At 49.6% G+C, this 59,828-nt stretch overlaps 4 protein-coding genes and 2 non-coding genes across 6 annotated transcripts; 4 read left to right on the top strand and 2 right to left on the bottom strand.

Moving 5' to 3' along the window:
- Positions 1-1,230: 1,230 nt before the first annotated feature.
- LOC104352898 (myeloperoxidase) lies at positions 1,231-19,949 on the top strand. The gene is made up of 13 exons (XM_086475223.1): positions 1,231-1,303; positions 2,907-3,000; positions 3,866-4,041; positions 5,662-5,785; positions 7,172-7,301; positions 8,432-8,638; positions 9,616-9,931; positions 12,411-12,571; positions 13,777-14,023; positions 14,416-14,586; positions 16,797-17,034; positions 18,627-18,850; positions 19,921-19,949. The coding sequence occupies exons 1-13, from the start codon at positions 1,231-1,233 to the stop codon at positions 19,947-19,949; spliced, it is 2,190 nt and encodes a 729-aa protein (XP_086331349.1).
- Positions 19,950-24,878: 4,929 nt separating this feature from the next.
- On the top strand, positions 24,879-29,335 carry LOC104352897 (1-acyl-sn-glycerol-3-phosphate acyltransferase alpha). Its single transcript, XM_009959341.2, has 6 exons — positions 24,879-25,063; positions 26,437-26,570; positions 27,046-27,221; positions 27,470-27,565; positions 28,081-28,153; positions 29,190-29,335. Exons 1-6 carry the CDS (start codon positions 24,879-24,881, stop codon positions 29,333-29,335), a joined length of 810 nt encoding a protein of 269 aa, XP_009957643.1.
- A 1,711-nt stretch (positions 29,336-31,046) lies between these two features.
- LOC104352899 (eosinophil peroxidase) lies at positions 31,047-43,765 on the bottom strand. The gene is made up of 13 exons (XM_086475117.1): positions 43,669-43,765; positions 42,973-43,066; positions 41,945-42,120; positions 41,196-41,319; positions 38,900-39,029; positions 38,078-38,275; positions 37,673-37,988; positions 36,348-36,508; positions 35,712-35,964; positions 34,134-34,304; positions 33,057-33,294; positions 32,296-32,530; positions 31,047-31,142 (listed from the first exon to the last, which is right to left on the bottom strand). Exons 1-13 carry the CDS (start codon positions 43,763-43,765, stop codon positions 31,047-31,049), a joined length of 2,289 nt encoding a protein of 762 aa, XP_086331243.1.
- Positions 43,766-50,992: 7,227 nt separating this feature from the next.
- On the top strand, positions 50,993-51,074 carry TRNAS-UGA (transfer RNA serine (anticodon UGA)). The gene has a single exon. It is a non-coding gene; the product is annotated as a tRNA-Ser (tRNA).
- A 432-nt stretch (positions 51,075-51,506) lies between these two features.
- Positions 51,507-51,578, bottom strand: TRNAE-CUC (transfer RNA glutamic acid (anticodon CUC)). The gene has a single exon. It is a non-coding gene; the product is annotated as a tRNA-Glu (tRNA).
- Positions 51,579-56,004: 4,426 nt separating this feature from the next.
- LOC104341586 (C-C motif chemokine 5) lies at positions 56,005-57,423 on the top strand. Its single transcript, XM_009962203.2, has 3 exons — positions 56,005-56,139; positions 56,616-56,727; positions 57,300-57,423. Exons 1-3 carry the CDS (start codon positions 56,067-56,069, stop codon positions 57,385-57,387), a joined length of 273 nt encoding a protein of 90 aa, XP_009960505.1. The 5' UTR covers positions 56,005-56,066; the 3' UTR covers positions 57,388-57,423.
- Positions 57,424-59,828: the final 2,405 nt, after the last annotated feature.

Here is a 59,828-nt window from a genome sequence, read left to right as displayed (position 1 = left end):
CAGGGCAGGGCGGGTTAGGGAGGTGGAATGGGGAGCGCTGGGCAGAGCAGGCACCCTTTAGAGCTGGTGCCTCCGTAGGTGGGTATGAAGACATCTTTTTCAGTCTTTAAGAGCAACAAAGAATGAAGAGCACCATGGGGAAAGGAACTCCATCCCTGTAAGACATCCCCAGAAGGAGTCAAGACTCCCAAATCAAAGTGCTGCCTTACATCTTCCCGCCACCCAAAAAAAAACCCAAAAACTTGGGGAAACTCTGCTTTGAGCATCAGGCTGTGTGTATCCAAGGTGGGTGCAGGGCAGCCTCCCTGCTAGCGAGCTGGGGTGGGAGGTGGGTGCTGCGCCGCCTTGACCTCATGCACCCACGGGGGGAGTTTCCAACCCCCGTGGGTCAGCCCCGCTGGGGCGCCCGCTGCAGATAACACCCTGCTGCATATAACGCCAGCTCAGTCGTGGAGGGCGCCGTGGGGAGGACGGCAGAAGATCGCGGGTGAGAGCCTGGCCCGTCGCACCCTTGCTTTTCCTTGGGTGGGACGCTTGTTTCTGTACCGTGGGCTGGGGGGCTGGGGCTGTGTTTGGAGCATCCAGCCGAGATCTGCGCTTCCCGCTGCTGGTGTGGGACCGCGTTGCTGCTGTCGCTGGGGGCTCCTCCGCGGGGAATGGGTTTAACTCAGCATTTTATGGCGGATGCTGGGCAGCCGGCAGCTCCCCAGTGCGTGGAGGCGCAGCTCACAGCCCTGGGCTCATTCCAGCTGGTTGCTTTGGAGCAGCCTTGGGAGGTGAGTCAGCTTTGGGCAAAACCATCTCAAATGTGTGGAGGAACCTCCCATGCTGCCCTGGCTGATCCCTCTTCACCTCGAGCTCTTCTAACCCCCATGCACCAACTCTCCCTGCACGCTCAGGGTTGCTGCCCGGGCTCCCTGGCAAGCTGCCTGCCTGCAGCGCTGGCAGTGTGTTCTGCCCCTTGCTCCCTGTTGTGTTGCCCCTGGAGTCCCCAAGTAGCACGTTCCCCCCGATGCCTGAGGTCCCTGGGACCAGCTCCTTTTCCATGTGCCGCTGCAAGGACCTCCCAGGCAGCAGACTCACTCTTGTGGGGCATTGCACTGGGAAGCGGACACCTCACGAGCTCCCTTAACAGGGATGGCATCAGCAGCGGTGTGGGCACTGACCTTTCCAGTGCATGGCGAGATCCAGGTTCTCGGTATTCTTCACTTCTTGCGTTTCTTTGCAGTGATGAAGGCAGAAATCTTCCTGGCGTTGCTGGTGATCCTCAGCCTGTTCCAAGCATCTGTATCTTTTTCCTATGGTATTGTCCTTTTTTTTCATGTTTTGCAGATCAGGGGCTTTTCTGAGTAGGAAAGGTAAAGTTAAGTCTAGAAGAGCCTGAATTATCCTATTGCAAGCAGCGAAGTCCTGAAGAGGTGTCGGAAGGAGCGTAGTCAGTTTGTATCTACTGTGGCAGCAACCTTGGCTGTTTCACGTTTGTATCGGTTGACGTCCTATCTGATTTCTTCAAATCACGTTAAAGGAGAGGCCGTTTCTCAGAACTGCTCCATCCCCACGGTACAACGGTCTCTCCCTCCCTCCACGCTGTGCAAAGCGGCGAGCGCGGTTCAGCCCTGGGGGCTGCAGTGCCGGCGGTGGGCAGCTCCCTTGCTGCATTCATGCCATTTTTTATGGAGGCTGACAAGCGAACTCCTCTCTTCTTGGGGCGAGGAGGGGGGGCTGGTTCCTGCTCTCAAAGTGAGGAATGAATTATTGTCTCTTTCTGAAGTGAACTCGCTTCAGCTCTTGCAGCGTTTGGTGAATTTGAGCTGCCAGGGGCTGTGGAGTCTGGGGATGGGGCTGTCACTGGACTGTCTTCCAGCCCTGAATCGCTGCTCCAAAACATACAGAGACCTCTGCCTGTTAATTTACAGTGTAAAATCCTTATGGAAAGCACATACCTGACCTTCCATTTGTCTTGAACAGTGGTTCATCCAGGCAAGAATTTTTCTCACCAAGATTGTCGAAGAGGTGAACTCTGGGTTGATCAGGGAAAATATTTTAAAGAATCTGGGGGGAATTGGATGATATTTATCCCCTTCGTGCCGATTCCTGAAGTTTTCTTCTTCCCTAGAAGCTATAGGAAAACGCTCTCACTCAGAGAAGCCCTTCAGGGGCTGCTCCCTCCTGTTCTGTGACCCGCAGCCTGCAGATGATGGGGACGCAATTCATTTTGGGGAGCTCCCCTGAGCAGGGCGGGGGGGAGCAGTGAGAGCGGCAGGAGGCTTCAGGACGGACTGGGGAAAGCAGTGGGGAAACTGGGTGGTGTGTCTTTCTGCCTTGAGGTGGAGGGGGATATACATGAGCTTTGGCCAGTTGGTGCCACGGGGGATGACCCAAACTCGCCATAGGTGTGTTGGCAACTTAGGGTAAACAGTGGGCGAGTAAAGACAGTGATGAGAAAAAAACAGCAGATGAGAGTTCTTAGTGCTGGGCTCTTGACGCTTGTCATGGCAGTCAGCGGTGTCTGTGCAGGCTCGCTGAAGGCAACTATGGCTGGAGGCGTAGAAATAAGATGAATCACGTTAATTGGGGCTGCAAAATATCTTGAAGAAATAGCAGCAGCTCTCCTGTGAAGAAGCAGGAGGGATGATACCTGTATCTCCCACAGCGGCTCTTTGAAACCTCCACTGATGCAGATACCCTTTTCATGCCCGGGATTGATTCTCTCAGGCTCCCCCGAGGAATATGTGTATATACAGATACCTCTGTCGAGAGAGAGCGAGCAGCAGCGGTTACTTCCAGCACTGCTGTGCCGATATCCCAGGGTGCTGGAGGCACAAGGAGAACCCCACTGCAGCACAGGGATGCTCCCAGGTGGGAAACAGCGCGCTCACCTCTGCTCTTGCCTTTCCCTTGCCAAGATCTGCTAGAGGAGCTGTTGGACACGTCCCTCCTGAGCAGCGTGGAGGAGGCCAAGCGGCTGGTGGATGCAGCCTACAAGCACACGCGTGACGGGTGAGCGTCGGGGCTGGGCTGGGCTGCTGGCACGGGCTGTGTGCCCTCCCTGCTCTGCAGCACCACCGGCTTTTCCTCCTCGCCCCGGCAGAGCAGGCAAGGCTGAGAGGTCCTCTGGGATGTGATCCAGCCTTCACCCTGTTTTTACACCACACCTCCAGTCTGTTGGGTCGCTAAGAGCTGTAGCTCCGTCCTCCTCCGTGCATGCTGTTCCTCCCAGCTCAATATTGCTTGGCTCCGTTTCATCCCTTGGGGATACTCCGAGGACTGGAGCCAGCACAGGATCCCGCTGATTTCTAGTCCTTCCCTCCTAAGGAGGGAGCAAGCTGCTGTAGGCTGCAGCGAGGACATTTTGTGGGATCTGACAGGAGATCCCAGCTTTTGCCACCACCGTTTGGGAGCGTACGGCTCCCTGCCAGCCCACACGTATCCTCCTTCAGTAGCCATCCTCTGAAACCCCTCGCTGGCTCAGGGACCCCTCCACTCGGGAGGAGGCTCCAGCAGCGTTAAGACAGGGTGGCTTGGAGATGTTTGGGACCTCTGGATGGAGATGGGCACCTGCAGACATTGATGAGCTGGATAACAGTCGAGTGAGGTTTGGTTGCCTCAAGGATGTAAAGACCTAAGATTCGTCTTCTGGCAGGTGGAGCTGGGCAGTTTAAGAGCTTCCCTTCCTGCAGCTCACGCTGCTCCTCTGCCAAGGGTGGCAGGAGCAGCCCTGGTCTCTTCCAGCTGCGTGCAGGGAGGTCGATGACTCTGCAACTCAGACTAGTAACACACCAGGAGAGCTGAGGTGTGTAACCTGCAGGACTCCTGGCTTTGCCCCAGTTCAGTCCTGCAGATTTTGTTCTATTCGCCCTTGCAGCATAAAGGAGCACCTGCAGAACGACGCCTTGACCCCAGTAGAGCTGCTGAGATATTTCAAGCAGCCGGTGGCAGGGACTCGGGCTGCCGTTCGGGCTGCAGATTACATGGGAACTACCCTGACCCTCCTCAAGGAGAAGCTGCGATGGGCTGTGAAGGGGGAATTCAACGTCACAGGTAGGGATCTCGCTTTGCTGGGAGGAAGGCAGAGGAGGAATATACATAGGGCTCGGTCACCGTGGCTTTGTGGGGCTTGGGAGGAGGGAACGAAATGGGGTTACGATGGGCCACGGCTCAAATCCTTCCCATGTGACTGCAGTGAGGCAAAGCCGAGTTATTTTTCTGTGCTCTCTTTCCACCTTAAAAAATTATTTGGGGGTTTATCAGTTAATGAAAGTGGTTTGTGCGCTGCCCTGGTTCTTCCTGCAATATAGCAGTTAAAGTACCAGTAGGTCAAAGGTTGTAAGAGTTTACCAGCCAAAACCATTTTGCTTGAGTAGGGAATGAGCAGGCACAGAGGACGTGACTCACAATAGCTCAACCCCAAGGCCAGCAGTTTTTCTGCCAGACTTCAGCGAGCGATAGTCACGATCACTGCCAGATTGTTCTGCACTGGGAACAGGATGCTGTGAGAAAGGTACAAATGGGGAATGAGAACAGGGCGGTGTGAAAGGACGTTTCAGCATCTCTTGAAGGAGCGGTGTCCTCCATGAGGTGGCAGTCCTGTCCTCCCAGCAAGACCAGTTCGCGGAGAGCAGAAGGCAAATTAGAGGCAGTAAGAGAAACAGTTCAGGGAGGCACAGGGCGGGCTCCTGCCGTATCACGATGAAGTCATGGGGATCCCCAGCATTACAGCAAAGCCCTGGCAGGCCAAGACACACGCCGTGGGGTGCTCCAGCATCGCTCCAGCACGGGCTGAGCGGGATGAGGGACGCAGGGCTGACGGCTCTCGGCTCCAGCTTCCCCACCCAGGAGCGATGTTCCAGCAGGTTTGCCAGACCACCCGGCTGCCACCTCTCACCTGCCTGCCCGGGAGGCAGTAGGAGCTTCTTAAACCGTGCTGTGACCCAAACTGTGGGTGGCAGCGGTGACTAGGGAACCTCCAAGGGGCTCAGGACGTGGTGTGCTAGCAGCAATAGCCGAGAAGCCCTTGCTGGTTGAATTTGGCCACTTCTCTCCCATGCATGAGGAAATCTGCACGGTGGGAATGCGAAGCCAATGTCCCCTTGTGCTGCTGGGCCACCTGAGGGTTTCTTTTCCAAGCGGCTCTGAATAGCGGTGATACACACTGGTGGCTGCTTCACAGGGAAAAAACTTGCAACGCACCACTAGGATGACTGTAGCTGTTGGTAATTTATGGTGGAGATAAAAGGGGAGGGGAGAGGAAAGAAAAAGGATTGGTAACGCTGCAAAATCATTCCACTGCTGCACAGGGCTAACATGTTATTATAAATAAGACTTGACCACAACTTTGTTGGGTTTAATGCTTTCCAAACCACAAAAAAATAATGTGCTAGGGCACTAGAGAGCATCCTCAGCACATCTTTGAGCAGGGAGACCTCAAATGACAACCCCTGGTGCTCTGTCAGATAATGCTGTGATAAGAAGGCATTTCAAGAGTACAAGAAGGGAAACTTTTTCCTGAGCCTGGGAGGGACTGCAAAGCCAGCAGGGCCAGTATCTCAGAATCATAGACTCTTAGAATAGCTTGCATTGGAAGGGACCTTTAAAAGACACCTAGTGCAACGCCCAGAGCAGTGTGTTCCTGCGTGTTTGTTCTCCGTTGTTACCTGGCAGACTTGCTGACACCGGCTCAGCTGGGGATGATTTTCAAGGCAAGCGGATGTGACCAGCAGGATAAGAAAATACGTTGTGATGCTTCTTGCAGCTACCGAACGATCACTGGCGAGTGCAACAACAGGTGAGGGGGCTGGGCCAGCAGGAGGATGGGCGGATGGGTGGGTCCTCCGTCGGTAGAACTAGACCCACGTCCCCAAGGATGATCCACGTAGGATGCCTGCTTTAGGGTTTTACACACCCCACAGTGTTGTTTCCTAGACGCGTGGAACTTCTCATTACAGCCTTTCTTTGAGGGTTCTCGGTGTTGTACATGAATTAGCTCTTTGGCCAAAAGCGAATAGCTCTGCGTTGGGGACTGACTCTCCAGCCCAGGGTCTCTGCCATCAGGCTGCCTCTTTCTGCTTTCTCCTGGGCTTTGTCTGGCTCTGCCCCTCTGCAGGGTCTCAAAGGGCTTCCTGCCCCATACTGGGGCATGACCTGGCCGTCTCCCTGCCCCACATTGTGTGTGGGAAGAAATCTGGGCACACGGGCTGGGAGAGAGCACCTTCTGCAGGTCTCGTGGTTGGACAGATGGAGGGGCATGACGGTAATGTGAGAGACAGGGGAAGCTGTGCTGAACGGTGGAGTGTTTCGAAAGGGACCGTGCAGGAGCATTCCCCGTCCCTCCCCTGTTACCAAGACCGTGGTAGGCAGAGCATCTCTGGCAGAGGAAGGAGTTCAGGCAGCTCTGCCTGCCTAGGGGATGCCTTAGCCTTCAGGTATCTGTGTAAGAAGTAGGGAGAGCGCTACCTGCCTCCTTCCGTTTTCAGACAGCAGTGTCTTCACTCAGGAGGGGGATCTGGGCTCTGGGACAAGGGCAGGTCCAGCACACCTGAACCGGACCCTGAAGCCCTGGAGAAGGTGGGCTGAGCTGTGCCCCGTGCTCTGTGTCCCTCCGTTGCTTGGCCCTAGGCAGTGTTACACCCACGGTGTGTGACTGGCAACCAGAGAACACATCTTACACGCACACTCCAAAATTAAATATATTATTAGTCTAATTAAGGCTTTAACAGTCTAATCAACTATAATAGCCACTTAGTCCAATTCCAGCACAGTAACACTCACAATCCAAATCACCCCATTTCTGTTAAAGATCACCGGTAATACCGCTGAATGAACGGTCATAAGTCTCTGATGCTGATGTTAAACTTTCACCTCTGTTTTCCACCCATGGTCTGAGGTCACAGGCCCTTCTTCAGGCTGGATGACACAGGCAGTCACCAGCAACCTGAGTTCTTGCCTGGGAGAAGCTGAGGCTTAGTGTGGTTATTTATTATCGTTGTTATTATTAAACCTGAGGCTTACTGGTAGTGCCAAACCCATAGGGCTGCAGCAGCTCCCTGACCGTTGTACATCGCTGTGTGGTCCCGTTCCAAGGTTCCTGCCTCTCTCCACATCCATGAGCTCTTGGCCCTGCCGTGATCCTAATGACACTAATATTGTGCCGTTCTTCTGTTCACTCCAACAGGAGAAACCCATCACTAGGAGCTTCAAACAGAGCCCTGGTCAGATGGTTGCCAGCAGAATATGAGGATGGCGTGTCAGTCCCCAACGGGTGGACAGAAGGGAAGCGTCTCTCTGGATTCCCCTTTCCACTGGTAATGTTTGTAACAGTCAACTGAAAATGCAGTGTCAGGGCTTAGCGATTGCCAGTCCTTGAGCAGATCACAGGCGTCAAAGTGCACGTCCACCAACTGGTGTGGCGGTGATCGGGAGGAGGAAGATAAATTCACCAGCTTCAGGGTGATCATATGAGAATCTCCAGGGAGATCTGACAGAAATGCTTTCTAACTCTTATGTTTTCAGGAAAAGCAAAGGAAAATTAATCTGCTTGCTGCGGAAGTGTGGCATAAAGAAAGAATTACGCAATGTCTTCTTTTAAATTTGGTGTATTTAAGCTAAAGTAATTTACTCACCCGTTTTGATTTGGTTTGTGGAAGCTGGCTGCCTCCTGAAAAGAAATATGCCAGAGGATAAAATGAACAAGTGAATCCCCCAAATAAAAACCCATCCAGCTAGAAATTCTGTGTGTGGGTCCGTGGGTGGGGTGGTCTGTGGGGACGCCGTGGCTCTCATGGTGCCTGGATGGGAGCAGGGACATTGTGATGTGGTTTTCTGTCACTCGGGTTTGGCACAACAACAGCGCTAACGAGGAGCTCTGCGATTTTCTGGGTTGTGTGCCTTACGCTCGTGCTTTCATTGTACTTCCTAACCCTGTTCTACAGCACAGCGTCAGGGCTTGAGGAGAGTTTTGACCACTTTTTCTGTAGTAATACATGAAGGAAGAACTGGTGGGGAGATTGTGATGGATGGGGAAGGGATGAGAAGGGAAGAGGGCTTTGGGAAGTTGTCCTGCTTGGAGTTTACCGAGATAACTTTTAGAAATGCCCAACGACTATTTTTTTCCACACTTCTATTTCAAAACGGTCTTTTAAAGTCTTTTGCCTCCCTTTCCCAGGCTATTCGGTATGGCTCTTGCTTAGCTGCTTCCATATGTCCATCAAGGGATGCTCTTGGCTAGAGGCTCAGAAACCTGGCTGGAGCCAGAGCAATGCAATGCTCAGCAAAGAGGGCACTCAGAGATGCCTTCCAACTCAGAGATTTGATTTTTTTTTTTCTGTGCAGTATAAGGAATGCCTGGTCAACTTTTGCTGATGACCCTGCGAACGGATGCACCCGTTCCTACAAGGAATTTCCTAACCCACGTGTTCTGCCTCCATCCCTGCAGGTTCGACAAGTGTCAAACGAGATCGTCCGCTTCCCCCCTGAGCAGCTCAGGATGGACCAGCAGCGAGCACTCATGTTCATGCAGTGGGGCCAGTTCATTGACCACGACCTGGATTTCAGTCCGGAGACCCCAGCCAGAGTCTCCTTCAGTGGCAAGGTGGACTGTGAAACCAGCTGTGCCAAGGAGCCCCCTTGCTTTCCCATCAAGGTACAGCCGCAGGGAAGAGGGGGAGAGGGTATCTGCCTTCCAACCGGGAGATGGTGGTGGCTCTTGCGGTCCTTGGCCACAGCAGGACATCCTCCCAGAGCAGGCCAAGGGGAGTCAGACCGCTCCCTGTAAGGTAGCAGTGCTGGGTCCCAGGGGCTGTCCCCAGATATCAGGCACAGCCTCTCTTTCCCCTGTTTCCAACCATTAACCCATCTCCCTCCACGCTATATCTTCGCTTTGGAGGTACAAGTGCAAAAGCAACGTGGGTGATGCCTGGGTTCTGCATCAGAGACAAGAGACGATGGGTGTCAATGCCCCAGCAAATCCGTGACCATTTGATGGTTAAATTCTCAGCAGGGCATGGGGCGAGGAAGTGATGAGCATCTCTCAGTAGTGGCTGAGGCATTAGCCCGACAGTCACGTTGCAATCTCTGCTCCAGTAAACGCTTAACGATGTACATGTCCACCCTGCAGCCCTGCGCTCCTGCCTTTGAAGATGTACTGCAGCGCTGGCTCTCCCACGTGGCTGTATTTCCTTTCCAGGAAAACTCTGAAGGGATGGAGCATCACTGAGTATTTGCCCAACACGCATTTGAGAATGCAGGCAGGGTCACAGCTCCAGATGACAACTGTCCATAACGTAGATATGGACGCTAGACTCCAACAGGAGATTGGAGCACCTGAGCTTTAAAGATTCAATCTAATATATATATATATTCAGGGGAAAAAGTTTAGGTATCCATAGGACTTTATGGAAATTTAGTCATCTCCAGGCTTTCATGCATATTTGGCACTTGGGCTCCTAAAATAACATCTCTGCTGCCAATCTGACCCTTCATATCTGGGATTTATGACTGATCTAGCACGGGGACTGTCTTTGAAATGGCTCCTGCCTGGCTTTTCTTACAGCTGTAGTATCACAGTGCAGTTTCTGCAGCCCTGAACTGGTGATGAATTACTCTTTTATCTTTCTGCAGATCCCACCCAATGACCCACGAATCAAAAACACGAGAGATTGCCTTCCTTTCTTCCGCTCAGCTGCTGCCTGTACCAGCAGCACAGCAACCCGAGAGCAGATCAACGCGCTCACCTCCTTTCTTGATGGCAGCATGGTGTACGGCAGTGAAGTGCCTTTGGCCAACAAACTGAGGGATCGGACCAGCCAGCTGGGCTTGCTGGCTGTTAACCAGAATTTCACTGATAGAGGGAAGGCGTATATGCCCTTTACCAGCATGGAGAAGGACCCTTGTCTTAAAGTCAGCGGGGGAGACAAAATCCCTTGCTTTCTGGCAGGTAAGTTGGGTGCTGGCACCCCTAACCCTGAAATCCAGAGCGAACAATTCCACCAGCTCCAGTTCATTTCTTTAATTGTTTGGTTTTTCTTATTTAAGTAGAAAAAGGAGCATAGAAAAACGTCAAAAAGACTGAGACAGGCTGTGCTAGACAGACCTTTACTGTCTCCGAGTCTTTTTTGTGACTATATGCCCGGAGTGAAGCTGTCCCATCTGTGCTCAGCAGCTCTGGTGTAGGGCTCAGAGAGCACATGGGGCTGCTGGAGGTGGCCTGGGAACCGGTGCCCGTGATGGAGCCGAGCAAAGGCAGCAAGAGCAAACTGGCCTGAAGGCAATGGCTTGCCCACACTTGTCATTCGGTGGCCATCTCTCTTCCGTCAGGATGGGTACAGGTGTGGTGGTGCTGGGCTGGGCCGCCCCTAGGAAATGTTGGCATGTGCTGCTGCACATCAGTACATCTGCTGCACTGGGAGAGGAGCTTAGATCCCAGCTGGGCTGAGCGTGAGGCCAGCCACAGACCAAGGTGACCTCTTAAGATGTGTCCCCACCACTGAGAAGGCTGGGGGTGCGCTGGCAACACACCAACCAGGACATCAGCACACGCCTTCAGTCCATCAAGACAGCCTCCTGGCCCCATTTATCCTTTGTCACGCTCTTGGTAACCTCTTGACCGCTTCTTCAACCCAAAATGACTCCTTTTGTCCTGGGCACAGCCTCCCAAAGCCATGCCTCCCCTCCAGCCAAAACACTGCACAAGCCACCACAACCTTCCCACCCGCTGCCGTTTGCTGTCTTCTCCTGTCCCCAGCGCGCAGAGACAAAATAACCGACCTCTTGGAGCCCTGAGCGCTGCTCCCTTTTCCTTGCCCCCTGCCCTGGTGGGAGCCAGGATGTTGCCACAAGCTTGTGGAACCCCAGAGAGGGAAGTTTCTGATACACCCTGCCAATTGTTGTCTGGCTTCCTGGTCCTTTTCTTTCAGCAAACAGGACCTCCCAGCTAACTCCTGCTGGCTCCGGCCGCGCTGGGCTGCTCACGGCACCGCTGGAGAATGCTTGAGGGTGCAACAGATCTCATCAGCTGTGGAGCTGATTTCTATCCCCTTGGCTCCCTACGTATCTGGCTCCTCTGGATAACATCCCCATAGTCCTTGGATACCGCCAGGACGTGGTGGTGGGACCAAGGAGGAGAGCTCTTCTTGGCATCATCCTCCAGCGCCCTGCTTTTAAGCTTTTGGTGTTTTATGTTTCCTTCAGCCTCTCACACCTCTCCCTCTGTCCCATCCATTGTTCCATGTCTTCAGCTGCTTCCCCAGTCCTGTGCAGGTCTCTCCTTGGTGAGGACCACGCAGGACTATCACCGGCAGATGCCCAGTGAGGAGCAGAACGGGCAGGCGTATCGGATGCTTGTTGGCTGCTGGCCCCCGGGACTCTTTGGCTAGGGGCTGCTGGATGAGTTGCTGTTCCATAGCTGGGTACACAGCCATCAATGAACTTATAGTGAACAGTTCAGGCTGGCTCGGAAGCTCCTTTGAAAATTCAATGTCTTGTTTGTGACTTTTCCGGTCCCTGAGAACCAGGGAAATTTTACATGTGCAGTTGCCTAACAGAGTTCAGCCATTTCCTACTGGAGCTCTGTTGGGAGCCCTGGGTGGATGCATTCTGCTGGAGGAAACCTCACAGTGTTTCTTTTGTTTCTTCTTCCGCAGTCTCTTACAGACAGCCTTTGACAGTAAATGAAAAGAGCTCTGTGCTGAATGCAAGAGCAAATCCTTCTATTTATTATGGGACTAGAGGACTAAATACGACATATTTACTTTTCTCTGAGTGCCTCTTTATACTTACATCACCTGCTTGCTCTTGGGTTTCCTGCCCTCGATGTTTGAAGAAGGATTTAATATTTCATTGTAATGCTGTTTGTAATTTGTTCCTTCAAGTTGTGGCTCGTTTGCTTTTACTTTTACTTGCCAGAGAACTTGATTGTGACTGTCATCTTGCTTTGGCCGTAGTTGCAGCTGGTTTGAAGGATCTGACTTTCAGAGCTCCCTTGGCCATCCTGACTTCCCTCTGCCCATTTTCATTTCTTTCTTGAGCTGTGAGACTGCCTCGCTGATATGGGAGCCTGGAGAACACCTGCTTGTATTCAGCTTCTTAAGTCAATGCTCCTAGCCCTTATTTTAAAAAAAAACACCTCCCGCATCTCTCTGTGACGCTGAGCAAAACCATGACGGCATCTTGGCTTTTGCTGCCTCAGCAGAAATTTGGCTTTTCGCTGGTGCTCTCCGACCCCTGGGGCCCAGACCCTGGTTTCCTTCTCCTCCTGCATGTTTCTTACCTGTCTTCTTCACAATGCAGACACCAGGACACGTACAAATTTCTCTGTGTGTGCTTCCCAAGGTGACATTTGCCTCCTCCCCGCGGGAAGCGGCCAAGCACCCGCAGGCCACCGGCAGTACAAGTCTGCTCACTTGTGATACTCCTAGGTGACTCTCGAGCGAGCGAGATGCTGGGGCTGGCATGCATGCACACGCTCTTTGTGCGGGAGCACAACCGCCTGGCGAGAGAGCTGAAGAGACTCAATCCCCACTGGAATGGAGACAAGCTCTACCAGGAGGCACGAAAGATCGTGGGTGCCATGATCCAGGTACCAGCCGCCCTGTCCTACGTCCTGGCTCTGCTGCCTTGTCTTGCAGCCTCCCAGAATTAACGCGAAGGGCTTGGTTAGTGTGGGGTGTCCAACGGGTGCAGTATTTTGGGGTGCAAATGAACGCATTCTTTCCACCAGCCCCTTTCATCCAAAGCAAAACCACACAGAGACACCTGAAATAACAACCACAGAGGGGTCCCCCATAATCTTTGATGTCCCTCTACCGTTAAATTTCCAAATTGCTGGGTGGGTTTTTAACTGCAAGTTTTTATTTGGGAAACATGGGGACAGAAAAGTCAGAGGCAAAGGTTTTCTAACCAGTGTTTGGTACAGGATAAAAACAGTGCTGGAGGTTTGGATTAAAATTCCTCCAGGTTGTGAGTCCCCTCCTCTCAAGAAGGCCCATGTGCTGGTAGGGGCCATCAGCCATGGCGTTCCTCTGTCCTTACTGCTTTGGGCCAAAGAGCCCCTCAGGACAGTGCTGCATCACAGACTTTGCCCCAGATGAGATCCCAGGGTCACAGAATTATTTCTGTGCTTGGGAGGGACCAAAGGAGGGAATATTTGGGAGGATTTGGCAGATTTTCATCTTGCTCTGACCTGCCAAGCTGTTGAGGCAGGGAGGAGCATGTCTGGGGACACCTGAGTGCCAAGGCCTCAGCACCAACAGGCAGAGGATCCTGGTGCACAGGCAGAGGATGAGCGTGGGTCAGGCACAAGCAGCGTCTGTGCTTCCTGATGTTCCTGGAGCAGTTACATCCACCTTGCATTTTCATGCAAGTCACTGCGTGTTCATGCAGATCTCATCACTGCTAGAGAGTGTAGGGATCCCACCATGCACGGCTGTAGAAACCAGGAGCCCAGGCAGTGGCCTGCAGGCATAGTACAATGGCCAGGTACAGAAGAGGCTTTGAACCAAGGCCACGGAGCTGAAGAAACAAAAATGTCACTCAACAGTGCCAGAAAGGTTCCTCACCAGACTGCCAGAGCAGCTGGGTGAAGGTCTGATGAGGCGAAAGAAAGGTTGGCCATGTGGGGTTTCTCTGCTCCACGTCGGTGCGAGGAAAATCTCCTACACAAATCCCACCAAAGAAGTTCCGTGTGACAGCTTCTGTAGTTTTGAGACACAAACAGTAACTTTGCTTCCAAAGAAACTGGTGGTCAAGCTATTAATGATTCACACTTGCATTGTTTCCCCCTAGATTATAACCTACAGGGACTACCTGCCTCTTCTGTTGGGATCCAGTTTCCAGAAATTCATTCCTCGCTACCAGGGCTACAACGAGTCTGTGGATCCTCGAATATCCAATGTCTTCACCCTGGCTTTTCGTTTTGCTCATGCTTCTGTTCCCCCAACTGTTGACCGCTTAAATCAAAATTACAAGCCCATAGGTCCCAAAATTCTACTCAGAAATGCCTTCTTTGCTGTCTGGAGGATCATTAAAGAAGGTAAGGCCTTTCTTGCACCTCTGCAGTTTATTTCGTTCAGTCTTTTCTGCCCTCTCAGGGTGAGCTCCTGCTTCAGCCAAGCTTAAGAGCACTTTGCATTAAATGTATTAAATGACCCTTGTTACCAGCCAGAGTTTTTTCCAACATAGCTGTTCTCTGCAGTCAAATATGGCCCATCTTATTAGGAAACGTGCAGTCTGATTGCTTAATTGCTGTAAACTCTGAGAACGTTATTGAAAGTATTTTCTTTTTAATTCTTTAAGCACAGGAAAATTAATTCTCTTGTAGTAGAGGCTTGTAATTAAATATAAGCTGCATTCAGCTCTCCTGAGCCTCTAACACACACACTTGCCACCCTGCACAGCTCACAAGTCCCTGTGTACCCCTTGCAGGTGGTATCGACCCCTTTTTCCGGAACCTAATGGCTAATAAGGCCAAGCTGATGACACAGCAGCAAATGGTCGTGGATGAGCTCCGGGATCGGATGTTCGAGCAGGTTGAAAGGATTGGGTTTGATTTACCTGCGCTTAACATGCAGCGTTGCAGAGATCATGGCCTCCCGGGTAAGTTGGTGGTGGGAGCAGAGCTTCCAGAGACAAACAAGTGGAAATCAGGCACTCATGTAATTGAACATTGAGAAACATCTCCAGCCCGTGCTTGGCTGAAATTACTCTTTCCCAAACCTTTTCATCGTTTCTGTACAGCCGTAGGTAAGTGGACAGGAGGTTGAGCAACGCAGTCAGAGCCTGGCTGGAGCTGGAGGAGGCGCGGGGAGGCGCACAGCCAGAACAGGCATCGCTGAGATGAGAGCCAATTGTTCAGTAACTTGACTCATTTGTATTGTTGCTCAAATGGCAAAATTGGGAAAGTAGCTCAGCAACAAGTTTGCAGGAGTGGAATTAGGGCCAGAAGTGCCCCCTCCAAGCATCTGTAGGGGTCCAGCCCAGCCACACATGACTGGAGGGGCAGGTCGCAATATGTGAGGAAAGCGTCATCGTAGTTTCCCTACAAAGACCGTGTCCCAGGAAAAAAAAAAAAAAAAAAAAGCATATCAGAACCACTCTCAGGGCTGTGCAAGATGCCAAACCAGCGTAATGGCCCTGCAAGATGGTCTTGAGAAATAGGTTGCTGCTAGAACTTTACAACTGCCTCCTGGGTGTGTCGTTGCCAAACAGCGTTACTAGGTCGATGTGAGTGCCTGGAGCTGCTGTGTCACTCACATCCTGGGAGGTGCAATAGGGCTCCCTTTGAAACTGTGATGGAAAATGTTGCTCAATTCACAGGTTTTAAGCCCAGAGGCTTCGCAATACATTGAGGTGACGGGATTGCTCTGCCTTTGCTGCAACCAAAGGTTGCGGGTTTTCCATGCTTTATCTAGGAGCGCTCTTGTGCAGAACCTGATCTGAACCACAAATCCTCAATCTGTAGCTTTGACTGCTGATCTGCTGCAGTGGAACTGCCACGTATTTCTGGTGTGAATTTGTATTTAGCTCCTAGCTTTTGGATCTCAGCCCACCCCCGGGTGCTACTGTAGTCCTTCATGCTAGACAACCTATGAAGGTGATGACGGTATACCAAGATCAAAAAAAGCTTCCTAATTCTTTTTCTGATAAAGCAAATTCTCAGTCTCCCGGAATTGTTTGATAGTGGTATCATCCAGGCACCGTGTGCTGTATCTTTTTCTCTGAACTCTCCCCAGTTTTTAGACATCCTGCTCACAGCAGAGATGTATGCTGCAGCATCGTCTCGTCTCTGCACCTAGCAGGTCACTGAGCTGGCAGGTAGGAGGACGCATTAGTGCTCCATAGACTTTTCCTCTACCTAAGCGATCCTTTGATAAGACAGTGAGTCACAAATTGCCCTTTACCCTGTCCACCAAGATGGAGAATTATGCACTGGCTGTGGTCCAGTGGATTTTCAGTGTTTGCAGTACAAAAAAACTAGTCCAGCTGGCAAAGTCCAGTGGACCTCTCCCACCCGAAGTAACTTGGGTTATGTAGAGCTCTTTGCAGTGTGGGATGGCTTGTCCCTGTGGCTAGACAGGGACACAAGTGGCACCAGCTATGGGGAAGTACTTGGCCACCATCCCATTGTGCAGAAAGAGGTAACATCAACATCTTGACCAGATTCACTTTCGATGAAGGCAACATCAACAAGTTCTGTGAGGACCTCTCTCAGTCTGAAGGTATCTGAGTGCTCCCTGAGCTTCCTTAGGGCTCCTGGGTCACAGGGAAGACGAGGCAGCTGTTAGGCACACCCAGACCCTTCGTCTGAGCACCCACAGCACAGGGTTGGGAGCAGTCACAGCACACGCAGGATCAGGTACCTGAAGACAGGTCTCCTTTGCTATTTGAAATGCCCCGGGGTCGCTCCTCTGGCTCTCTGCCGCAGCTTCAGCAGGGTCTCCCGTAGTTGCTTGGTCACACCACCAGCAGGTTGTTTCAGACACACCGCGGCTCTGGAGCCTGTGCACAGGCACCTGCATCGCCGCTGAGCGGAACAGCAAAACGGCGCTGGAAGGTGGCGGAGCAATTCCCACTAGAGGGGTCGCTCGCAAAGACACAGCCCTTCCACAAACAGCATTGAAATGCCAGGCAGGATGAACTGCTCTGGAGGAGTGGAAAGTCAATGGTATGAACAGAAATACGGAAAAAAAAAATCAGAAAAAATGTTTTAAACATATTGGGACCCTACTTGTGCCCTGGCTTTGGGGAAGAGAGGAAAAAAGTCTTTCCAGGAGGGGGAAACACGTTACTGATCTGTCTACTTGCAGGTTATAACTCCTGGAGACAATTCTGTGGGCTCTCACAGCCCTCTGAATTGAGGACACTTGCTCAAGTGTTGAACAATCATAATCTGGCGAAGAAGTTCATCCAGCTGTATGGGACACCAAAGAATATTGACCTTTGGATTGGGGCACTTGCAGAGCCCTTCGTGAATGGAGGCAGAGTTGGGCCTCTCATGGCTTGTCTCATTGGCACCCAGTTCAGGAAGATTCGTGATGGGGACAGGTAAGAGAGGAGCTGGTTACTCGGTTACTCAAACCCCAAAGGACAGAGGGAGGCTGGAGTTTATGCGGATTTCTTTATGCAGATTTGGAAGCTGTTCCAGTTGTTTGTTGCTTTTTTTTTCATTATTCTTCCAAATGTTTCTTTCCCTTTCTGGTCATGTTCTTATTCCCTGTCTAGATGATGGTTGAGATCCTAGGCTAAGGCCCCTTCCCAGCCAAATGTTTTCACTTTCAGCCCGTTCACTGACAATCACTCCTTGTGCAAATTCAGTTACCCTTCTCCACGCTGACGGCTCTTTTCCTCCTTCAGATAAGTGCTTTCAAGGAGGTCCATGTTACTGTGTGTTCAAACAGCAGTTCACTCCAGCAAAGAGAAACATGTAAATACCTTAACAAGAAAACCCGGTGCGGCTCTAAAGGTGGCAAAATCAGGATCTAGACGGGTTGACCTCACCAATTAGAAAAAGAGCTGTCAGGTTTGATCAGCCTAAACGGCTTGCCCTGACAGTAGATGCTCAGCATCGGCTGATGTGGTAGTTTCGAAAATTTGCCTGCAAACCAAGGGGTGTTGCTGAAGGACAAACACACTTTCAGGCTTTGCAGCAAGTAAAAGAGATTGATTGTTCTCTCTTGGGTAAGTCCCAGCTCAGCCCGCTCTTCTTCCCTGGCGCTGGCAGCATCCCTGTCCCCTCTCTGTGGGACTGCTCCTTCTGGGCTGCTGTGCCCTGCGAAAGTCAAACATCTGTCCACCTTCCCATCTCCTGAGTTTGCAATACACAATTTTGCACCATCGCAGTGTCTTATGCACTTCTCAGGGGTCTTTCAGGTGATTTTTTCACTCTCTCTCCTTTCCACCTCCGTTCTGGGTTGGAACCCTGTGGTCTGACATGTAGCAGTGTTTGGTCTTCGCTTACACCAGGATATGGCTGCATTGGGGGTTGCTTGCCAGCCAAAATCGTTTGAGCAGTGTTGTGCTTTCAACATACCTGAAGTCCTCCTCCTCCTTGATGTTGCCCAGGGTCCTCAGGTGCAGAAGAAGGGACCTTTCTGAAGCCAGGTCCCTGTACTTGCCAGCAGTACTGCCTGAAAATGGTACCACGACCAGGGTTTCTGGGAAACTTTTCTGCCTAGAAAGACTTACCATGAGCTCAAAAACAAGTATCGGGAGCTTAAAGGCAAAGAGTCGACTGCACATCTAGAAATCCTATTCTTATGGCAGGATAACAAGAACCCGTTTTTAAAATAGAGAGTAATTATAGGGCTGGTTCCAGCACGGCAATCATGTGGATGTAATCACAGTCTGCATAAAGTATGTGCAGAACTTTCTGTTTGTAAGGAGGTGCCTGTGCTTCATTTGGGGGAACGCAGGGCAAGGCTTTAATTCAATTGCGTCTTTATTATACGTCCATGGCAGAAAAGCAAGTTAAATTACCCAGCTGGTGAGTCAGGGCTCTTGATTTAAATAAGAGAAATTTAAATTTGTTCTTGGCGAAAGAAATGTGTTATTGGCGTTAATGGGAAATAATGATGCAGGAGTCTTGAAAGTGAAGAAGCCAAAAGGCAAAAATCTGTTGTGTCTTCTTTCTCCTGCAGGTTTTGGTGGGAGAACAGTGAGGTTTTCACTCCTCAGCAGCGCTGGGCACTGGCCAAAATCTCCTTATCACGAATCATATGTGACAACACCCACATCTCTAAAGTATCAAGACATATCTTCCAGGCTAACAGATACCCTTGTGGCTTTGTGAGCTGCAGCCAGATCCCAAAGCTGGACCTCAGACCCTGGAAGTCAGAGAGGACCAAGGAAGTTACAGAGCAAGGTATAAGCTTCAAGCAGCAGCAGACAGTTCTTGCCTGCAAACCTGTGAGATATCCAGACCCCGAGGCTCTAAAACAGAGCCAGATGTCTCACACAGGTCTGAACCCATGTACCAGGTACCTATCTGGACCATGTTTAGATACTTCACCAGGTCTGCCCTCAGTAGCTCCTCCAGCACGCAGATTTTCCAGCATCAGCATTGCAAGGCCAAGCTAAGTGCACTGCTCTGGGATTCTTCTGACTAACAGACTTTTCAGTTTAGCTCTTTGCTGTCGGTGCCCGTGTTTTTCTGCATGGGAGGTGATGCCCTGATTGAGGAGGCTGGTCTTTCTGTCTGGGTGGTTGGCCTGTCTTTTGCACAGCTCTGAGCAGGCTGTTAGCACACCCTGGTCAGGCCAAAAGCAGCTCTGCACTTGAACAGAGATTTCCACTTTGTGGAAGAGATTGTGGTGTTTGATTTCTGCTAGGAAAGTTTTTGCCTAGATTTACAGTATTTCCCTCAGCTGCCTTCAGGATTTGTAAAATTCTTGAGGCTTAATGCCTTTCTTCCAAAATGCTCTCTAAAATCCCTGGGAAGTAGATGTAGGAACGAGTGGCTCTCCCCTGGGAAAGGTAGGCTGCTTCCGTGCCTTTTCCTAACAAAACGTCATCTTTCCTTTGCTCTGGCACTCAGGCCCTGCCACGTTCTCACGATGGCATCCAGGCTGCGAGAAGGAGCAAATCCCTGCAGCTAACAGCAATTGTTAAGAGCTCAGACCACTCCACCTGCAATCAGCTCCCACTGTCCGTGAGGAAGGTGCATTATATTCTCCACAGGGCTATGGGATTATCAGCTTGAAAGTGTGGCAGAGCACAACCACAAATGCCGTCTTCATGGTGCCAGAAAAAGTGAGACCTGTAGGATTGTAGTCCAGGAGGGGCCCCTGGAGGTCTTTAGAGCAATCAGGACTAATACCAGAGTAATTGGTCTCTCTTTTCCAGCTTAACCTGTGGAAATAAATCACACAAGATAACAGGGAGCTATGGCATGTCCTTTTCTCTTGTTAACACACTGCTTTTTATGTCCTGTAGAAGAAGAATCTGGTGACTTTTCGTGCTGAACATTGAGGAATCCCCAGAAGCCCAGACTTGGGAAGCTGCTGAGATGGATTATTATTTTTTACTGCGTGTATGCTTTTGCTGCCTGAAATGTTTGGGCATGGTTGCTGTCATTTGCTCAATTTAGTTCGCATGAAGCCTTTCCTGTGAGATAGAGTCCAGCGATAAAAGAACTTCATGAAAAGATGTCCCATATCTGTGCAAATCACTATCACAAAGCAAAGCAAAATGAATTATCCAGAGACTGACTCCCAATCAAATCAGCTGCTGTCCTAGGCAATTTCACATACACTGTGTTTCAGTGAGCTCTACGGTCAAAAACACAGATCCTCCTTTCAAAGTTTCCAACCTATATAGAAAGAGATTGGGGCATTGCGATGACTTCTTGTTCTTGCTCCCCACTATTTTCTTTTGTTTTAAAAAAGTATGTACTTCAGTTTCCAGAGAAAATCTACTAGTTTCATGGTGCCTTTGACTGAAGCAGAAATAGCCATCATGTGTCCCAAACAGACTTGTTTAAAATGCCCCGTTTCAGGTTCTGCTTGAATATGGAATGAAGAAATTGTCCATATGGGAGAAAGCTATTTTCTCATCATTTTTTTTCCCTCAGTCCAGGATTCCTAAGGCATAATCTATTGTGATAGGAATCTGTGACAAGACATTCCGGCAGCCTGGCATGAGCCAGTGTGAGTTACCCCTGGGCTGTGGAGCTGCTGGGATGTGTCCTGGCAAAGACAGGAACAGTCTTACATACAAGGAAGTAAAAGCTAATCTAGTTTTTCTCCAACTTTGTCCCCTCAACATCTTTTCTTGAAAGGGGTCAAAACCGCTTTCTCCTTCCTCTGCAGTCTGCTGTGTTACTGCTGTCAATCAATAAATTGCAATTTTGAGCTGAGGCCAAAATGTTCCTTGCACTTTGTAAAAGGTGCAGTAACCACCGGTGAGTGGAGGGTGGTGGTAGATTTTCTATGGGAATATGGGACAAAGTCAATTCAAGAACCCATGTCATTGTAATGAAAGAAGGTATGTCTTGCTGAAGTCTCTGACCCACACTCCTGCATCCCGTGGCACTACAAAATATTTCTCAGAGAAAGGGCCACCGCAGGATGTAGTTCCAACAAACGCTCGACAATAATCTCCTCCTTGTCACCCCCAAAATGGGAAGATTCTCCGTGAGATCCTCAGAGAAAAAGCAGCAGCATAGATACCGACTTTTGCCGGCACTTGGCCAGGGTGGAGGGGCAATGCTGGCGCTGCGTAATGCCCCGGGTGTGTAGGCTGGTAAATATAAGCCTGGACACATTTTGAAGGCAGAAAGCAGGCAAACGTGCCATGGAGTGGGTTTGAAGCTCAGCGTTTCTTGGGTAAGTTCCTGGTGCTGAGGGCTACAAGGGAGTCAACAGATTTGATGGGTGTGAGATGCCTGAGTACGTGGGGGATGTCTCAGTCTCTCTAGCTTCAGTTTTCTGTTATTAGTTGCCTAACTCTTACGCCTGCACCTCCTCTTGCCTTCAGCAGTTGACTTAAGGGGGAGAAAACGACTGGCTCGAAATCATCCGTGATCGTTCTGTGTTCACGAAGCACAGAGGACCTAGGTTTGCAATTTTAGCCGAGCGCAAGGCTGAAATTTGGAAACTTTAATCTAGCTTATCAACCTGATCAAACTGCCTAATTAAACCCGTGAAACACATGTATGGCAAGATGGGGGCTGTTGCAATAGGACTGCCTGGAGCCTGGCTGCCCTGGCTGGTGGAGCCACTGAGATGGGGAACGCAGCCTACAGGAGCTGGGACGGGATTGTTTACCCTGCTCAGCTTCTGCTGCTGGTTTCAGAAATGGAGGTCTCCCTCCCAGCTCTGCTGGGGCCTCTCATTCGCTTCTTTCCCACCTGCAGCCTCCCCGAGCTGTTTCAGCTCTGAGAATGAATGTCCATCCTGAGTCCGTCTTGTTCAGGACCTTCTCCCCGTGACATCTACACTTCACTTCAGTGGAGGCCTACCAAGATGGTCAGTGGGCTGGAGCACATGATGCACGAAGAAAGGCTGAGGAAGCTGTATTTGCTCAGTCTGGAGCAGGGGAGAAGGGGTGATTTCTTTTCAGTCTCCAGCTTCCTAATGCTTAGCTATGAAGCCAGATGCTTCTCAGAGTCACAGTGAAAGGTTAAGAGGTAATAGGCACAAGTGACAACAAGGGAAGTTCCCATTAAACAAAGAAAAACATTATTCCCCATGATAGTCGTGCAATGCTGACACAGGGACCAGAGAGCTAGTGTGATCTCCATCACTGGAGATCCTCCAAACTTGCCTAGACAAGGCCCTGAGAAGCTAATCTGATTTTGGAGTGGCTGGCTGGACTGCAGACCTCCAGGTGTCCCTTCCCACCTCAATTTTTCTGTGATTTACAGTGATAAACTGTTTTATTTTCCATCCCACAGTTCACCTGGCTGTACTGTGCACTACCCCCATGGGTCCAAGTCCTATAGCACAAGATATTCTAGCCTGTTGCGTTACATTTCTGTCAGGGCTGTCCGGATGCTGCAGAAACCTTCATGAGTCAGGACACATTTTCTTGTAGAAACTCTTGTCCTGTCATTACAAAAATTTCCAGTTAGCTCATAGGCAGGTATCCAAAAGCTAACCTGTGCCTTGTAAAACTGAGTGATTCATGGCTTCACCACGGAGCTGCAGCTGGAGCATGATAAATACAGTTTCCTCAGTCTTGATCTGTCTCTAATATATTTACCCTGGAATCTTTCTAAAGTTTTTAATATCAATGTCAATGCCTCTGTTTAACTGAGTACTAACTGCATGCACTAGATGAGTTTCCTTTAGTACTGTTCTCCTTTTGAAGACTGAGTGGCTGGTGTGGTCCTTGTCACTGAGCAGTCCCAACACTCTGCCCTTTGATAGCTTATTCCAGTCTGTTCCAGTGGAGTTATTTGCGCCTACAGTTTCCAGTGGGAATTTCTCCCATTTCAGAACCCAGTCCTCCTATTTCATCCTGAAACCATTGCTTTCTCAAGTAGAATTAATTGAAGCAACCCTTCTCTCTCTCTAGAGTTGCTGTATTGATAGCAGTCCGTTCTCTTCTGAGCCTTCATGTGCTTACTGTGAACAAGGCAGTTTTCTTAGCCTGTTCCCGTTAGATTAGATCCGCTTCACGTCCTTATCTTTTCCCATATTCATCAGAGATACTTACCAGCTGTTGAAAGCCCCAAATAACCATTGGCCTAGCTTCAAACTCTTTGATATCTGAGGTCTTCTTGAGATTGCGTCTGTCCTCAGTGCTCTGAGTGTGTGGAGTTACCTTTCTGCATGGAACAGCTCGGTGATGCCCACTCGGTGTTGGCTATTCCTCTGTTTGGTGGTGCCATGGAGAACCACTCTTCTCACAGCTGACCATGCCGAGGGTCTCACAGCTCTTCACACGTGTAAATCTGCTTATGTGGGTCCTTCTCTGGTTATGCTTTATTTTGACCATGTGGACACCACCATTTGTGCTGGAGACACTTTTCTGTCTTTTCCTCAGGTTCAGGATCTTGTGTTCTTGTAGATGGGCTGTATTTTAGGGTTGCTGTGTTCCTTTGGGTAAGCCATTGACTTGCTACAGCTTAGTACCTGTTTGGTGGTGCACTGTGTACTGCAGGAGCATAATTTCCTTACAGCCTTGATGAAAGTATTTGAAAGTTGCTGTCAGTGACTTAAAATAAAGCTTTTCATTGGTTTTTTTTTTTTTTTCTTTATGAGTTCCTATTTGCACACTTCCCTGTCCCTAGACATTCCCCAAGCTAAGCCAAGGGGGCTCAGGCAATGCCCTTCTGTATTATCATGCCTTTCCTCAGTTTCTTCATTAAATATTACTGAGGCTTGTCCATTTTACTGTTTTTAGGGATCTGATCTTGTTCTTTAGGTTGCAGGTAACAGTCAATGTGGTTTTATGGGTCCTCGGACTATTCGCTTTTGACAATCTGCAGCTTTTGGTCCTGGCTGGAATTTAATTTAATATTGTTACTCCCCTGAAGCAACATAATAGTGTGATCCCTTTGCTTAGGCAAGGCCTGTCGTGCAGCTGATGAATCGTGAAGCTTTTGTTTTTCAGCCCAGTCACTGTACTTATTGCAAAGATCCTTTTCATGCAGTGGTTTTAGGAGACAAAATGCAGTTGGAGCAATCCCAGGTTATACTTGCGTTTTCCTGATTTACTTCTTATATAAGCAGACGCTGTCTGTGCCTGCCATGAAAAAAATAATGGTAGCTGCTCCTGCTTTATCTTTTTGTCTACACACGTGGCACCTTTGCCACACTACTTGAGGAATGTCCAGTTGCTCAGCTTAGTCCCTCCAATGCGTAGATGTATGGGGCAGGAGCCGGCCGCTAGGATCACTGGGGTTTTTTTCTTTCTTTCTTTCCTCCATAATACTAATTTCTGATTTCCTGGACATCTTGAAGCCAGCTTACTTGTTGGTGAAGTTCAATGCCTGCACAGAGACAGAGACAGCCTGGTGTCTCTGCTGTCCAACACTTCCCGCTCCCTCCCATTAAAGATTTGTCTTGGAAGTTCCCAGGGTTCCTATGCACAGAGCCCCCCTAAAGGGGGGCTGTCTCTCCAAGCAGTCATTGCTCTATCAGCCCAGAGCCACACACCCCCCTGCACAGAGGCAGCCTTGCTATTGCGTGTTTGCCCCTGCTTGCCAGCCAGCCCCTACACACTGTGCTGCTGGGGTGCCCTTGCCAAACCACCTTTCCACAGCTAGTTTAGCTCCAAGCGGAAAACACAGCCTTTCTGAAACATCGCTCCTGAATTTCGTTCCAGTTTTGTGCCACCCACGTTCCCCCATCAAGGGAATCTGCACTCTGCTCCACAACATCAGGCGCTCGTGACTCGTTTGCTGCTCTGTGCAACACTCCTCTGGTTGACTCTGGGCTGGAAGGATGGAGCTTTTTCTCCTTCACTACCCATTTACTTTTCTGTTCATTGCGTTTCTAATCCTTTACCAGGTGAATCCTGCGTTCAGATTCTTCTGCAAGAAGACCTTCTACAAGTTGTGGGTCTTCACCCTAAGCTTTCTGGTTATTATGATCAGTATTCCTCGTGGACGTGACGTGGAAAACATGAAGTAAGTTGTCTGTGGCTTCTTTCTGCTCTGGGCATTGGTACAGTCAACCCGCACTCTGTTTTGGAAGGTCCTGGGAGTTGCACTGCTCTGCGGGGAGGAATTAGTTGTATTCGTTGCTCCACTGTGGGGAGGAATTAGTTGTCTCATGGTGTGGAGAGTTGACAGGCCCTGTAATTCAGAGAAGGGATGTGAGTTTCTGTATTTTATTTGAGTTGATGATAGAAAGAATAATAAATTATGGAAGGAAAGGATGTAAAAGGGGACATAAATCTGACAAACTAGACCATGCCAACAAACTGGATGTAACACACAGGCAAAATAACTTGCTGGTTTTAGTAAACCTCTCCTATCTGGTCTTCAGAGCTGTCTTTCCTTCACCCATGAGGCTGACCATGCCCTTTCTAAGTCGTGTTGAGAAAGCCTCTGCAGGCGCTCTTCTCTTTCTCAACTTTATTCTGATCCACTGCCCACGTGAAGATGCACGAGCAGACACGACCGTGGTGCAGTGCTGGCGTCTGCATTGTCACTGGTGTCCCTATCACTGCGAGTACAGCCCGGTGCCCCCAGGTCTGGCAGTCTCTGAGCCCATCCTCTTGCTGCCCGTCCCCTCTCTCTGCCTGTTGCTGCGTCTGCCACGAGCTGCCGGCCTCACCCGAAGGCATCGGGTGATCAGCAGCGGTGGGCAGCAGTGGTTTGGGCTGAGTAGGGGCTAGAAGCTGACTTTGCTACACGGCAGGAGGGTGCTTGTAGCCTCCTGAAGCGCTGCAGAGGCAGGACTTGCCTTTTCATTGTTGCATGCTGCAGTGGGACTTCGTATCTCCTAACTGAGCACCAGCCTTTCACTTTAAGACATTTTCTTCACTTCTTGACTTTTGGGTCTGACTTTTATTCTTTTCTTTATTTTTCCAGTGTCTGTTAAAGTACAGCAATCAGAATTGCAGTCTGTTGTCACCTAGAGGCAAAATCATCTCTCTTTCCACAGCCAGGGCAATAGCAGAGTTAGGCACATGTTTATTGCAGCCTGTATTCATAATTCAGCAAGGCAGGCAGGGAATTAAAGTAGGCGCACTATGAATTTGGGCATTATCTAACATTTGGCTGATTCACAGACTTACTGTAGCTGTAGTTGCTAAGCCGTTGGTCTAATCTGGCTTGGAGAAAACCTGCTAGTGTATTTGTCTTCTCTAATGAAATGATGAGCTAAAGACACATATAGGTGCTCTTCTCCAAGTCATGGGTCAAATCTGGGTCTGCAGAGAAACAGGCTACTCTACAGGAGCGGTCTGTGAGATGGGCTGTTTTGGAAGAATGGTGTTTGGTCCTTTTACCCAATTTCGGTGTCACTTTGGCTAATTTCCACTCCCCTTTTCCAGGTTTCTGCGCATGTCATTCCTGCCACTCAAATACATCTTTGGTCTCAAGATAGTGGTGAAGGGCAAGGAGAACCTCAGGACTGAGAAACCTTTTGTCCTCGTGATGAATCACCAGAGCTCCCTTGACATTATATGTATGTGGTGATCCTGCCTCCTGCTCCTGGCCCCAGCCGGCTGTAGAGGAGCATAGCACGAAATCCCGAGTACCACAGGCAGAGGGGCAGAAGTGGCTGCTACGTAGTTCATTACAAGCTAGCCCCAAACCAGGGCTGAGCTGCAGGGTATTAGAGCCAGGGTTGTTCTCCAGGGTATTAGAGGTATTTTCAAGTTAAACTACCTTAATCCTTCCCAAGAGATTGGGGATGAGAGTGTCAGCTGACCACAGCCGTGTCATAGCTGCTCTCATTCAATGTCAGCAATACTCCTCCTCTAAGCAGGTGGTTGTCTGGAGACCCCCCAGAATCCCTTTCCCAACATGTTTCTGATCCTATGAAGCTGGGTGGGCACTGCAGGCATGGCATCTCCTAGAGAAGAGGGCTGTAGCCCAGAATCTGGGAGAAACCTCAGTGAACATGACAACTTTTTTCTGTCCTTGTTTTCACCTTCCAGTAGTGACGGAGATATTACCAAGTCGCTGTGTGCCCGCTGTAAAGAAGAAAGTCCTATACATGGGCACTTTTGGCCTAGCATGCTGGCTTTCAGGAGCCATTTTCATTGACCACAAGAAGACTGAAGAGTCTGTCGTTACCTTGACAGAGGTGGCACACGCCCTGCGCAAAGAAAATGTGAGTAGGGAGGATTCTGGTGAGGAGCCACTGGAAAGCACGAACCTCGATGTGGCTGGAAAGGGATCTTTGCCTCCAGGCTGCATGGGTTGAGTGTGTTGTGTGTCCATAAAGTGTTTGAAGGGGAGGAAGAGGATATGTCTGCACAATCAGGAGCAGACAGATCAGTCCCAGGGGAGTATGCCTGTGCAGTGGCTTAGAATAGTAACTGGAGATCCCTTCATCTCAATATCTTCTCCCTCTTCCAGTTCTGCGTCCTGATCTGCCCTGAAGGAACTCGCAATCATGGTGGCTCCATGTTGCCCTTCAAACATGGGGCCTTCCACATGGCTGTGAAAGCCCAGGTGAGAGCTACCTTCCTCCTGCCCCTTGAGGTGCGGTTTTCCTACCACGGTCCATCAGCGACCAGGGCTATGCAGCTCCTGGTCCCTGGCTTCCCTTTGGATTGAGCACGCATCCAGGAGGCCATGAGGAGCTTGCAGGTGACACAGGTGGGGGCTGTTTCTGGGACAAGTGGAAAAGCTTCACGACTCAGCTTGGGAAAAAAGCAAGGGGACCTTGAAAAGAGCCATGGACCTGTCTGGGGGGAGTTTCTGCCGAACAAGCCTCTGTACGTACTAATTTCGCAATCCAGGCATCATCGGCCTAAATACAGAGGTGAAAATGCACAAACCAACAGTGAGGACATTGGGTGATAGAGTTAAATGAGCTAAATATCCCAATAGTTCTCCCAATGTCTACTATGAAACTGACTGGGATAATTATCAGCAAGGTGCAGGAGTCACCTAAGAACACCAGTTCCATTTTCGGGAAGGAATGGGGAAATTTGTAGATTCACTGTAGACTGCCTTCCCTCCAGGTCCCCATTATTCCTGTAGTGATCTCTTCCTACCACAGCTTCTACAGCCATAAGGAGAAGAGATTCACACGAGGTGAGGATGACTTGCAGCAAAGAACACGTTGTGTGTTGGTGTGAGCTCAGTCCTTGGAGGGAGCCACGAGGTCGGTGGGCAGAGGACCACGTACGATGTGGAGACAGCAGCCAGACAACAGCAGCTTCTGTCTTCTCAGGAGGGGAGGGAAGGGGAATTTCAGGCATCACTTTTGCTTCTCCCCTTGGATTTCTCACAGCTTGTCCAATACCCATATGAGGGAACCTGGAGAAGCAGCAGGGTCCTGGGCCAGGTCCTGCCCCTGGGCCCACCATGCTGTCCTTGGAGCCGCAGGTGCATGGAGAGCTGGGAAACAAAAGCAAACATGGAGCTCTCAGCAGAAGTCCCCCTGAGAGTGTGTCTCCTCCCAGTTGCTATGTTTCATCCATTTATGGTGACAGGAATTTCTGCTGGTCACTGACAAAATGTTATGGGGAAAAAAAATTATGTTATGTATTGGGCATCAAAAGGAAAATGCAGAAAAAGGTGTTTCAAACTCCAACAGAGAAAAGGAACCCATGTTGTTCCTCCCCTTCCTTCGCTGAGGCCCATCCCAAAATGGGCTTCTGCCGCTTCCCACCCTCCCTCAGGCCAGCCCTGCTGAGGATTTTCATCTGAAATTCTGATTCCTGCCTGGGTGTAGGCATTCAGACTACAGAGCACAGCCAGTTTGGATGTGCTGTATCACAGACATTCTCTTTGCCATGATCTAGAGAGACTCTGAGGTCTTTCCGCTGTGAAAACTTATTCTATATGAATCATTGCATTGGATGTATTTGGGGAGCGATTCACCTGTTTCTGTATCAACGGTTTTTGCAGTCTCTGTGGATGGGAAAAGCCTGGTTTGGGTTTTTGCTGTGTGCATCTGGGACATGACCGGGTTGCTACACTAATGTTGGTGTGTGAAAGAGGGATTTTACTCTGTTTCTGTCTTGTTCCTTGGTTTGTACTGATCCCCCTGCTATATCTTCTCTTGTTCTTCTATTCCATTCACGTGTTTTTCTCCCTCTCTGATCCTCCTATCTCACTCTTCCAGGGAAAAGCATCATCCAGATCCTGCCAAAAGTGGAGACCTTCAGCCTGGGCCCAGGTGATGTTCCCAAGCTCACCAAGCAGGTCCGTGACTCCATGCTCACCACCTATCAGGGGATATCAGGAATGACAAATGGGGAGTCCCATTAGCGATCCTATCTTCCAGCCCTAGCTGTGCGTGTAGCAGCCGAGAGGGAGGGCATGGCAACCACAAGAAGGTCTGGCAGCGGAGACAACTGTGGACTGCAACCCTGGCATACCAGAGACAGGCAAAACATCCACAGAGGAAGAAATCTTGTAAGTGGAGGTGGTGAAACGGCTGCCATGTTCCTTCCAGAGAGCTGTGCCACCTGCACGGGCTGACGCACAGTGGGGAGCTGGACATTTATTTGTAATCATAGCCCTGAGAACTTCTCTCCAGCTGGACCCCACGCAGAGCTGGACCCTTCCTGTGATCATCACTGCACGCTTATAATCACCTTTTCCTATTCAAAACCAACAAGGTGGAGGCATTTATCCCAAGCCTATGACCACCTGCCCTGGGGAAGTGGCTGTCTTGGGATTTAAGGGCTGCCACATTCCCCTGGAAGAACACTCAGGAGAAGGCACTGTCTCCTACCTCTTTCTGTGGAGAAGGCTTGGGAGGCACCTCTGCCACAAGAGGGGAAAGCCAAGGCAGTTTTGGGAGAGGGGAATTAAAGACCTTACATGTGTCTGCAAGGGTTGGTGGTTCCTATGTTTTTCTTAGCCTTCCTTTTAAGCAAAGCAAGACTTTGCTTTCAGTGGTTGGGCAGATCTTGAAAGTGTGAGGGGAACATGCCTGGGGACTCACAAATCGGAGGCAAACAGCAGAAACCTGTTGCTTAACATCCTTGCTGTGCCCTGGTAACCTTATGATTTTTTACACAACCTAAGTATTTTTCAATTCAAGTACTCTCTGAGAGCTGCAGCTCCTAATTTATGAGCACTTGCCTGGTTTTGCCCTGTCTTATACGTGTCAGAGGATGATGTCTTGCCTTCCCCTGCCCAGGTTCCCAAGCTCTGTTGCTCACCCAGGGCCCTGGCAGCCCAGCGGGTGTCCTGTGAGCCCCCTGGGCCATGGATGGGCAGCCTGGGGCACCAAGCTGAGATGGGCAGGACTTGCCATCATAACCCCCCCACGGCAAAGCGCGCATGCTGATGCTGTAGCCATGAGATTTTACCAAGCATCTCCTTCGATAGTCCTCGTCAGAGAGGCACCTACTCACCCACAAGCTTCACTCATGACTCATGACTCTACCTTAGGCTGCTGCCTTCTTGTTCCCAGTCCCCTCCTTCCTTCCCATTTGTGCCAAGGAGAGATGGAAACTTAACACGATTTTTGCATGTTCGGTATTTATTGACTTAATAGGGTCTTGGGAGTGATTATCGCAGCCAGATTATTAATTTTTAGCCCTAATGTTTGTGGTCTACATACCAGCCAGCTTATGGTTTATGGAGAAAAGGAATGTTTTGATTAAGATTACCTGAACTTGCTAATTTCTGAGCAGGTACAAAGGATAAGAAATTTGATTTTGACATGCAAGTACACCAGTCTCCAGATTTGACACCCATTCAGGATAGGAAGCTAAAAAAATTGTCTTGATTGTGCCTTTTAGGAGTCATAAAGCATCCAGCACCCAACCATCTTGCATACCGCTAAATATTTTTGGGGGCAGTAGACAATAAAATATCATTACCCTTCCACCTGAAGACTTACATTACTGAAAGCTTTTACAAATGAATGATATTAAAAAAAAATCACAGTACAGCAAATAAAACAGTAGACATAATCTTGAGCTCCTCTCCGGGAAATCACGTGCCAAGGTTCAGTCAACAGCAGTCAGCTGAGCATGATGTACAGGCAGCAGTTTCCCGAGAGCAGCTCAGCGCCACCATTAGGAATTTCCAACACTGGTCTGACGAGCAGGAATAGAAACTGTCAATGAAGCAGAAAAAGCTACTGAGAAGCAGAACAGCTTTCCAGGACACAATATTTCTCCCCACATTTTTATTTGACTCCATAGCTTAAAATAGTCACTGGTGAATGGGTCACCTCGTATCCTTGTACCTCTGAGACACCGTGCTGCTTCCAGGCTGGTTGAAAGGTTCCTGGGGTGACCTAACATCCAGACAGCCCTTTGGACGAGTGCTTTTGGGGCAATGTCGTGGCACTCAAAAAGATTAAACCTTTAGCAGTTGCTTTTTAACACCCTGGGATTTCACTATCTCTGGGTTATGCAAACACAGTTCAGCCTGGTGATAAAAGAGCCACAGGAAGTGGCTCAGCAAATTTTAGTGACCATAAGACTAAGTTAATAAAAGAAATCAGGAAGCCTTTATTGTTCAGAGAGAAGATGAGCATCAGCTGGACTTGGTTCCTAAAGAATAGGCTGAAGTCACCATAATTTAGCCTTTACATCAAGTGCAAATGTCTGTCTGAAACAACAGTCTCCCTCAAACACAGTTAATCAAACTCGATACAGGAACCGCATGGAGATGCTCTGTGGCCTGTGCCTTGCAGAAGGACAGAGTAGGTGATCCCCGGGTATTGTGATCATCTATAAATGGGTTGCCAAGAGGAAAAAAATCAAATGCAACCTGTTCTGCTCAGGTCATACCTGTCTTCTGCAAGTCTCTGTTCTCCCTACATCATCTTCAGCTGGGAGAGCCTGTGCCAAAAGCATATCAGTAGGAGGACACAGCTAGTGTCCTCATCTCCTATATGAAGACATTGTTCTACTGTCTTTCAGGACGTGGCACATCACCTTCTCTGACTATGTGTGTTCAGCTACTGGTGTGTCAGGCCATTCAGTGTCAAAACAACTCCAGACCAGAACAGACTGGATTTTCAGGGCTTTCCCATCTAGTTGAAGAGGAAGAGGCAGGCTAGAAAGGGATGATGAAGGTGACGGATTGCAAGGAGACTAGAATAACAGCACCTCTGCCTCCAGTCGTGTGTGAGTGAGGCTGATACTGGTGACCATTTTGGGTCTTTTGAGGGCCAGAGTGACTGTGATGACCCTAATTATTTTATTTCTTGAGGCATGAAAGACACTGACCTTGTAGGGCATTTATTATTTTTGACAGACCTCGGACAACTGCGTACCTTTTGTGCTACTCTCAGGCTCATCTTGCCAGGGTGAGAGGTCAAGCGTGCCGATCTCGTGGCAGTCAATAAAGTTCTCAGGGTAACTGTTGACCTTGAAGACATCCCTGGGTATCTTTTTGATGTGAGTATTGTCACAGAGCACCATCGACAGCGAGATTTTTCTCAGTGCGTGCAACTGCTGCGGAGTGAAAACTCCGGGTTTCTCCCACCAGAATCTGCAATGATATTTTCAGAAGCAGCTTATAGTCTCCTTGAAGGGGGTTGGTGCTGCTTCCTTGCCAAATAGGAATCTGACCAAGGTGAGTGTCTGCTCAGATCCACTTGATTCATCAGGCAGCAGGCACACCCCTTTGGAAAGACGGTCTCCAGTGTGGCCAGGTCTGGGTTCTGCCACTCACCTGCCAGTGCAGAGAGCCTGCCTCTTCCATGAAGCATCACCAGGCTGCTGGGATGCAGCGACTGACCCTCCCCCTTTTGTACCCCGAGAGCGAATGTCACCTCAGGAAGAGACTACAGCAGATGGCCCATGGCCTGGAGCTGGTACTCCTCAACTGCATGGGTCTGTAGGAAGGGGCTGCAGAAAAGAGCCCTTTGGCAACCGGGCTAAAATCAAGGTGTGAGCCTTGCTGGGAGAACTCACTGCTGCGTTGGAGGTGGGCTGGATTAGTGTGTCACAGGAAATGTCGGCATTTTTTCCTACAATAAATGCCACGGGGAAGGTTTGCTCTCAGAACTACCTACCTGTCCCCATCACGCAGGTTCCTGAACTGGGTACCAAGGAGGCAGGCCAGGAGGGGTCCAACTCTGCCCTGGGGAACAACAGGCTCTGCGATTGCCCCAATCCAGAGGTCGATATTGTCTGGTGTCCCATACAAGTCCATGAACTTCTTGGCCAGTTCGGAATTGTCTAGCACCTCAGCTAATTCGTCTACATTTTGAGGCTGGGAGAGCCCACAGAAGTGCCTCCAGGCATTGTAACCTGGAAAAGCAGGAAAACCAGCTGATTAGGACCCATGTCTCCCCACCATTTGCCTAGGCTCAGGAGCTAACCAGCCCCCTTGGCCCACGAACAACGTCTGGTTCTTCTCATGGCATTAAAGGATCTGGAAGACGTTATTGTTTAGACAGTCACAACAAATGGCATGTTTTCAAAGGTCCTTTTGGTACATGTACACCAAACTAAAAATTCGGGTTGTCTTTGCGTGTGACAACGGGTTCATCGCATCCTGTTGGTTAGAGCTACCTAGTGCTGAGGGTGAACGCACCAGTCCTTGCAGTTTTGGGAGGCAAAATTCCTAGGATCAAAGTCCTAGAAAAGAGCAACATTTGGTTGTGCTTAACCCCAGAGCACCCATTCTTCTCCAGCACCTGCGAGCAATTGTACCTGTGGGTGCAAGCCGCTTCTGTTCAGAGCTCTGGGTTGCCTGAAGACACAAAATAGACATTGATATGCAAAGAACAAAGCACATATGGTCTGTCTAGCCCACATGAAAGCTGATTGCTTGTGTCTGTACCTTCTGTACCCCCGTGCTCTCTTTGCAGTGCACCATTGTTTCTACCCCTCTTTATTACATTTTTCCCCACTGTCACATTTTCTTTCCAAGCCTTTTGTCCTTGTCCCTCAGAAAAAGATCTTTAAGCTACAGAGATTTTTTCTTCCCTGAGCTTAACTGCCTAGCCATCCTTCACCCTCAAATCAAGGTACTGTTTCTTCCCATTGGTATGGAAAAATCTTTGTACATTTGTGGAACTGCTATAAACAGCAGAAGAAAAAAAAAGAATATTGTCCACAGGATGTGCGGGCTTGCGTCTCCTTACCTGGAAGGCCATGGTCTCTTCCCCGTTGCATGTTCAGGGCTGCTAGATCCAGACCCATTACCTCTGTCTGTTCAAAAAGGCGGTTCTGGAGCTCCTCAACGATCAGTTGATTCTGTTTTATCAGCTTTGCGTGATCAAATACCATGCCCCGTATCAGTGGGTCAATGCCACCTGCATTAATTGCAAATCAAGAAAAGACTTTTTGTACCAAGTTGCACCTTTGTTCACCCCTTTTGTGCAGCTGGAACAGTGCTGCACATGTCTTTTCTACTCTGGGCTGTGTAGAGTTTTCCTAGCTCTGTATTTCCATTTCAACATACGCTGGTGCATGTGTACACGTCTGCACATGCCAGTAGATGAGGCCTCCCTTCAGTAACCAGATTCCCCATCCCTCAGCCTTCCCTTTTGCAGCCCTAAATCCACTCCTTGTCCCCAGGACCTCCAAGTCCCTTTCTGCAGAACTGCTCCTTAGCCTGGCAGTGCCCAGCATATACTGATACATGGGGTTCTGTCCAAGGTTTAGGTTTTGCCATTTATTTTGTTTATAATTAGCTATTAATTGACAAATATTTATTAAAACATTAAATGCAATGATAGAATCAATTCATGTTTGTTTGTCTGTGTCTTTCATAGCCATTAAGAAGACAATATTAGTAAAACGTAGAAAAATTGGCTGTACATGTGTATTTTGGCATGTTTTCCATAATTACTTAGTAACTCATTCTGGAAGAGACATTTGTCCTCCTTGGAAAGATTCATGTCTGCAGATATCAGCTGTATAAAAGCAGGATCCCACTATTCCCTTTCGAGTCATGAAGAGAGATAGCCACCACTAGGAAGCAATTATGCTGTCTTAGCTCAGTTAAACTGGATGCATCACCCTCTACCAATGCCTGCTATTTACAGGGGGATATAATAGCTTAGATCAACCTAAGTTCTGGTTGACTGACATTTGGCACTGTGAGTCTCGTGCCTCCTGGAGCAGCACGAGCTGTTGCACTATCCGAGTCTGTCAAAAAGAACTGTTGGGTGTCACTGAGCTGAGAGATGCACAGCAACCTGAGAAAGAGGTTTAATCCATTACATAATTCTGATTATTTACCGACATCTTCAGAATACGAATGCAATTATCATGCAATGAACTGAGGAGGACAATACTGAAAACCTGTGCAAAAAAAAAGGCTACAGAACGGTACGTTCTGGTGCAAAATCCTGCTCCACTGTGGCTGCCTCTGCAGGAGCTGGTGCTTGGTAACGTTCAAGGGTTGGAGTATGACAGCACAGGGTTTTTTGGCAGGGCTCCTTTGCCTGGCTATAATGCAGAGCCAGTGTTAGGCTGTGTTTGGTGACAATTCTGCAGGACTGTCCTGCTGCTCCACACTTAGAGCACTGATTTGTCTGCAGCCCCGTGTCATAAACACCTTCCAAGCCGAATGGCACTGTAATTTGTGTGAGACTAGTTAAATAAATGGAGCTAAAGCCATTTTTGGAGTCCAGGCTTGTGTCTTACCAGCTGACCTCCACCTCAGTGTCTGCTTCAGGACCAGACCACGACTGCTGGCTGCCCCACATTCTTACCTTCCATTATAATTCTCCATGTAGCACAAAAGGTCAAATGAAGAGGGACTGGGGACAATGAACCCCAAGGCTGAAAATTGTCATCCAAACGGGATACAAAAGGCCGTACTGACGTATGACCAAATCGGAAAGCCAGGGAAAAAACATTGGAGACTCTAGGATCCACATTCTCATTGTAGCCACTGTACGAAGGGATCCACTTGCTCATCTCCTCGCCAAGCACAAGTGGGAGGTAATCTCTGTATGTTATTATCTGAAAAAGCACAAAAGCAGAGCAAGTTGTCAGCAGCTGCTGCAGAAATGCCATCAAAGTCAAGCGTAGAGCACCAACACAGACTCTCCATCCAGTAGGGGAGTTCATGAAGATCTTCAGAAAAATAGAGCTGTAGCAGCAGCATAAGTTTGGTAAAATATATTGAAATTATTTAACATAATAAATCATTGATAAGTTGGTAAAATAATAGATTAAAAGCAGCTCTGGATACCCATGCTCTCTCAGATGAACCACCCTTATTCACACTTTTAGGTTCCCACAAGTAACTCCACTGGATCTACAAAGCATGGTTTTCCTCCTTTTCCTGGAGGAAAAACCATTCCTAAGCATGTGGATGATGAACGGCAAGCAGCGATCAGCACCTGGATTATGGCAACTACGATCTTTCGACTCTCTTGGTAAAGCTTTTCTCCATCCCAGTGAGGGTTTAGTTTCCTCAGCTCTGTAGCCAGGCGGTTGTGTTCTCGCAGAAAGACAGTGTGCAGTGCAGAAAGTCCCAGGTTTTCAGTTACCCGTTTGTCACCTGGAAATGAACATATTTTAGGAATTTTGTAAATTGCTTTTTATTTCAGCAGCAGGTTTTTGTGTTAGGACCGACAAGTAGCAACTCATAGTCTGTGCAGCCAGCAGTAATGCTCATGGTTAAGCTTCCTAGCAGTCATCATTCATGCCAGATACATCTTTCCAGCACAGACAAAACATTCTCTGTCCAAATCATTTAGCCAAAACCATTGGAGAAAGGCTTTAGGTGATTTAAACTATATTGCACATGGTCGTGAAGCAGCTGTGAATGTCTCATTTTGTGAAAGATCTCATGTCTGCCTTCCTTTCGTACCTCAGGGATACAATCTTCTTTTATACCAGTGCCCCGAAAGCTTGGTTTGGAAAAATCTGTCTCAGTTCACCCAAGTTGTAAACACCTCCGAGAGGTCTGTGGATGTGCCTTCAGCAGAGATGCTGAGAGAAAACTGGAGGGGATGCAGTGAAGATCCTGACAGGTGATGGAAGGAGCACTGAGTATCTCCTCACTCAGCAAGGAGCTCTTCTCATGTGCAGGGAATGAGATAATAGCATGCCATGGGAACACTATGTTCTTATGATTGACTTTGCAAGTTTCACATAAGTATTTTTTTTAATGTTGTGCCTATGATGGGTCATCTCCTATTTTAATAAATTCTGTGCTTTGAGTCATCAGTTTCTTTAAATTTCAGACAAACTTCTAGACTTGTCTTCTGATGTAGGCTGGGATATTTGAAATATTAAATATTTAGAAAGCGATGCCAGGGAGAGCTAACTAAATTGATTAAGAGCATTTAATTTTTAGTATTGACTGAGTTGAAAACTGATAGGTGAATTCTAGGTAGGATGGGAAAAAAGCCACTGAGAAGTTTTAAACACTGGTGGTTATTCTAGTGAAAATTTCTCCTACCTTTGAAAAGACTTTTTAAAGGAAGGATGATTTGCTGTAACTCTCTTAGGAAATTAAAACAAAATAATTTTCATGTTTAAACTGTTATTGTTCAACTATTATTTTTTTTTAATTTGGGGGAGGGTGCCCTGTCTTTCACCTTACACAACCATGTCTTGCAGCACCTCATACAAATACAAAGAGACATCAGACTCCTGACCATAATGGTCTTTTTTGACTTTATAGGCCACTGAAAACTACTCCACAGATGCACCTTACCTGCTTTAAAACAGGGGATGTTCATGCTCTTGTTGGTGAGAACACAAACACTTTTTGTTTTGTTCTCAAAGGGCAATAATTCCAGCCCCGCATCAGTAAAGTTCTGGTTCACAGCCATCAAACCCAGATTGTTTGTCCGGTTTCTAAGGCTCTTTGCCACACAGTCTTCGCTGCCGTACACCGTGCTGGCGTCAACGAACGAGGTGATGGCGTTGATCTGCTCACGAGTAAACGTCTTGGGATTGCACACAGACGCCGACTGGATGAACGGCATGCAAGAGTTTGACCTCAGCATCCGTGGGTCATCGGGGGGAAACTAAAGGAAACAGAAGCGATGCCTCAGAGTCACGTGGTTTTATTTTTACTGTCTTCAGACAGCGCTGGATGGGGTGGATGTCAGGGTACCTTAATGGGGAAGCAAGGGGATTTGAAGGCACAATCGGTGCAGTGAAGCTCCGGGCTCACTCCTGCACCACTGGAAGGGGTTAAGTCTACGTCGTGGTTGACCCACTGGCCCCAGTGCATGAAGACAAGAGAGAGCTCTTGATCCCGAGTGATGTTCTCATTGGCTGTGCGAGCAATTTCATTTGACACTTTTCGAACCTGCAGAAGATCGAAATGAAAACACGTGTGACCCTCTCTACCGTGGAATTCACCTCTCAGTGTAACACCCATGATGCATAAGATGTTATTAGATAAGCTCATAAGAGTTAATTATGGCATTAAACAGACCCATGCCATGCCCCAGCTCTATCAAATCAGGAGTCATAAGTAGCACCCTCTTGACTCCACGGCTGTTCAGCCAAGCCCAGCTTCATGGAAAGCCTTTTACAGCTGAAGCTGAGGTACATGCATAAATCCAGAAAGTCAAGAAGGTGGCTGAGGACCACCCAAGCCTTATGGTTTGCGTAAACATCCTGGCATATCCGAGCACACTGCGGTGCTGTCCGCATCAAACCTCAGTATACACATTTCTGAAAATGTTACCTTGTCCATGCTTTGCTCCGTGAAGTATTCACAACCTTCTTGCTCATGTGTGTCTCCAACAAAAAAAATATCACCTCGAGCCATAGCTCAGTTGTAGAAAACAAGCCTCAAACCAGCAACCAAGATCAGAAGCAAAGATGAAGCAATTTAGGCTCTAGATGCTGCCCCTTTTTCCTTTCTGATGGATGCAGTGAGGGCAGTGTCTGCTACTGTTATCTCAATCAGAATAACAGTTCTCACCAGCGGGAGTGGAAATCCATTGTACAGCTTTCCTTCTGTTGCTCCTCTGGGAACGGACACTCCATCTTCATATGCTGCTGGGAGCCAGCGAGCAAACGCCCGGTTTGAGGACCCCAGATGAGAATGCTTTCTGGAGCATCACAAGAAGAAAAGCAAATACCAGTATTATTTCAGAAGTGAACAGGCTTGTAGAGACTAACACTTTGCAGCCCTGTAATCCATGTCTGATCACCCTGGTAACAGAAATGATAGCCAGAAAACACCGAGAAGTAGATAATACCAAGATTATTACTGCAGTGAAAAACGAACTTTTTTGACATCAAGAAAAGATTCCTCATGCCATTCCATTAGTTTTATTTGGCATTGAAAGCCCTATAGCACCTCTGTCTCCACTGCTGCTCCACAGCAATTCAGCCTCACAGTAGGGCCATCGCCAATGATGAGGGTGGACAAGCGTTTGTCCAGCTGAGGGCTGGAAGCTTCCAAGGATGAAGATCCTCCACCTCTGTGGGGACCTGTGCCAAGGCTACCCCTTCAGGAATATTTTTCCCCATCCCCATGTCCAACACAGAACCTCTCAAACTGCAATCTGCAGCTATAGCCACTTGTTATATTGCCTCATACTGCTCAGAAGAATTTGAATCAGTAAACTCAGCAGCACTTATTCAGAAAGACAATAATGCTGATTGAGCCAATGATTTGTGGCCCTGAGGACACAGAAATACGGGTTATTTTGGGGAGACCAGTTACTGAACATCAGCTGGTGCACTGCAACTTTCTGTGTTTAAGCTCTTAAATTTACAAAGCCTGGGTAATACCTGCCTATACTGAAAAAGGAATGGTATATCCAGAATTTCCAGCAGCGTGCTGCAAAATAAAAGCACGCCCTAGAACAACTGCCACACCATAGCTGAAGCAATTCCATCGAATATTAAGAACCCAGTACCACCACGGCTCTTGTTTTGAATGCTGTTACTGCCCTTGCAGACAGATTTTTGCAAAATATTCCAGCTCTGTCTCATGGCGGGCATCTCAAGCTGAGCAAGATCCTTGGAGAAACATTAACATATCAGAGTCCCCTCGCTTCTGAGTGCCTTGTTATCTCACTGGCAGCCCACTAGATTAGCAAACCCAAGGACAACCCTGCCCTGAGCCTAAAAGTCAGCGTGGGCACGGACTGTCCTTGGGGAGCTGAAGGCTCCAGGGTCTGTGGGTAAAGATACAGACTGACTGTAACACTAGAGCTGCGACTGTGACCTCCCTGCATGTGTGATGCAGAGGTGTGCTGTGTCTTCACAGCTGGCACATCTGTTTCATGCCAGATGCACATGGGATGCAAGTCCCACTCAGGCTCGGGGGCTGGAGTTAGCAGACCAGGCAGCAAATTTATGGCAGAACAGGACAGCAAGCCTTGAATTCCAAGTATTAGGCTAGAAATTTTGCCACCTTCTGGTCAAAAAAAAAAAGCTAAGAAGGAAATAAATAAATGTATGACCCCAGGTTTGAACCAGGAGGGAAGCTATGGGCAAAAAACTGAAGACGACATTTTTTCAGATTAAGGATACGCAACAGACAAAGATAGAAGAGTAAGAATTAAAATCTTATTTACTTCCCATCTTACACATCACAACAGCAGCCACACAAATATGTTGATAGCTGAGTATTTTCATATGAACTGGCCTGGGGAAATCAGTGTTATCTATGCTACAGAAGAATCATAGAATGTATTGGGTTGTAAGGGACCTCTAAAGGCCACCAAGTCCAACCCCCTTACAATAAGCAGGGACATCTCTAGATCAGGCTGCCCAGAGCCCCATCAAGCCTGACCTTGAATGTCTCCAGGGATGGGGCTTCCACTACCTCTCTGGGCAACCTGTTCCAATGATCCACCACCCTCATATTAAAGAACTTTTCCCTAATGTCCAACCTAAATCTACCCTTTTCTAGCTTTAAAAAAAAGTGGAAGGGTGATTCCCTGGAGCCTCAAGCTGAGAGGCTGGCTGTCACCACCCCAAAATCTGCTTTCCTTAACTTTTCACCTCCCCCCACCCCAAGAAGTCCCTTCCTTCATCCAAAGCAGCACATGGAGGGCAATGGGCTCAAATCTGCAATTTTCAAGAAATTACATCTTTCTCCTGCCAGGCATAGGTAGAAGTGAAACACCTGCTATAGGCACCACTAAAATGATCATTTTGTTCTTGTCCTGTTGAAAGGTACTTACACAAATGACCTCAAACCATCTATCCTGGGTCAGAGTACAGACTTGAGACTCTCCTTGTCCACACACAAATCCTACCTGTTGTTGCACTCCCCAGTGATGGTCCGGTAAATGTCATGCTCTGGGCATTTAATGGAACGTATCTGATAGTCACAGCCGGTTTCTTTGGAAATCATCTCCTTCTGTTTGCTGTCTAGCAGGTCTGCAAAAGAAACCGTGCAAAACAACATCTGCTCTTGCTCGTTTTTATTTAGCTTCTCTGTCTTCCAGGTCAGTGTTTGAATCAGAGCTGTGGATATAAAATATCTGGATTTGAATTGTTAATTTGGTGCCTAAACCACTTTGCGGATCAGCTCACACCTCTGGGCTAGGGAAACTGAGTTGGTATGGAACAACTTTCCAGGGGAATAGGTGGAACATCATCACCAGCAATGTTTTACCCTAGACTGGGAACAAAATCACGAGCATGCAGAGTGGTACAACCCCAGCAGGTGGGCGTGAGGACTAGAAGTGGAAGACGGGCTTCTGTTCTCAGCAGTCAGAGACTCCTGACATCCACTGCGTTTTGTCCCAGGTTTATCACACTTATCGTTAGGCTGTTTTTATCATCAAAGATATGAGACAGGCACTGCCAAAGACGATGAATAAAACGGCGGGTGGTCTGGTCTGTCTCTGAGCATGCTTAAAGTCTATTCACCTGGGGCTGCTGTGGGGAAGGGTTTTGTCACCAGCTATCTGGATCATGGCAGAGCTGCTCTGGCAGTCCTGCTGGGGTAGAATTTCTGCTTTTAGCTGTTTGTAAGCCATTTTGGTCTAAACCACATTACCTGTAATGTTGAATCTCCATTTCCCAGAGAAACGCATCTTCATTTTGAGAAGTTGCAAAGTAGTCTCCAAGTAATCAGCAGCACGGACTGCAGATCTGGTGCTTCCTACTGGGTCCTTCAAGTGCTTCAGGAAATCCATTGGGTTGGAAGCCTCTTCCTCTAGTATTCTCTTTAAGCTGAACATAAGAGTCCCATGAAGTGCCCTCTCTGAAATCAGACCTCCTCTGTCATGCTAGGCTTGGTGTACTTAGACGTGACAGCACTGCTGGGTCCCAGGCAGGCTTTGCTCGCCTAGGACAAGCTGGCTGCTCATCAGCTTTGTACACCATCTCACAGACAGAATTTGGCAAATAATTGTGATCCCCTACTTCAAGTTTACATGACATCCTTGTCACAATAAATTGTGTTATATCATGTGAAAAGCTAGGTCAGTGGAAAACTGAATTATTCAGTGACTGGATAAAATTTTACATTTAGTATGTCACAAGATATATTCTGTGACCAGAGACAACATTGGTCCTATTGCATCTCTTCCCAGTTCCATGGCTCACTCCTGAATAATGAAAAACCTTTGGTATGATGTGTGGAGAGAGACTCCTCCCCAAAGCATCCTGCTGCCTGGAACCAGCCTTTTGGGACAACACACAGAGGGATACCCGGGGTTTGACTCCTACCAAGACTTATTAATGCAGCTCATCTGCACAACTGTGGTCCTCACAGAGAGAGGCAGAACTCCAGCAGCCAGGAGAGGACTCAACATGTGTCCAGCGTGCCCATACCGCTATGGACTACTGAGAGGTGCCCATGGCAATGTAGGCGAGGAGGCAATAGCTGGGGGTGATGAAGGGTGGCTCTGGGACTGAGACAGGACACTAGAATCCAGCCAAAGGATCCCTCCAACTACAACAGGGAGAGCCCTTGAACAAAGGCATCTCTGTAATAAATATGCTTTAGAAAACAGAATAAACACACAGATACTTTCTCTCACTTCCTTCCAAAGTTGGGGCCCTCATGCAAAAAGGACTCACCTTTTTCGGGCATGTAAATATGCTGTGTCTACCAGCTGCCTGGCTTTACTAATGCTGCTCAGCAGAGATATTTCTGACAGCTCGTCTGATTCCTCTACTAAAAAAAAAGAAGAAAAAGCAGAAGTTGAGGACACTTTTATAAAGTCTACCAGGAGCTGTACATCCCACCCCATTGCTGGGTGCTGAGGTGCACTGATTCGTTTTACACACAGTTCCCACTGTGTGTTTAGTGCTACCTGGACACCTTTATCTGTGCTCCTCTTGCTCATTCGCTTCATCCCATTGCTGAAGTCCTGAAAGTCACAGGACAAGAAGTGACTGTAAATCAGTAGCTTATTATCCCTATCACTGAATTGGCTCTGATGGCTTTGGGAGGCTTTTAGGGAGTTATTTTTCACCCTTCTTTTTGAAGCTATTCTTCCCTGTGAGAAGGGAAATGCATAGAAGCAACCAAATATATGATCTCTGACTCAGTTTCCCCTCTCACAAAATGAGGATTGTGTGCTTGGAAGACCTGTTGGTTAAATAGGCAATTTCCTTAGACAGGTTTCTTATTGATTGACTTCTTTGTTAGTGAGTGGGTCAATCTACAGGATATTTCAAACTTATATTGGAGCTATACCTAACTAGGAACTCTGAATTTTGATTCACACCCTTTCAAGCACAGTAGCAGCCACAGGAGAAACAGAAACTTACTACTTAATGAGGAGTCCATTACCCCAACTAAGCAGAGAGTGATGATGGGTCCCAAGAGAGTAATTCTTGGTTTTATGCCTAGAGAGAAATGCAACATAAATCTTCTGAATGGGCAGAGCTTCGCTGAAGCATCAGAAGAGGCTGATGGGTTTGGTTTGAATATTTCTTTCATGATTCAGGAGTAAAATATAGCATGTCTCTGATCAGGTCTGTAAGTGGGACTCTGGCTGGTGAGGGCTGTAGTTGTAGGTGTTGGCAGGACACAGGGACATCCCCCCCATGTGGAGTGGGACATTCAGTAAACTGGGCTGAGTAACTGCCAAGGAGGAGGCAGCCGGGTACAGTCCAGGCTTTGGTGGTGGAGACTATTGGGAAGGTGTGTTGGAAGAGGGCAGCGTCCTGCCTTTGGGATGGTCCTTCTCAGGTGGCTGGTGTAAAGGAGGTTAGAGCCCACACATCCCTCTCTCTATCTCTGAGGACTTCGAAACCGCCAGTCTTCCTGACAGTCCCTGAAATTTGACTTTATTCCTTTTTCACATTAGCACTAGAAACATGTATCATCTGTTCTCGTCAGTGTTATATACAATGGCACAGTGCCTACCCTGAGAGGAGTTCTTCAGCCAAAAGATCTTACAATTAGATATATTTTAAGTAATACAGTCAATGTTTTAACTGTTTAGAACAGGAAAGACAAACAAAATTTGGAAGAACTAACAAACTTCCTACAGTGGGGCAGATTATCTTACATTTACAGTCTGTGGAAACTCTTCAGCCATCTTCACAGGGATCAAAGGCTGCTCATTCCTTGCAGTCTTGTATTGCAGGGTTTGCTACATGAGGCAGAAAAGCTGTCTTTTCTAAAAAACTTCTCAAAATAAATGTATCTCACATATAGGGGGAGAAGTAAGTATGAAGGACCACCAGCTCCTAACGTTCTACTCTGTCTCCTCATCTCCTTGGGCTCACCCATGGAAGGCATCAATACCCACGCCAGAAATCTCAAATCAGCCAAATACCGATATGAAATTAAAAAGCACTGATCTTACCTGCCATCTCTGCAGAGCTGGTAGGACTAGGAAACAGGTCAGACCTTTATAGCATCTGCATCAGGGCAGAAATTAGCCAGGTCTGGATGACTGGGTGTGGCCAAAAAGGGAGAAACTGGGACCAGATGGAGCCAAGAGGAAATACCCGCTGGTTTGCTTTCCCCAATTAAGCAGAAAGGTGCTCTCCATTCCTTCTGAGTAAATGTTGACTTCTTTTTTGACAAATCACTAAAAAGGGAAAAAGAATAAAGGCACACTTTTTTTTTCCCTGCAAGTGAAAGAGATCAGCTTAATTTTATGATGGTAAAAGATGATGGTGGAATTTGACTACTTTCTCCTTGTTGGTTGGCATCTCTGATGGTTTGGGAAACCAGAAATGGGTCGTTTTGCCAACAGCCATTTGTGCAGTACACCAAGGTCCAAATACAGCATGTCTGAATGGTGGCTCTGCCAAAATTTTTATCCAGGATAATTGATGTTGTGTCCCATTTAAAATTGCTTATTGAGATGGTTTGTATAACTAAACACTAGTCAGATCATCAGTGATTTGGAAATGCATATAAAATAACTGCTGATCATTGTGGATGACAAAGACTGGACAAAGAACAAGGCAGTTGCACAGAGCAAGCTTGAGCTCTCTCCAGCAAAATCATATGCATGGTAATAGGGACAACCACAAAGTCATACCTGTACAAATCAGAACAGGCTAGAGGTGCAAAATGGGAGATTCCATCCTGAAATATCTAGAAAGGCACAAAGGGTTGGGCCAGCCAAGCACTTCAATGTCAATTGCAACAGCTTTACAGTAGGAAAAAGAGCTGTACTTCAGCGGACAAATGGGAAGGCAGCAGAAATAATACGATTCTTTGAACACCAGTCAGGCTGATCACAAAAGACAATGCTGAATTCTTACTGATAATCAGTCATGTAAATCTCACAAGATTAGGTAGCCAGTCCTTCCTACTGTTTAAATATTTTCACAGTTCTTATTAAGCCAAAATAAACAAAAAGAAAATGAGAACGGAAACTGCTGACAAATGTGTGCTGTTTTGAATATAAAAAAAAAAAAAAAAAGAAGAGATTTTTGAAGGTCGGTTTTTCAGAAGCTGAAAATATAATTTCTCCCCTCAAGAGAAATTCAAAACCAAAAGCAGAACCTGGCCCCTAGTACCAGAGGGACTCTGATCGCCCTAGTAGGTGCTCTACCTTGTCCATCCAGCTTTCTGCCTGCAAAACGTACATAAACAGAAGTCCAGGCGCCCGAAGGGTGGTTTCACGATTTCTTTTGTATTTGTGACATGTACCATTGCAATTGCATCAGTGCCTCAGTGCCAGTCTGGTAACCTCAGTTGCCCTTGGTACGGGGACACGGTCTGCCTTTGAGGATGTGCACTGCCACTTGCAGGTGGCCTGATGCCGCTCCCACCCAGAGCACTCTCCTTCTTCCCATGGTTCGACCAATCTACCCTCACCAGCCAGCAGCTCTAGAGGAGGGGAACTGGCACACCACAAGGGTCTCACTCTCCAGCCTGGGATGGTAACTGGTGAGGTTTGCTGAGAAAAAACCCTCAGTTCCTCAGCAGGAGCTGCTACCCATCTTGCAGCAGCTGCACATGTGCTTGAGGGCCCCATGCCCATGGCATGGTCAGCTCCCTCCTGACTCTTCTGTCAGTGGGAGCTTTCACGGTGTTGGTGTAGGAGCAACAGTGTGTTGAGTGACAGCAACAGCAAGGGAACCTCAGGAGGTGGCACCATGGGTCTTTCTAGCATCACAGAGGTGTTCATTTCAGGGGTTTCTCCGGCTGCATGATGCCCAGGAGTGAGATTATTACCTCTCTTTGAAGTCCTCCTTTAAAGGCTCACCACTCAACACCCAAGGTTACGAAGCCTTCTTAGTACAGCTGTTCATCAGCCATGGAGACAACTTCATAGCCACAACGAGGTACTCCAGGCAAGCGCGCAGTGGCTCTGCTCACCACGCAGAAACAGGTCAGCCCAACAGACAGGGCAGTGCCATCGGCAAGTACAGACTGCTTTGTGCCTCTTTCCAGAAAAGACATCCATGGGGTGACCATCCATGGCCTTCTCAGGCTGTACTGTGGGACAGTCCGAGCACTCCTGCTGCTGCTGTCTCCTGCAGTGCTCCCCGTGATCCCTGTGGTCGTGGGGGTTATGCCAACTCAACATGGCTCAGCAGGGTAGGGCGTTCAGACCTAACTCTGCCCCAAGCAGTAGGCACAGTTCCCAAGGCAGGAAAACTGTGGAAGGCCATCTGTGACTTTCTAGGACAGTGGTAGGACCCACCGCACCCACCAGGACAAGCTACTGGACATCCATCCGTGGAAAGACCTCAGCTTGCAAGGCCCAAACATGACTCCTGTCCTGAGCAGCAGCTAGCAGCACTCTTCCCTATGAACAACTCTCCTTCCCCAGGGGCTGGTCCCTTATTCCCCTTCCCATGGATCAAACTCCCTCTTTTCTCCATGAGTAAAATCTTGGGCTCCTCCTCATGAATCAAACTTCTTCCTGCCCCATCTTTTAGTGAAATGCCTCTTCCACCCCTTCCACTTTTCTTTCAGACGGTGACCCCGTGTTCAGACTGGAGAGTGGGAGATGGCTTCCCTGGAGATGGGGTTGGCAAGCTGATGCTTATGCCAAATAGGAGGATGGTTTCTCCATTTTTCCCATTTACGTTATCTTCCCACTCTGGAACCCGTTCCCATCGTATCTGGAAATCTGGGACACAGCCATACACCAAAGCAGAAGCAGTTGTCAGGCCCTTAGGAAGCCACTGGGAGAATACAAGGCTTAAAGAGGTCCAGAGATGTATTTAAACAAAGAGAGAGTGGAAGAAGCCTTAGATACTCACTGTAGTTTTCATTGTGCCATACCAGCTGGGAGACAAGGGAGTCATTCGCTGCAGTGGAGTCTTCTCCCTGGACTACAGCTTAATTCTAGAGAGGCTGAATACATGAATCAACATTAAAATTTATCACAAATTTTGCAGTTGGATTCGATGCTTAGCCATGTGAAGAAATCTCTGTACGGACAGAGCTTGCAGGGGTTCATTAGTATTCACAATGCACAAGTAGTAGTCTCCTCTTGATCATCATATGACATCATATGACAACCAGTGAGATGCTTAAGCGCTGTTTTACGGTCAGGACAAAGTGTCTTCAACATTGCATCAGGTAACGGGATGCAACAGTGAACGGTGACCACTGTGTCCTGGGTCCAGCAGAGCTAGCGCTTGAGCAAGGCAGTTGCTCTTCTCTGAAATCTGGACGATCAAAGGGTGAAAATTTGCAAGTAGAAGCCAAGTCTGAACATTTCTTTGAGGAAGAATGAGATCTGTCTCACAACCTTGTGGTTTTCTATATTACGTAATACTGAAGAGTGCCATTTATTACAAGACAAGAGCTGTCAGTTCTCTTTTGAACTCAGACTTTTCTATAAACACATCCTGTTCTTTCTAATAGGAAAGATTGTTTTCTCTGTAAATATCACAAGAACTGTAGATGAAAATAGGTGTTCACTGCTGATGACACAAGATTAGATAAGAGAAAAAGTCAACAACAAAAAAAAAAACATTTCTGAGAAATATTGTGGGAATTCTGGTCAGTGTAAGAGAAGCCTGAGTCCAGCCAGGCTACAAGAATCAGTTGGGGGATATGGGTCTCCTCCAGTCTCCTCCAGACCCCTCTGTCTGGGCTCCAGAGCTCTCCAGAACATCTTTTTTCCCTCCTTAACCCCTTCAGACCTCTCTTTCAAGCTCTCGTCCCCTCCAAGCTCCTCCATTAAGGTACCACTGCTCTCCAGGTCCCTCTGCTCCAGCTCTGGTCTTCTCCAGGTCCCTCCATTGGGGTCTGGGCATGCCCCCCGCTCCCCCATCCTTTCCCTATGCACTGTGGACCCCTCCAGACACCTCCTTTTGGGCTCCGTTAACGTGCAGGTCTACATGATCTGGTCTGGTCCCCCTCGGGTTCCTCCATTTGGTCTGAAGAACGTTTGAACCCTTACCGTGAAATGAAACCTCACCTCAGCAGACCTCTTTGGACACCAAATGCACAGTACTTCATCCTCAAAAGGAGTCAGGAGAAACAGCTCATTCCAGACCATAGACTCCATCTTCACTAACTGTGCCCATCAGGGTGCTAGTGGCTTTCCAGCTCTGAAAGCTCTCTGCTCTTGTGCCATACCCTAACCTCAACTCCAGAGGCGCTTCAGCAGATTCAGGGAATGTATGTCTGTCTTGGTTTGAAAAGACAGGTGTCTGCGGAGGAAGGCAGGAGCCTCCCTTGAAATGGAAAGTGCAACCCCCTTCCCTCCAAATTATTATAATTTTGAAATTAACGGGCCTTCAGGCAAAGATATGGGGAATAGGAATAACAGTTCTTTACTAACATATATATATATATAACACAAGGCAGGGAAAAACAAACAACCCACTGGTTTACACTGACAGAGTCAGGAATACAACCTGACCCCCTGTTAGGGTGGCAGTAGCAGTCCGATAAGATGCTGGCTGCAGTCCTCCTGAAGCGATGGATGTAGTTCTGTGGAAGCAGCAATCAGGTAAAAGAGTCTGGTCTTCCTCCGAAGGTCCAGTGGTCGGCAGGTAGCTCTTGTCCTCTGGAAGTCCAGTGGGGGGAAAAGCTCCTCTGGGAATCCAGTGGAAGAAGGCTGCTAGGGTGTTCAAAATCTCAGTTTTTATTTGGCATGGACTGCTTGGCTCCTTCCCCCCCCCTCCCCGGGCGGAGCATCTCACCATGGGATGGGGAGTCGTGAGGCAGTTCCTTGATGGGCCATGAACAGGAGATAGCCCAGGAGCGAGTTATCGATGGGTCAGGCGATAAGGCATTGTTGTGCCCATTGACAGGAGATAGTCCAGAGGGGGGAGGCAGGGAGCACCGCCCCACCTGGTCTCAACAGCTCCTGAAGATGGTCATAGAATATTTTTTTTTTTGTTCCTTTTGGCACATTTTACACTGTAACCCAGGACAATGTCCCAGCTCTGAACATGAACATGGCGCCTAGAAGAGGAGGAAGAAAACTTGGACAACTGAAAGGGATGAACTTAAGTTTAACCTTTCTCCTGAGTGTCTCCATAGTTGTTCAAAGACAGTATTCCCTCTACTCGCCCCTCTCTTTAGCTCTATCCCATATCTCATGTGTCCAGCGACCGAGCTGGTTTGAGCACCTGGTTTTCCAGTGCATTGATGAATCCAAGCAGGGGGCCACCCATGCCTGGGCATCCATCCATGCCTGTGGGACTGTGCCAAGCCCGACTCAGCATCAGGACTATGCTCCTCCCTGGCCAGTGGAGTAGGGAAACCAAACCACCCAGTGAGGCAGAGGCCAGGGAGGGTGGCAGCTGCAGGGAGACCTTCCTTTGGGCTGGGAGCTGAGCATGGAGGAGCAGCTCCTACATGGTGAGGTTTCCATCCAGATTGCTCCCTGCTGATAAATCCCTATGGGAGAGGTGTGGGGCGCCAGTGACATAGCAAAGCACTTGCAAGGCTCTTGGGTGAGACTCTGGGAACCCAGAGAGGGCTTTGGAGCTCTCAGGATGGGTTCTCAGAGCCAGCTCCCACCCAAACCAGGGATAGGCAAGTGCTTCTAGGACTGTCGTGCAAATAGGATATTTGTGCTCCAAAGGAGAGGTCAAGGTCACTGCCAGACTTCACTCAGCAAGGATTTCCTCTCGACAGCCACTTTTTCTTCCTTTCTCCAAACCCTCCCTGCCAAAAGCCAAAAGGCAGGCAGCAACGTGGTGAAAATCACACAAATCTGCAACATCATCTTGCGGCTATAGGACAAAGCGCCGCCCGGCCTGTGTGTCAGACTGCCTCGGTTAGCAAAGTCTGGACCTGTTTTCACAGAGGCAAATGGCTGTATAGTGGGGGCAGAGTGGGATGGAGGAGTCTGGGATGTTCCCAGACTAGGAGAGGAGGTTGGAGGTGGTCATCCAAGGGCAGGTTTCTTGTTGGATACCAGGAGAGGAGATGAGATGTAGACCTACCACCATCTCCCATGTTACCACCACTAATGTTGTGACTGGTGCCCAGTTCCCTTTCCCAGGACTGCTGGGATGCTGGTTTCCATATCAGCCTTAGCTCTGTGCAGGGCAGGCAGCAGCAGTACCAGTAGTCCCTGTGCTGGGTGTGCAGCAGGGGCCAGGATGGCAGAACCCACATCCAGGGTGGGATCAGGTCCTGTTCTCTCCCCTGGGGCAGGGTGACAGCCACGGGCTCCTGCAGAGACCCCCTGTGCAAGCTGCTGTGATGGCCGAGCGGTGAAGGCGTTGGACTTGAAATCCAATGGGGTTTCCCTGCGCAGGTTCAAATCCTGCTCACAGCGGGAGCTTTTACTCGCAGCCCCCGCCCTCCCGTCCCCAGGAGGGACAGACGGACGCTAGACCTGTCACCCTTCACCAAGAGACCCTACATTCCCACCCTGTAGGGACCCCTTACCTTTAGGAGAGGGCCCACACGGTGTTCACAGAAGAAATCCTGCAATAGCATGGTCCACCCCACACGGCTGGGTCACCCTCCTCCCTACGGCCCACCACAGGCTCGTGGCTGCCCTCAACCTGGGGCATTTTTCTGCTGGGGAGTGCAGCCTGATGGCGGTGGGGACGGACAGGAGGCTGCTGCCACCCCACAAAATCTATCCAAACCTGACCCTTGGATGTGGGAGCTCCTGGACGCTGTGCTGAACCCCAGGAGCTGCCCAAGGGCAGTGTGGCCACCCAGGAAAAGGCTGAGACCTGCAGTGGCTGCAGGAACCCCATTCCCTGGCTGGGAATCGAACCCAGGCCGCGGCAGTGAGAGTGCCGAATCCTGACCACTAGACCACCAGGGATTGAGGTGGTGATGGTGGTGGACCTGTTGGTGCCCAACCAACCAAGCTCTGAAGGGCCAGGGGACGCTTGGGCTCCACAGCCCAAGGAGAGGACTAGATGGGATGGATGCTACAGCCTTTCTGGGGGACTTTGCAGGGATGCCTGCTCCTTTCTGGGAACTGTGGCATTGGGAAGACCCTGTGCAAGATGACATTGTGCAAAAGGACCCCACCTCTGCCAGGCCTGGGAAGAAGGAGACGGCTACGCTTGGACCCTGATCACCACCGAAGGCAGGTTTGGGGAAGGTAACGATGGCAAATGATTCAAGAAAAGGCTTAGAAGTCCTCTGGGGGTTCCCCAGGGAAGTTCAGTCCTGCTGCTGATGGGTCGTGGACCCCATCTGCGCTGCCATATGTTGCCAGGCTCGTGTGACACACGTCACACTGGGCACAGGCGATCCAGCTTCATGGACACAACAACCCTGACTCCCCACGCACAGCCAGGGCCTCCCCATAGTCAGAACAGTGTGGGTGCAGGCTGACTGTTGTCAGCAGAGCCATCCCTGCTCAGGGGAAACAGGGGTCTGAGCCCTCATGCTGGTAGAGGGAGTGTGTCTGGAGTCCCCATTCCTACTGGTTTTACAGTAGTATTTGCATCTTGTTTCTCTAGGGGGGAAACAGCCGGTTGGGGACACCTTTTGAGGCTTCATCTGGAGCTGCAAAGTGTAGGTGATCCCAGTTTCCAGAGAGTCCTTGTGAGGGAGCAGAGACTTTTGCCCTGCAGAAGGAAGCGTGCCCTCGTGAGCCGCACGCTGGGGAGCCGTGCTGCCGGAGGGGCCGGGCGGGCAGCAGAAATGCACTGGCATTGCCCAGAGATCCCGCAGCAGTGATGCCTGTGATTCCCCTCCCCTTGTCCTGCATACCGCACATAGCCTGTTTCCTTGGCCCCATATATTTCACCGAAGAAAGTAAAACTTAAAAACGTATTTCACTTCGGAAAAAAAAAAAAAAAAAAAAAAAGGGGCTGAGGCAAAAAAAACCCCAAACTTCTCCCCCCCCACCTGCATTCACCTCCTACAAAAGAGTTTTTCTGCTGAACAGGAAGATGGAGGGGGGCTTGAACCAGGCCCCCCACTCCCCAGGTGGTTGCCACCAGCATTGGCAGCACAACAGAGCGCTGGAGAGCCCTGGGCAATGAGCCCAAGGGAGAGCTCAGGGTTCAAGGCGACGGTACAACTGTCACCTGTCCCTGCAGCACCCAGCAAAGAGGGGTTCAGACCCAAGGGGAATGAGCACTGTCACAGAGGATGACACCCCGGGGGTGCCCGGTGCTGGCAGGAGCCCTGCCTGCCCTGGGCTGTGTGCAGGGAGGAGAGCCCCAGCCGTGCTCCTGGGAAGGCAGGGGGAAGCAGGGAAGCAGGGCAAGGCTTCTCAGCAGACCGATGAGCCGTGGCTGAGATGGAGATGAAGGAAAGGGCTCCAGGAACATTTCCCACAGAAGACGGCAGAGGGCTCGGTGCTCCTCAGATGCTCTTGTGTGGTTGGGAGGGGAAGTAAATGGACAGAGAAAAAAAAAAAAAAATCTCTGACTCGCAGAGGTCAGTGAGCACAGGGTGGGGAAAGCTCCTTGTGGCTTGCCTTGTCCCGTGCAGCTCTTAAAATGGCCAGTGCAGCTCCCCTCTCCATCTGAGGCCAAAGCCCTGCATGGTCCCCATGGTCCCGCCTGCAGCCCTTCCACGACATGGTCTGGGGTCACAGCAGGACTTCTGGTGTCCAGCAAACCTGTCCCCATGGTGCCCCAATCTCTGCCCAAGTTTCTCTGCAATGCCTGGTGGATCCCAGCCGCTGGCCACTGCCTTTGCCACTGCCTTTCCCTGAGGAGCGGCATTGCAGTGAGCAGGAGAGGGCAAAGGGAGGCGTTGGGAAGCTCTGGAGGAGGGTAGAGCAGGATCAGGAAGAAAGCAGGGAGAAGGGATGCTCTCCTGCAAGAGCTGCCCTGGAGCAAGGATGAGTCCACCATGAACAGTCTGGCATCTTTCCAACACTCTGGCATCTCTGCTGTGATGGTCAGGGCTGCAGAATACGCCTCCAAAAACCTTCACAGAGCCAAAACCCCTGAGTGAGGGGCAAGGCTGGGCTGGGCAACGGTCACATGGGATTATGCCATCCCTGAGCCATGCCGGGTGGGGGGAAGAGGAACCTGAGCTGGGCTGGGGCACAGCCACCCTGCGCTTTCAGAAAGATATGCAGATGTCATGGTTTCGGTTGCCTTTACAAGCTCTAACAGAGCGTGAGCTCTGGCAGCCTTGTGGTTGGGGGACTGTCAGTAACACCCTGTGGTTTCTTAGATCTCTATCTGGACCCGTCAGCTATTTTGTCACACACAGTAATAGTTCCTTCCTCCGCCAAAACAGGTTCACTTGCATGTCCCATAGCAGGACAGCCTCCCTCTGTGATGGTGGAGGACGGGGAGATGAGCAACCGCCGCCCCACCAAACGCAACAAGGAAGCGATGCAGCCCAGGAGCTGCATGCTGGAGCGCAGGAGCATGCAGGGCCATGTGGTGAGCAGGTGGTGGGGATGTAAAAACTTACTTTCTACAGGCACTGCCCTTTCAAAAGAAAGTCCCGGTCCCAGGATCAGCCTCGGGGCAGCAGGGACAGGTCAAGGCTCAGTACAAAATGCCGTTGCTATTGTAGTGAGGAGACGAGGCTGCGACACACCGCCTTGCTTTGCACCCCTACATGGATCTGGGGCATGAGCAATACATACATAAACTGGCCAGAACAATGAGCTAATTGCAATACTGGAACCCATGCAATATGGGGGTAGCAAGAAATAATCCCTTTCCCCATCTCCCAGAGTGGAACGTCCCTTGCCAAATGCCAGCTGAGATTTTGTCCCTTGCAAAGCCTGAATATCTGCTGGCATGTTGCTGCGCTGCCCCATAATGCCACCACCGCCTGTTGCCTGTTTGTGACAACCCCATGGTGTCAATCACTTGGTTCAGCTCCAGGTCCTTCACATGCTTTTGAAGGCAGGAGTCCTCAGGGTCCCCAGGACGCCACCACCCCCAGCCCCATGAGGATGGCTCCTGGGAGGATGAGTTGGGAAAGCAACAGATTCTTGTCTACCCCAGCAGCGTCCTTGGCACAGCCCATGGAGACCCTCCTGCAGCACCCAATACACCCAGATACAAGGAGGTCTCTGAGGGACTCGTGCAGACCCACTCAGCGTGGCTGTGGGAGAAGGAGAGCGGGAGCAGAGCAGCACTGCCCTGCGGTCCCCGCTGCATTACTGGGGCCGCGGGGCAGCGAGGAAATCCCGGGGAGAGGAGCTCGTGGTGCCTCGTGAATGGCAGATGTTGCTGGGAGCTGGGCATGAAAATACCCAAAGAAGCCACAGGCTGTGAGATGGCAAATTTGGTGCCTGTTGCAGAGAAGACAGAGGCGGAAAAAGGGGAAATGCTCCCTGGGGCATCCTGGGGAGCCCGTCACCTCGTGAGCAGGGCAGTGCTGGGAGGCTTTGGACAGACCATGAGCCCTGTGACTGTGAATGTGCATGAGGGGATGAGAGCCAGTCCCTCTCCACTCCCCAGGCAGGGGAACCTCCTGCTCTACCTTCTGCATCCCACCTTGTACCAAATCCACACTGGCACCTGTGTTTGCCCAGTGTCTCTGGGAGAAGACGTTATTTGTAGAGTCAGACCATGGAGCTGGGCTTCCCAGGCAAGCACTTTCCTTACTGGCTGATGCTGGCGTGTATTAGGAGGGGTTTGGAGGTCCTGAGCTCCATCCTGGAAGCACAACATTGAGGATTTTGTGTTTTACGGTGCCAAGACTGCCAGCCCAGGTCTCCAACCAGTCTCCAGGGTGCCAGCCATCCTTGCTGCCTGCACAGGCAGCAGAGCTCAGAGTGTGCCTGCGGCCCATGCTGCCCGCACTGCCCCCCTGCACACACCTTGTGCATGTCCCAGACCCATCACGGCAGCAAGGAACCCCTGGCTGGACCTGCACTGTCCCCAAGCTCTTTTGAGGATCTGAGCACCTTTGTCCTCAAGGCCTGGGTCCTTGAAAAGGAGACTGAGTTGAGGTCCTCCTGGTCCATCAGGGAGGATGCTGAGATGTGTTCGATGAGTAATGCTGTTATGTTGACGAATCTAAGTGTGAACCTGCTGCTCAAGGGTGGTTTCATATCCTGCCTTGGTCAGTAAAGCCCTCATGCGGGTGCCGATTTGCTCAGACTTATCTCACCTCACACAAAGGCTATTCTGGTATTTCCTAGGCCTGCTGCTTCCTTTTTTTTTTTTTTTTCAGCATTTCTGAGGCAAAGTGCCGTGACATCAGCTCTGTTACGCTTTGGAAACTCCAAGCATTTGCCTTGAAATCTGACTGACAGGGCTGGCCACTGTCCCTATAAAAAGCAAGAACCGAGCCAGCACCTCATATCAGACACAGGAGGAACCCGCTCTGGTCCTGCTTCTGCCCTTGCAGCTCATCTCCATCCAGAATGAACCTCTCCGCAGTGTGCCTCTCCATCATCCTCGTTGCTGCCCTCTTTTCTCAAGCCTCTGCTGCTCCGAGTGAGTACAGCATCTCTCTCTGCTCTCTTGGGGTGGAATTTTGCTCTGACTGGCAGCAATTTTGAAGCAGTACTGGTAAAAGTTAGCTGCAAACCTGTGTGAATATCTTCTCTTGCTTTCTTGGGACTGGTCTTCCTTTCTGGCATCCTTTTATCTTAGGGATGGATTTTACTGATAAGTAGCAGACTTTTCAAGTTTCATCTCCCCTGATTTTGTTGCTGGGCTTTAGCAGTGGTCCCAGGGTGACTGCAGGAATTTTTATCATTCGAAAGTGAGCACAAAACTTTCCATGAGCAATCCTAGCAATCGCTTCAATTCAGCTTTGGTGATCAGAGCAATTTCTTGCTGACTTTCTGGGGAAACAGAAAGAGAAGAGGGCTCCACAGATGATTAAGGGGATGGTTGTCCATGATCTCATGGGGAATGTGCAGTTTATTGAGCCATAGACTCATGCTGGCTCTCCTGATCTCTTCCAGTTGGGGCTGACACAACTGTGTGCTGCTTCAGCTACACCTTACGAAAGCTTCCCCAGAGTCATGTGAAGGATTATTTCTACACAAGCAGCAAGTGCTCACAGCCAGCAGTTGTGTAAGTATCGGCTCCTGCTCTGGACTCTGAGGAAAGGCTCTGCCTTTGGGCTTTTTCTTTACATCCAACGGGGCTAAGAGCACGCTGGTGTGAGGAACCATACCTGGAGTAAGGGAAGGGGGCAGCCACCACGGGTCCCACATGCAGCACGTGAGCACTCATCCTCCTCAGCTGAGAAATAACTGGTCTCCTTGAACCATCCTGGTGCTGGGAATAAGGTGGAGGGCGGAGGCCCCTGGGTAGCCAACAGGACCTCCCAGTGGTGATGAACCCAATGCACATAATGTGCCACCTGCAAGTCTTGCAGCTGCCTCCAGGCTCCCCTCTGCACTGAACACAGCCAGGAATATCTGAGCATTGGGGCATTCTCCCAGGGGACCTTGATCTCTCCCTGCCTTCTGGGTTTTAGCAGGCTCTGCAGCCCCCCTGGTGCTTGAGGGTTTGCGGGATGGAAGCCTGGAGGAGACATGATCCCCTTGGGAGCTAGCCCTCAGGAGGTCAGGAGGTGACCCAAGGTCCTCACGTCCCTTTCTTCTTCCTGGGCTGTAACATCTCCCTGCCTGACTTGACAGGTTCATCACCAGGAAGGGCCGGGAGGTCTGTGCTAACCCTGATGCCAGGTGGGTGAAGGAATATGTGAACACCCTGGAGCTGCAGTGAGTGCTGGGAGCTGAGAGGTCTCTGCCCTGAAGAAGTCCTGCAAAACCACCCAGCAGAGTCCTGGCACAGACATACAAATCCTGCTGCTGAGTACCAGGACCTGCTGAGCTACCTTGGGACTCCTGAAGTTCCTTTTGTCTTGCAAAAGTGTCCTTTATCCATGATAATTTAGCCACCCTTATGGGCAACTGTGATGCTGGGGACCTCCTGGCCTTGCAGACCTATCTTGGCATAGCCTGCTGTGTGACATGTGGATAAACTGTCCCCTCCTTGTGCCTCCGCCGCTAGAATGGGAGGGGGATTGTACCCCCAGAGCTAGTTGTGGGAAGTGGTCTGTTGAAATGAGGTGTGAGCACTGTCATGTAAAGCCAGGCTGACTTTCAAGTCAGCTGGCCGAATTTTGCTGTGGTACGGTGGACGCTGTGAGTAAGATCTGTCTCCTTAGCGGAGGAAGTGGTATGCTGGTTACTTCCAGGATGCTCATTGTGGAACCACATTGTTCAGTCTTGTTCTCAAAACGCTGTCTCTTGCTGGTGCCAAAGAATAAAGTTTTTTTTTTATCTCTCTGTGTCATCTCTGGAAGAGGTTGTTCCCTTCCTGCCTGGAAAAAATGGGGCCAATGGGACCCCACTGCAACCATTTTGGGAGAGGCGGGGGAAGACCCCCAACTCCCCCGCTGGAAATGCCTCCGCCTCCTTAGCCCTAAAAGCCTTCCCTTCTGCATCACCTTCCTGCTCCCAGCACCGCAGCAGCAGCAGCCCCATCACGACTCCAGCACCTCCCAGGGCTGTTCCCTCCCAGCCTCTGTGCTGCTGCGGAGTCAAACCTCTCCCCAAGCCCTTTCCCCCCCCCTGTATCAGTAGCCAAGGTCAGGAGCTGGTGGAGTTGGACCCACTGGATTTGCCACTGCAAAGGGATGTCTGTAAATCACAGCGGGGGGATGCAGCAGCATCTCTGCAGGGAGCTCGAAGGAGAGTGGCTCAGGGGCTGGCCAGCCGGGACCATATCCCCAGCACAGGCTCCTCTGGGGATGCAGCTCGAGCTGTGCTTAGCTTTGGGTACATTCTGTCAGCGTTTTACTGCAAAAGACAGGTATCAATTATCTGCTGTTCTTCATCTGCTTTGGGAAGGAAACCTGAATTCGGTTTAAAAAAGCACAAGGGATCCTTTGCACCAAGTAAAACTGACAAAAGCACTTTATCAGCCTATGGTTTGCATTTAAAACTAGCTGATATCTTTGTGGGTAGAGAATAAACCTACTGGATTTGACCTTCCTGCCGCTGAAGCTCTGCGGGGGTGGGGGAAGGGGGAACCTTTGCTCTTCGGGCTGTCTCCATCAGAGCTGTCTGATGCTTTTGGTCTGATGTCTTTTGCTCAGAAGCTTTTGTATCGCCCCTTGGCCAAGAATATCTCCATCTGACAGCCTGTGCATGTCAAGTCTTCACCTCCCAGGAGATTTTCCACCATGAAATGAGCTACTCATCACCCCTGGGAGTAATTTCTCAGCCACCCCCTCATTGCTAGCCACAATGATCCCCTATAATTAGGGGCAAGCAAACCAGTGTAATGTATAGTGTCCGTAAAACACCCTCAAGCCCATTGGAGCCACGGTGGTCTCCAAATGTTCAAGTTGTCTCCTGTTCTCCCCTTGCTCATCACCACCTCTCCACAGGTCTCCCTGCCTATTAATCCACATTTCCTACTGCAGTTCCTTATTAACGGCTTCAAAGTCTCTGTTTCTGGCAGGAGCCGAGGCCACAGCTCTCACCCACCGCTCCTGGGGCTCTCAGCAGCCTGGGTCTGTATTCCCAGCAGCAGCTGCCTGCATCGGTGCAGGGAATGGTGCAGAAACCTCGCAGAGCCCAAGGGCACAGGGGGAGGCTCTCAGTGCCCAGGATGAGGGTCCCCAGAGAGGAGGAGGCTGCCCCAGCCATGAGGGCAGGGTCAGCAAGGGGCCTTTGCAGCCTTGGTGGACCCCGCTCTGCCAGGCTGAGCTGGCAGAGCATCCTCCCAGCGACAGCAGGCAGCGGAGGGAGCCTTGAGATGGCTGTGCGCCAAGAACTGGTGCCACAACTTGAACTGATCTCGTCCCTGCATCCTGGCAGGGCATCTGTCTGCGTGCTGCCCGGGTGCTGAAGGATGGAGGGGTCCCAGGGACGGAGGAAGTCCCAGAGATGGATGGGGTCCCAAGTCCTTCGTGATGGGGCAGAAGGAAGCACAGCACCGGGCAGAAGAGGGTGGGATGAGGAGGAAAGGTGTAGGGGATTGGAGATGGGTGCTGAAGAGCAGGTGCAGGGCACCCTGGGGTGCAGAGGGCTGCAGGGCATCAAGGAGATGCAGAGAGAAAAGAGACAGAGAGCTGTGAGGGAAGGGATATAAGATCAGCCAGGTCTTCCTGAACATGAGAATAATCAAACTGTGCTCATGTTGGTTTGCTTTCA

This window comes from Leptosomus discolor, chromosome 18, assembly GCF_034619465.1.
Source record: "Leptosomus discolor isolate bLepDis1 chromosome 18, bLepDis1.hap2, whole genome shotgun sequence".
Lineage (NCBI taxonomy): Eukaryota > Metazoa > Chordata > Aves > Leptosomiformes > Leptosomidae > Leptosomus > Leptosomus discolor.
The sequence above is the reverse complement of the archived record's forward strand: the minus strand, read 5'-3'. Positions and strand labels throughout refer to the sequence as shown.

Excerpts from the sequence above, each read along its gene's own strand:
- LOC104352898 (XM_086475223.1), top strand. The coding sequence starts at position 1,231 with ATGAAGGCAGAAATCTTCCTGGCGTTGCTGGTGATCCTCAGCCTGTTC. Across the intron at positions 4,042-5,661 it reads GGGGGAATTCAACGTCACAG|ACTTGCTGACACCGGCTCAG; the intron begins GTAGGGATCTCG and ends GTTACCTGGCAG. Across the intron at positions 17,035-18,626 it reads AAGATTCGTGATGGGGACAG|GTTTTGGTGGGAGAACAGTG; the intron begins GTAAGAGAGGAG and ends TTTCTCCTGCAG.
- LOC104352897 (XM_009959341.2), top strand. The coding sequence starts at position 24,879 with ATGGAGCTTTTTCTCCTTCACTACCCATTTACTTTTCTGTTCATTGCG. Across the intron at positions 27,222-27,469 it reads ACGCCCTGCGCAAAGAAAAT|TTCTGCGTCCTGATCTGCCC; the intron begins GTGAGTAGGGAG and ends TCCCTCTTCCAG. Across the intron at positions 28,154-29,189 it reads GGAGAAGAGATTCACACGAG|GGAAAAGCATCATCCAGATC; the intron begins GTGAGGATGACT and ends TCACTCTTCCAG.
- LOC104352899 (XM_086475117.1), bottom strand. The coding sequence starts at position 43,765 with ATGTTGCATTTCTCTCTAGGCATAAAACCAAGAATTACTCTCTTGGGA. Across the intron at positions 36,509-37,672 it reads CATCCCCTGTTTTAAAGCAG|GTGACAAACGGGTAACTGAA; the intron begins GTAAGGTGCATC and ends GTTCATTTCCAG. Across the intron at positions 31,143-32,295 it reads AAGGTACGCAGTTGTCCGAG|TTTCTATTCCTGCTCGTCAG; the intron begins GTCTGTCAAAAA and ends CTTCATTGACAG.
- LOC104341586 (XM_009962203.2), top strand. The coding sequence starts at position 56,067 with ATGAACCTCTCCGCAGTGTGCCTCTCCATCATCCTCGTTGCTGCCCTC. Across the intron at positions 56,140-56,615 it reads TCAAGCCTCTGCTGCTCCGA|TTGGGGCTGACACAACTGTG; the intron begins GTGAGTACAGCA and ends GATCTCTTCCAG. Across the intron at positions 56,728-57,299 it reads TGCTCACAGCCAGCAGTTGT|GTTCATCACCAGGAAGGGCC; the intron begins GTAAGTATCGGC and ends CTGACTTGACAG.